General features: G+C 38.6%; 4 protein-coding genes across 4 annotated transcripts; 1 reads left to right on the top strand and 3 right to left on the bottom strand.

Annotated features, from left to right (window-relative positions):
- Positions 1–10114: 10114 nt before the first annotated feature.
- kifbp (kinesin family binding protein) lies at positions 10115–17256 on the bottom strand. The gene is made up of 13 exons (XM_029428682.1): positions 16741–17256; positions 15996–16094; positions 15067–15146; positions 14822–14880; positions 14498–14622; positions 14165–14258; positions 13815–13927; positions 13215–13364; positions 12980–13054; positions 12018–12180; positions 11753–11921; positions 11464–11649; positions 10115–11304 (listed from the first exon to the last, which is right to left on the bottom strand). The coding sequence occupies exons 1-13, from the start codon at positions 17194–17196 to the stop codon at positions 11166–11168; spliced, it is 1908 nt and encodes a 635-aa protein (XP_029284542.1). The 5' UTR covers positions 17197–17256; the 3' UTR covers positions 10115–11165.
- A 1625-nt stretch (positions 17257–18881) lies between these two features.
- Positions 18882–22044, bottom strand: mpc1 (mitochondrial pyruvate carrier 1). The gene is made up of 5 exons (XM_029428722.1): positions 21848–22044; positions 20905–20908; positions 20503–20599; positions 20175–20307; positions 18882–19627 (listed from the first exon to the last, which is right to left on the bottom strand). The coding sequence occupies exons 1-5, from the start codon at positions 21916–21918 to the stop codon at positions 19603–19605; spliced, it is 330 nt and encodes a 109-aa protein (XP_029284582.1). The 5' UTR covers positions 21919–22044; the 3' UTR covers positions 18882–19602.
- A 2657-nt stretch (positions 22045–24701) lies between these two features.
- ddx21 (DEAD (Asp-Glu-Ala-Asp) box helicase 21) lies at positions 24702–34918 on the top strand. Its single transcript, XM_029462334.1, has 16 exons — positions 24702–24872; positions 26645–26872; positions 27032–27154; positions 27550–27625; positions 28125–28303; positions 28422–28539; positions 28771–28956; positions 29383–29528; positions 29791–29940; positions 30077–30238; positions 31050–31169; positions 31518–31591; positions 31840–31999; positions 32214–32348; positions 32844–32888; positions 33662–34918. Exons 1-16 carry the CDS (start codon positions 24789–24791, stop codon positions 33923–33925), a joined length of 2250 nt encoding a protein of 749 aa, XP_029318194.1. The 5' UTR covers positions 24702–24788; the 3' UTR covers positions 33926–34918.
- A 325-nt stretch (positions 34919–35243) lies between these two features.
- Positions 35244–56971, bottom strand: chs1 (chitin synthase 1). The gene is made up of 34 exons (XM_029462320.1): positions 56925–56971; positions 52980–53115; positions 51509–51694; positions 50745–50946; positions 49486–49646; positions 49015–49090; positions 48469–48587; positions 47709–47886; positions 47239–47335; positions 47032–47128; positions 46589–46710; positions 46077–46172; positions 45537–45701; positions 45288–45435; positions 44494–44559; positions 44215–44390; positions 44059–44117; positions 43083–43283; positions 42806–42974; positions 42468–42583; positions 42090–42269; positions 41884–41988; positions 41657–41774; positions 40881–40962; positions 40599–40795; positions 40274–40383; positions 39959–40040; positions 38835–38988; positions 38445–38549; positions 38255–38365; positions 37428–37565; positions 37216–37295; positions 36879–36945; positions 35244–36162 (listed from the first exon to the last, which is right to left on the bottom strand). The coding sequence occupies exons 1-34, from the start codon at positions 56969–56971 to the stop codon at positions 36079–36081; spliced, it is 4230 nt and encodes a 1409-aa protein (XP_029318180.1). The 3' UTR covers positions 35244–36078.
- Positions 56972–57740: the final 769 nt, after the last annotated feature.

The following is a 57740-nucleotide window of genomic DNA, read 5'->3' as shown; positions in this document are numbered from 1 at the left end:
TTTAAGCAAGCTAAAATGATGTATGATAAAATATAAAATGATCCACTTTCATTCACTCTGTCTCCAACCATACTTTCCAGCTTCTGCCGTCCACACTCCTTGTGTCTTTGTTCCTTTGAGTGTCTGAACCTAAATCCTATATTATTGTTTAACGAAGCTTCACAATCAAGTCATCTAATTCTCAGTTAGACTTTTGACCAATTGTTTTGATAAGACCAGGTAAACTCGTGTGATGGTAGCAGCTCAGTGGAGCATCATACAGTATATCATGTACTTCATCCAGCTCTTCTATGAAAGTGTTTTATTTCATTTTTCTGTGGATCTCTTTTAATACGTCATTGCTTTTTTATAAAGTTATCTGGGAGCTTGCATCGTTATTTATATATATCATTTTTGTAAAGTTTCCCTTTTTTGAACATTGAGTCATTAACTGATAGAATCGATGTACGTTAAGAGGAACCCTAAAAGAGGAAACTGAGGGCTAAGACCAAGACTGTGATACAGACTTTCATAGCAATCACACATTCACACACACACACACACACACACACACACACACACACACACACACACACACACACACACACACACACACACACACACACACACACACACACACACACATACATAGGCCAGAGATCAACATCTATTGCTTTTAGATTATGTATACTCCTACTTCTGTACTCTGTGAACTCTTGTCTCTGTCAGTCCCTCTGTCTTTCTTTATCCCTCCACGTTGTCCTCTATTTTGGCTTTTCTTGGCCACCTACCTCACACTTATATGCTCTCAAACACACACACACACACACACACACACACACACACACACACACACACACACACACACACACACACACACACACACACACACACACACACACACACACACACACACACACAAGTGATGCATACACAGAGATAGATGCAGTGTTGCTGGAGTTGTGTTAACCAAGGTAACAGGTCCAATGCAGCAATAGCATTTCTATATTTAAAGTGTGCATTTATCTGACGACACAGTATACTATGTTATGACAGTTATGGTTGTTTTTCTAGACTAATGTTAACATTGAAGTGAACTCACTGCTGCAAAGACACTCTCAACTTAGTTTGAACAACTCACAGGGCAAATAAACCACCACATCTCAAGCTTGTACACTCTCACAGACAGACACACACACACACACACACACACACACACACACACACACACACACGCCACATGGATACTTACAGATACAATGCAGTTGAAGCAGGCAGTTTGGCTGGAAGGTCTGGAGTATATGCCATTTCTGGACTTTGTTGGGTCACACAGTTGGCCTGGTCGCCCTCGGGGTTACATCTCACAAACTTATACACAGCGGTTCTAGGTGCTCCTTGAGAGAGAGAAAGGTGTGTTGTCAATGTCAACTTGTGTTTTTTTATGCAACATTTTATGCAACAATTCACTTCACGTCAGTTTTATTCTTCGGCAACATCTGGTTGCTCATCTAGATCAGTTCAGTGTGACAATTAGAGTTTATTAGTTCCATGTTTGGAGAGTTTCAGATGACTTTATTATTATTATTATTATTATTATTATTATTATTATTATTATTATTATTATTATTATTATTATTATTCTGCAACAGAGTAAAGTGACAGTTGGCCTAGTGGGATTCAGTTCTGTTTATTCTCTTAAGTATTGTGTAACAATAGGAAGTAAGAGCATCGGAACATTTTCTCAACGCATCACAGAAAGTTGATCATGAAGCTTAACTTCTGTAAAGAAATCTGCTATCAAGTGTTTCACTTCTTCTGATCATCTGATCGGGAGATCTTGACTGTTGATTGATGTAGAACTTTCTGTTACGGACTTAAAAGCCAAAATCCCCTTTTCGTGTTTTGCTATGTTTTGCCACTGTTTGTGCTCTTGGCATTGATACAATTCTTATAATATAATTAAAAAGAATATTATATTATATATTAAAAAGGTTGGTGTGACATTTCTGCATCACACTGATACTACATCAAATAGGCTTTTGGTATCTGACAGTTTTATACATATAATTTAATAAAAATGTGGGTGTTTTGAGATGGGTGTGTGTGACAAGTAGTTTGAAAGTTGTGTGAAGACAATAATAGGTGAGTGTAGGTGTTGGTGTCAAGTGCGCTTATTATGTGACACCTTAGATCAAATAAAGTGTCATTTTCATCATTTCATTCCCAGTTCTACTGAATATAATCTTGATCCAGCTGCTGTTCCTAGTCAGGCCTGTAGTAATTGGCAAAATCCAAAAAGAACGGAGCCAACTTCTTTTTAAAAAAATGTTTTAGGTTATACTTAACATTAATATATTCCTTGGTAACAGAACCTCATTAGTGATCACATATAAACAATATTAAAAAACACACATCCATATAGTAATACTGTGGATATTGAGGGTTAATAAATACTTTTAAGTAGAGTCTATAATTGTACTACTTGATTTAAAAAGTATCAGATATATATATATATATATATATATATATATATATATATATATATATATATATATATATATATATATATGTATATATATATATATATATATATATATATATAAAAGCATATTTCTTCATTTATTAGGGTTTCCCCATGCAGTTTCCTCCATCTATATTTAAAGAAACGACACTATTGTGTCGTAGTCAAAAAATCCCCCTCACAGTGTTTAACAAGCCACAACGAAACTACACTCGGAAACTGAAACGCCTTTACTCTTTTTGATTTAATATGAACTAGACCTGGCAGGGGCTCCCACATATTTCCCCCCATGAACCTCAAAGTGTTGACATTTGTTCCTCAACATAACATGTTATGCATTATGGTAAGTAACAGTTTAAAGTTGTGTTTCCTACATGCCATCAGCTCAGCAGTGAGGACAGAGAAACCTGACGGTCACATGTGAGTCATAGTTATTTATGGTAACCTCGTTATGCTGACACGTTGAGTCAACAAGTGGACCAGTTCCTAATTTCTCTTGTCAATCAAGGACCCACTGGCGGCCCTCAGACCCCAGTTTGGACCACTCACTGCTCTCATACTGTGAGGATAGACTGTCAGGATGTTGACTTGTGTCTGCTACAACCTGTCTAAATAAAGTCCGCATGAAATCTGCGAATTTCATCTCACAAAGTATTTTTAGAATAATATTGTCGACTTACCATTTCCGTTATGTAAAGCGAGGCAGGAGATAACGAAGAACAGAATCAGTTTCATCCTCAACTTTTTCTTTTTTGATCAAAAACAGCAACAAAAAAAAAAATATATAAAGGCACTCCTTCCCGAAATGAAGCTTCTTGAGTTGGTGGTGATTAAGTGTCAACTGCGAACTCAGACAGCCAAACTCCCCTAAAAGAGCTCAGCCCTCTGTGTGCGTCATGGTTTCCTGAAGTCTTCTTGTGCACAAAGTGGCGGCACATCCTCAGTGGAAACTTTTGCATTAGCAGCCTCAAATATCAGATATCAGGTCGGAGTTAACTGAACAGTATAACCGAGGAAATACCAGGTGATAACGACCGAGAGGAAGCGATCATTTGTCTTAATTGGCTGCGGACTCGTTTTGTAGTGAGATAAGAAAACGAGACTTTGCTTTCACGTGAATACAATTCAGTTCAGATTAATTTGTTCTCTTTTAGCTCACTTCAGTTCATGCAAAAAGCTATTTAACGCTCTCTTCGTTTAAATGCATGCATGCGTGTGTGTGTGTGTGTGTGTGTGTGTGTGTGTTACTTGTGGTTTCACCCAGCTTAATTTAGCTTTCTAAAACAAAGAAATACAATCCAACAGCAGCAATAACATACCACAACAACAGCATGACCTACTGTCGGTGACACAAGGAAAAGCAATTATTATGTAGGAATGTATTTGTCCTGGGAGTGAGTGCAGGTCCCAAGCTCCTGTTAAGGTTAAAATACCTACACAGCGACAGACCCATCTCCTGAGATCCCTACAACACTTCTCCACTGCAGTGTCCTCTCTTGATATGTGGTAATGTTTGGATTGGTGTGTGTATCAGTGTTACATTTGATATATTGAACTATGCTTTTATGTGTCAGCGCCTGTTTTTCCAATGTGTGTGTTTGAGTTTTTTTATGTGTCCCCACATGCAGATGTAAGTGTGCATGCCCGTGTTTGTCAGTAGTTGAATGTAATCAAATGCATTTACTCAAGTTCTATACTTAATAACAGATTGAGGTAGTACTTTACTTTATATTATAGTAGAAATATTGCACTTAACCACATTAAAATGCTGCTTAATATAATATAACACTGTGTCTGCGCCCTAAATGTCATGATAAGTAGTTTACTTCTTATACATTAAGTACATGTTGCTGTAAATACTTCTGCACTAGTTAAATGTTCAATGCAGGATTTACTTCTAATGTAGTTTTGTTATACTGTGGTGTTGCTACTTTTACTTAAGTAGAAGATCAAAATGCTTCTTCCACCACAGATACACATGTTTGTGTATATCTGTGTGTTTCTCTTTCTGTGACGTAAGACTGTGCTGGTAAACACAAGTTCAGACATTTCAAGTGTGGGACTCCTGGTATGTCCCGGTGCCTCGGGCAGATGAAGTGTATTTACCAGATTAACTCAGTGATGACTCAGAAGTTACTCAGAATGCTCCTGCTCTGCTTCAAGGCTCTGTCACACATATCTGTATGACAGAAACGGATGCTGGCGTATATTAAAATTGTCCAAATACGTTCAACTTTTCATCGGATCGGAAAAGTGAACATATACAGATACGCATGTCTAACCTATTGATATCGTATCACTTACTTATACAAAATGTATCCGACGAATACCCAACGAATGCATAAGATATACAAAAATATGGCGTATACAAAATATCGGCAACACGCTGGTGTACGTAGATATAAGATAATGTATAAGTAGTATTCATTAAGAGCTCACTGTGTTACGCTGGGGGGCGTTGTTGAACGCTGATGTTTTGAACATGTTCAAAATTACCGGACGTACCCGACGTGTGCTTCATAAGATATGCAGACGTTACGTGACGTTAGACATACGTGAATACGGAATACGTACGTGAATACTTACCTACGTAAATATAGTACGTGAATAGCTACGTGACTACGTTAGAGGAACGTTAGATATAGGCTACGTCGGCTGACGGTGAATCCTACAGCCAGTTTATTGATAACGAGTGGATAACCTATTCCTACCCTATGTTAAGATGATGCCTGACGACGGAGTAACTTATTAAACGTGTTTCTACAGTACAGCTAGCGTTCAGCATGTTAGCCGTTCTCCAGCATCAGCATGACGTGAACCAGGTGGCACTTTTCCAGCTCCGTTGTCCAGACGCTCTGATACGTTTTAAATAAGTAAGTGATACGCTATCAATGTTTGACATACGTACAATAATTAGTTATGTATTCGTTATGTATACGTCAGCTACAACACCGCTGTGGAAAAGTTAGACGTATTTGGACCCTGACAAATTTTGAGCTACTTTTCATATACGCCGGCATGTTCCTGCCGTACGGAGCTGTGTGACACGGCCTTTAGGAGCTGAAAGAGAAAGACATGAAAAAAGAAATACAAAGTTTTAACTCGTGTTGCAAGCATGGGATGCAATGTGCGTGTGATTTTAAGGAAGTGATAGTTAGATATTAGGATAGAAAGTATATAATATCGTAATAAATATCAGTTTTATATTGAATAAAATGTTCAAACCCAATTCTTTAAAGCTGGACCTTCACATTATGTTGACATTTCCAATTTATTTAACACAATGTCACACTCATCATCCTGTATCTACTGGCAACATATCGGCACATTTGGCAAAAATAAATGTAAACAAAGTTCTTTAGGTTTTAACATTTTGTCCGCACAACATGCATCTGTATTGACGCACTTGCTGAAGGCTCTGCAGGGTTAAATCCATCGCACTTGAAGGAGTGTTGGTTTCATCAGTTATTTGATGAACGATAAGAGGAACTGAAACGTGTGGTTTTGTCACATTTTGTGAGAATCAGCAGTTTAATCTAACATCACATCATCTCACTGCACCGAGTCACCCTCAATGTTCATCCCAAGATGTAGTGATGCTACACAACCCGTCTTTTTTATCGCTATTTTAAAGAGAGAAACATTGAATGAAAGATGCTCAAACAAGATTCTCTCAAACTCATCGTTAATAAATCTTAAATGTATTTCTCCATCGTCTCGTTTTAAATGTCCTGTCTTGACGCTCTTTTGCATTTGATTTATTTTGTTGTGTCAATTGTGTGGAAACAGAAATAGTTTCTCATCCCAACACACACACACACACACACACACACACACACACACACACACACACACACACACACACACACACACACACACACACTACAGTGTGTACAACAAACTGTGGTTTATGATGTTTGCATGGCTTTCCATTGGTTTTAACCTAAAGACCTGTGTGTGTTTGTGTGTGTGTGTGTTTGTGTGTTTGTGTGTGTGTGTGTGTGTGTGTGTGTGTGTGTGTGTGTGTATATGTGTACATGTTTTTGTCAGCACTGTCAAATATTTGTTGAGCTCTTGTTCAACGGAGACAGAGGTGGTTCTGTGGGCTGGATACTACATTCCTCTCAGTGACTGTTGTTGTGGTCTTACTCATCTTCTTCTTCCTCCTCTTCCTCCTCCTCATGTCATTTTCTTGTCAGACAAGAAAATAAGATGAAACAGAGAGAAAGACAGAGCACTGTTTGGTTCAGCTGACACATTGGTACGATGCTGCAGGAAGTGGTAACATCAGTTGCTATCATTTTCCCTCAGGAAATGACATACTAGCCTTCCCAACCTCGCCTACACACACGCACAGTAAGTGACATATTTATGATGCACATATACCCACTGACACACATCATTGCACACACAGCATGTCTCTAGTCGACACTTCTCTTTTCTACAATACTCAATACTCAAGTTTACTAAAACGCTACAATGCCTTTACAATCTAGAGCTGCAATGATCTATTTTGATCATCGATTAATCATTAAAGTACATTTTCATGCGAAAAAATATCAGTAAATGTTATGTGTTTCTTTCTGTTCTATATCCTATTAAACTGAATATCTTTTGGGTTTTGACTGACAAGACAAGACATTCAAAGACACCACCTTGGACTGGGATGGACATTTCTCACATTTTATCTCAAGCAATTAATCAATTAATTTAGAATATAATCGGCTGTGAATTGTAAACATCAGAAACTGCAGGTCAACTGGTTTTTAGCACGTCTGCACTCATTCTTGGCACTTGATAAAATTGAATTAAAAAAACGTCTTTGTTAGTTTACATAATTAGGCTTAGATGTGCCAATAGGAATATGTGAATGTGTATTTACTGTGAATCTGTATGCGTATTCTGTGTAAGTGGATTTTCCAGTAAGCTCTCTTGTCAAACCAAGAGAGCTGGAAAAAATAATTCACAGAACTTTAGTTTATGTGTGTCATGAACTGAGCAGGTATGTAAATACATGTTTTGACAAGCATCTGAATGGTTAGCGGGAGCATAAATGAAAGCAGGAATTGCAGGTTCTGATGCGTTGTAGAATTTTAATGTGCTTTACAATTTTTTTCCATTGCATAAAGAAGCCACAAATTAAGTTTCATAATAAACCGAAATTTACGTCACAATCAATATTTTACCTTTCATGCAATGTGTGTGTATCTGTTAAGAGCGGACTCACCTTTTGTTTGAAATACATTTTGAGTCACAAAGGACGAGATAAGTCAGCACAGTATCACAAATCATAGTTCCTGGTGAACTACACATTCTGCCAGAGCTAAAGATTTCAAGAGCATTCAAAACTGCTTAAGTACACAAGGTAGTAGCTGCAGAAATGTGACAGCACTGCCTTACTTGTGCCTGAATCAGTTATTAGCCATATCCATTTCTTCTTAAGTGTGTTTTAAAGTGTCAATGAGGGGATTATCTAATGTAGAACAACACAACTGAGCACAACACAAGAATACATCTTCTCTGGTAAGGTGGACATGTCAGATTCAGAGACTGAAGGAGCCTCAGATCAAACTAAGTCAAGTCTTTCTGGGACTTTTACAACCGTGAACACGATGTTAATCATAAAACAACCATGCATTTGAGTGTAACCCTTGCCACTTAATAGAAAATGTTACCACTCTGTCCTGCCTCAGGAGATTGAATGTTTCAACCAGAAGTTGAGGTTTCTTCATAAGAGAAACAAAACAACATAATAAAAACGTGACTTCATCTAATGAACAAATCTTGCAAATTGCCATTTAAATCTATTTGTGTCAGAAACACACAGAAATGTTTCCATGTATTATAAGTGTGTACAATGTTTCTGCCCTCATTATCTTTCCGTTTCATGTTTGCACACACTTCCCTGCTCTGTTGCAGGTGGCAGATTCTTGCTGCTGGAAGGGGCCAACGCTGACCAAAGCTCCTCTGTGGGAAACAAACACCCACATTTCTGTCGGATTTAGAAAACAAAAACTACCATAGATGTTACCACGTCACCGTGTGAGGATGGATGATGATCTGGATATCTACAACTTCTTTTTATGGACCCGTGTTCAAAATACTTTGAGTTAGGTTTTTATTACAACTACATGTTGATATATCTACGTACATCAATACCATACTGATGGTAAACCTCAGAGACATCCTTCCTACAAAGTATTTCCTGTAGATTACCTGCTATATATGGTCTGAACGTAATGTGTCATTATGGTATTAAGAACAAAATATCTGTAACACTTTTGTGTCGGGCCTTACTTAACTCAACTATGGAAGCCAAGCTATGGTTTGACTAAATGACCAAATCTGTGATATAACCTTGAAATCAATTAAATAAAAGGACTACACAATGTGTATTCGCATTAGCCTTTCTCTCTGTAGAGAGGACAGTACTTACAAACTGTAAAATGTGTACAGCCGGACAGCTACAATAAGTGTAACTGGCAGAAGACCTCAGACTTATTATCGATGGATAGTGCAGCTTCAACCTTTAAAGACTATGACAAGGGGCTGGGTGCCTATTGTGGACTCTCATTAGAGAATACATGAAGAACAGAATAATAGCCACATGACTGTGGGTAGGACCTGAGCCGATGTGAGGTATAACCTATGCACTTGACTGGGGTGGTGATGTTAAACTGGCAGGTTGGTGGTGACTGGAAAGCTGCCTTGGCTTCATCCTCTTCACTGTAATGGAGCTGGATCCGCTCTCCTCCCGGCCGGATCAGCGTCATGCACTTTCTCCTCCTCTAGAGGGCGACACAAATCAGTAGGGTTGTTCTGAAATATTAAAATATTCTTCTGTTACTTTGGTATTTAAATCTTAAAGTTATATTATTATTATTGTTGTTGTTGTTGTTGTTATTATTTTTGGTCTTGCCACCTCTCACAGCCGTTTAGGATTTAGCTGTCTGGCAAAGATTTTGAGTTTGTACAGTTCAAGGTTCAAGGCTTTAATTATTAGTACCTAATGATACATTTGTTCAGCATTCCACAGATAAAACAAGACAGTGTGTCTTTTTAAAGTGGGGCTGAGGTTTAAATGGTTGGGTTGATGAATTACATAATAAAAGAATCAATCTAAATCTCTTTCTAAAAACTGTTACTCTGGAAAATCAATTATTCAGACGAACTAAAAATGAGTATGTGTCACTATTTAATTTTCTTCCCTGAAACTGACATGGACTGATCCTTATGTGGAGATTTGCCCTGCACTTTAACATTAGTGAATTTTACACTAAATTACAGTAAGAGAATATGTTGTTGCTGTTTTGGTACTAATTACCTAGTTCTGAGACAGTTAGTTGAAATTGCTAACTTTTTCTGACTTTATAAGCAAGTGTTAGAAAAGATCAATTAAAATCCAACTATCAAAATATTCATCACCCACCAGTTACACGAACACTCAACACTGCATGAGTAATAGCATCCCATGCATGATTGTTGTGTTATTTTATATCCACACGCTATTAAATATGACAGCTGAGCTTGTTTGGCGTTCACTTCCTGCAGAACAAATTAAAGAACCTATGAAGATATTTGTAAATGAGGCCCATTGTTATTGTGACATGAATGTGTATTACTTCATTGGTTTATTATCATCACATACAGTATCTGTACATAAAACAGGATGACATTGTGATTCCTCAGCGACGGGGAGCATAGACACAGGTTCCACTGGATGAAGCTGGCATCATGCAGATTATTATATCTCATAAACCAACATTAAGTCCACTAAATGACTCTCACTGGAACTGTTGTTTCTGACCGTTCAGATCATCTCAGTTTTAAGGCGCAACAACAACCTGTCAGTAGTACAATCTGTTTCAACTATCTGGACCTATGTCTGCCATGTGTTATGACCATGGTTCCAGTAGGCGTTAACATTGGTTTTACCCTCAGAGACATAAAGTAGCAGAAGAAACAGAATTTTAATGTGCTAAAGTGCTTTACACAAAATAGAGCCACGTTCAATAAAAAAACCAATATGATTAAAAAATTGAAAACAAGTATGAATCAGACTTGGGTCACAGTAAAATAAAATAAAATAACAATATGTCAAGTACATATCAGCCACACGGTTGTTCAGGGGAGTTTCGTCTGAGTCCAAGCAGCTTTTTTTAATTTTTTCTTGCAAAGGGAGCGTCTGATATTTCAGCGATACACCTACAAAGACTTCCTCACAACACTCTGGTTGAGAAGAAAGCAGAGAAACAGGTCATTTCACATTCAATTCAAAGTGCTGAAAAGATATCTTCAACCACTCTCAATTATTTCTTAGTATTTTTGAGAAAGACATTTTGATATTGATTTTAAAAAGAGTATATTTACTGTGCGATTTGAATTAAATGTAAATTGACCACACATTTGACTTCACAGAGGAGAGCACATATGTACAGTGTGTAATGGGTTCAAAGGTCTTGTGAACGCAGCATGCCCACTGCACAAAAAAAGAGGCGATCACAGATACAAATAAGCAAGAAAGTCCGTCACGCTGTCATCCAGTTTCTCTAATTGTTGGGAGTGTCCACTGTAAGGTGGTACGTTTAGATTGACTGGATCATTTGGTTGGATGTAACAATATTAGTCGAGCAACAAGTCAGTCAGTGAACAGTGATGGTGTCCTTCAGTTGTTAAGAGTCATCTTTGCTTTGAGGCGATTGACTTTGAGAGGGAGCAGGCCGACCATCTCCCTACTCAGCTCCAGCTCTGTCTCCACAGTGGCTGCAGCCTCAGGGTGGGAATCACAGTACTGCACCACGTATCTAAACAGGTGGAGGGTGAAAGTGAAGCCCAATACATTAAATGGATAAAAGACGTGGCAGGCATATATTAATAGATAGATGTTATGAATCGATAGCGGATCATTCAAATGAAGATCGATTTGAATCTATATATATATATATATATATATATATTCTTACTTGTAGTGTTCCAGAGACCGGTCAAGATTGTCCACTTGAGCAGAGGGTGAAGAGCTGATCAGCCGACTGTGGAGTCGGGCCACTCTGAAGCGGGCCACCAGAGCCGGTCTGAGCACCTCCTCCTCCAGGTGCTCCGGTTGCTTCCCGTCTGGAGAGCACAGAGAGTCTAGGAACATCTGGAAGTATCTGGAGAGGAGAACAGAGGGTTTCAAATCATTGAGATTGAATATGTGTGGAAGCAAAGACACACACAGTTTGTACACACACACAGTTACACACACACACTCACTTGGCAGAGGCAGAGCAGAGATGGTTGAATTTCTTAATGGTGTGGTTATCTAGTGTATCAGATTGTTTGTTGGCCAGTGCCAGTTTCAGGTCCATCATTTCATTGTAGATCTCAGCCAACTCAAACATCATCTGTCTGCGGATCATTAGATAGTACTGGGAGTTCAAATCTGTAGTGAAACGGAGAGTCAGAGGAAGTCTCTTTGCATGGAAATTTGGGTTGAACATTGCCATGTTATTTTGTTATTTTGTTAGTGCAGTTTTACCATTGCAGACTGGCTCGAGCATGTCAACTCTGCGTTTGTGCATTTTGCAGCGCCGCTCCAGATCCTCTTCAAAGAAAGCCAGGGCCCGAAACAGAGCACTGTGATCCTGCAAGATCTCTATGTGGTCCGTCACATAGCCGTCCATCTGAAAGTACTCCTTGGCCTGCAGGAGAAAGTGAAAGGATAGACAGTTTACCATGTTTAGCAGTTGAACACTTGGGGTTACTTACTGGTTTTGTTCTCCTTACACAATTTCCCTCATTGGCTTTAAATACAAAATAATTCTGAGGGGCAACTCTACCATTGATACCTGCTTAAAGGGACAGTTCACGCCTAAATCAAAAACATAATTTCCCTCTTAACTGTGGCGCTATTTATCAATTTTTGTGTGAGAAGTCTACCGCCAAAATAATTAATGTAAAAAAAACTCAACAGTAATGTGTCTTTCCAGAAATCATGACCCAGTTACTCAAGATAATCCACAGACCTTGTTGTGAGCAGTTTCATGTAGGAACTATTTGCATCTACGTGCATCTACTCATCGATGAGAGGCTCGTGTGCCATTATACTCGAGAGAAGGCAGTAATCTCTACGGCTGATATCTCCAACACTCAGCAAATAAATAGCACTACAGGTAAGAGGACAAATATGTATTGTTTATGTCCCTTTAACATATTGGTTGAGGACAGTTAAGTGGTACCAGTGCAGTTGAGAACATCTGCAGATTGTTTATCTCAATGGGCTTCACAGCCCACAATTTGTGCTGGGCGGTGAACATAAACACTAAAGCATCTGTTATATTGCATATTGGCTGAATCTAAGTGAGTTCAGAGTTGGTGTGTGGCCAGAGCGCAGCGAGACACCATAACATACAGCAAGCAGGGACATGTACGGAAAAGACTGTGTGTGTGTGTGTGTGTGTGTGTGTGTGTGTGTGTGTGTGTGTGTGTGTGTGTGTGTACCTGTGTGACATAATTCTGTCCAACCAGAAATACGGCTCTGGCATCAGTAAAGTCCAATGGTAACAAACAGCGCACCTGGAAAACAGAAAGTTTTGATTTCAGGAAAAAAAACATTTTTTCAGTCGGATGACAGTAATCTTGAATCTGTATTTATTGTACAATACAGTAACACTGATAATGATAACAACAAACATTACTAGTAGCACTAAACAGTTGCATCAGACAGTTTAGAAACCTTCTCTTCCAGGCTAGCAATGGAGTCGAAGGTGTCTTCAGAGCCAAACAGCAAAGCGCTCTTCCTGCCCTTCTCTTCCTCCTCCTCCTCAAGTCTCCTCGCACTATTCAACTCTTCTTGACGATCAGTATCCAGCTCCCCAATGCTGTCCTATTCACAAACACACGCGCACACACACACACACACTTTAAGACACACTCAATGCAATTATGTAGTTCTAAGCTTACAGAGAATATGTGATTTTCTACCACTAGGGGTCTTTAAATCAAAACAATAACAAAAGACGGAGCTTGGTGGCATTGTGAAGAAATTTATAATTAAAAACAACCAAGATCTGAAAAATAAGACATTTGAATGCTAAAATGTTACATATTATATAACAATATATAACAATTTGCTCATATTATACCTTTAAGCATCATCTTTGGTGAAATATGTTGAAAGAAAACTTCTCTTTCTTTGGTTTGTCTGCTGATAAAGTAGATTCTTTCCTTCAGCCATGGTGGCCATCACTGTCCATATGCAACGTGTGGACTGAAGTATAAACACTGTATAAACAGCCACTCACTAAGTGCACACACATATACAACCATGGCGTACCTCAAGCAGCTTCTTAGAGTCCTGAAGGACGTTGAGACAGTATTTGATCCAACATCTCGCAATCTCTGCTCTCTTCTGCCTGAGCTGCTCCCTGCGCTCACTCTCTGTCTCGCCTGAGAAAGAAGATGTTAAGATGTGCCGGCAGGAATGAAACATATCTGGATGAAGTGAGAGGGACTAAGGAGGAAGGAGTCAGAGAGAGGAAGGGAGCTAGGATGCGTCGCACAACTGTAGCAAAGCTTTGTGTTTTCTCTGGCCTGACTCATTGTAGTTAATTAGGACTATAGAATGCAAAGGAAATAAGCAAATGCGTATTTTGATATGAATTTAAGATTTAGATAAATACTTACTCTCCTGTGCTGCGGCCTCAGAGGGAACATCTCCTGCCAAACCTGATATGACCGTAGCTGCTGACAGGCAATGTCTGCCTTCCATGTATCGGCCCTAAAAATCACGCACGCACACGCACACACACACACGTTTTATCATGTAGTAGTTATTTCATAAAGACTATTTATTAATTTAATTACCAGAAAACATGCTACATTGTCATATACGTATTATCGTTATCGAGATATGAGAAGAACTACGTCGTGATAGAAGACTTTGGTCATGTCGCCCGGCATCTTTTTAAATGATTTAGACGTTTTAAACCAATTGTTTTCATTCCGTCTGTGTCCTACCTTAGTGATGTAATACTGTGATAGTGTAGCAGCGTTCAGAGCCCACTCCATTGGACTGAACTGATTTAACTGTAACTGTCTCTGCAGGGTGGTGTGGCAGTAGGTGGCAGCACGCTCAGTTTCACCTGGGAGACAAAACACAGTTATTACCATCACCAAGTAAAGCAATACCTCAAAAATAATAATACTCCGCTTCATTATAATTACATAGATAAATAGGAATCCAGAGTTCAATATATCTGTTTAAATATTATTGAGTACATTTTAAAGTATATCATTTACACAAACCCATAATTATATACTGCTGTACTTGATCAGACTCACCAAGGTTTTTATAGACTTGAGCAAGGTAGTACATGGTATGGGTGTAGGCCAACTCAAACCTGAAGAGGGAGATTTAGAGCAAGAGTGAAAGCGGGGAATGGGTATAAGGGGAAGCCAGAGCATAATAAAGAAAGATAAAAAAATCAAACCCATGGTGCATAAATAACCACTATCATATCATGCAAACTTTGGGAGTAGTAGTATTTGTATATTGTGTGTTTGGGCTTTCTGTATGGGGATGTTACCTCTTGGTCCTTTCCTGATGCGTCAGCAGGTTCTCCTCAGTAGTGAAGTACTCGGTCATATCAGTCGGTGGACTCCCGTCCTGAAAAACACAACAAAAACAACCATGGCTTCATATAGTTGTCGTGCCGCGGTTGCAAGAAACTAATACTCAGTCAATTTGACTGCTGGTGTCAACACAGTTACAGCAAGTGACTTAATTGCTCCCCGTTTGCTACTTAGTGCACTGTACTCACATTTCATCTTAATTTAGGGTAAGGAACACATTCCAAGCATAATGTAGCACCCTCAAAAACAATCTGATAATGCACATTTTCTTTCTTAACTAAAATTACAACAACCACAATAGTCCGCCTGCCTTGGCTCCTGACAGACGGGTAAATTATCTGACAATCCAACTGTTGATGGTGAGGCACTTTGACGATGATTAATATGTGTGCAACAAAATATTTATATACAATTACTATTATTATAATTCATTTTATTTAACGGCACCTTTCATAGCACTCAAAGTCACCTTGCATCACACAAGATCAGCAAGAAAACATACAATAAGCAGCAAAGCCACAGTAATAAAACATACAAGCAACATAGCATAGCTAAGCAATGAGTTTAACTCGGTATAAAATAAAATACAGTTGTTGCAGTTAAAGTGTAATGGAGGCCAGTACACATGTGAGGGGGGGAAGTGAGTTGAGTTGAGGGAAGTTTGGGTGCAGCATAAGGCCCTGACACACATTGTGCTGAAATCTCAATTTACTACTCACTACGATGTCAAGTGTTTATCATGATAGCCAGATGATAGAAGAGTAGTGAGTGAAGAAGCTAGATAATCAGTCAGACAGTAATCACTGAAGGCCAGGAGTTACATAGCAGTGAATGCTACAGTCTCTCCTGCCCTGTCATCAGTCACACAGGACGCCAACCATACCTCCTTCATATAACGTTGGTACATGGATTCTGCTGTTTCAAGGAATCCCTGAGCGGTCTCCGTCTCATCCCGGCCTGCCCACAGGATACCCAGCTGGTTCTGTTTACACAAACAGACAATACATGAGGAAGTGATCAGCATCATCTGAACTCCACTACAGTAGAAGGATTATGTCATCTATATACAAGGCTTTATAATAAACTGATGGGACTATGATTCTGGTTAATAATTATGACAAAATGCCAATAGTTTAATATCAGTGTCAGAATCTGTTGCTTTGGTGTACATGGGTGCATACATAAACACGGTAAGAGAAATTAAAATGGAAAAGTAAGAGCAAATATTGGGAGGAAAATATGATATAAAAGAACATTATAAAATATGTACATGAAACATAAATATACAAAATAAAACACAATAAATTACTGTGAAATATGTGCACAGTATATCTGAAGAGCTGTGCAGTTTTAATAGTGGTAGCATTGTGCAGAAATGTGCAAAATTGTCAGAGTAATGTGAAAAGGTTCCCAGATATATAGTCACAAAAATGTTTATTAATGTAACTCTGTAATGTATGTAAAAGGGGAATGTGGTGCAGACTGCTTTCCCTACGCTCCTTCAATAGCGTTATTGATGATGACATCAATTTTAATGGGGTTTAATAATATTATAGTCAGTTAGTTCGTCATGGATGGTCACAATCCATCATATCTTTCAACATTACTGTTAAGAAAGTTAACGTTACCCTGACATGGATAAACAGCGACACATTCTCCGACGACACTCTGCATCTCTCTAGCAGTTTCATGCAGTTCATGAGATGCTCCTGCCCGGCTGACAGCTCCTCCGTGTCAACATGGTTGACGCCCAGATAGTACTCAACAGCCCCGAGTTTAGCGGCCCGCAGCCCGGCTGGCGAGTCGCCGCTGAAGCCCTGACCGAACCCTTCCTCCGTCTGCCCGTCAACCGGCGGCTCTATCGGCCGCTGGTCGCCGCTTTCACCGCCGCGTTCCTCCTCACCTTCGCCGGCCTCAAAACTCTTAAGCGAGCAGTATATCTCCCTGAGGAGCTCCCTGGCCTTGTATTGGGAGCGGAAAGGGTCATTTTCAGGGTCATTTCGTGATTCTACAACCGTTAAATTCTGGGCGTTGGTGAATTTATCACAGACAGCTCTCCACTCGTCACTGCTCACGGACGCCATGTTGGTCTTCTTCTTTGTCGTTTTACTACAACTACCAGAACTCTTCTTCTTCTTCTGCTTCTTCTTCTTCTTCTTCTGCTTCTTCTTCTTCGCAGATTCTTTTGCCCATCATTTAAGTGCATACTGCCACCTACCGTTGCCAGAGTATGTAGAACAAGATATAAGAGGCTGTAATACAAAATAATTGTATTTGCAATTGCAATTGCATTTGCTTAAAAACTTTTTATTTTTATTTAATTTAATACAGGCAAAAAATACAGTGTATATGACAAAGATTTTAAAAAACAACAACAGAAAAACAAATAAACAAACAAACATTTGGACAAAAAGAAAATAAGAAATAATAATAATAATAAAAATAAGAAAGACACAAAACAGAATTGTTCTTAATTTATTTATTTTATTAATTATTATTGAAAAGCAACCTTTCTTCATTATATTTGACACTGCTCAGTATTTTCAGCTATATTACAATGCGGAGTAGTGATTTTTCTTTTAGCTATCCTGTTTACAAATCAATTTATCTTCCACCCACATGTGTGGGTACCCAACACATTTCCATCTCTGTTGCCAACCTGTGAATTCTAAATAAACATTAAAATAATTCAAGCATTAAATCTTCCCTTATTGACATCTGTAAACTTAAAATAACTGCTGCAGAGTGAATTCACAGCACCACCCTGTGGTCTCACTTCTTCCTTATATTACAGCCATCTCCTGGAAGTTAGGTCATCTCTTTCAATGTCCATTTATTTTCGGCACTGCATTTCTCCTAAAACAATATCCAATCATCATAAAAATGTATGATCTTCATTCAAATTGTATTTACTTGAATACTCTCCAGGGTGTCTGCATTGGTGGAATATAATAAATTATTTATAGCTACTTAGTACAATTTTGAGGGACTTTACTTTTTTTGTTTGTTGCAACTCTATTTCTCACAGCTACAATATAGTCAATTGTTACTTTGCATTTAAACCATATGATGCATGGTTATTGTTTCAATTATCCAACAGCATATAAAGAAGTCGAAACTAGCTCCACCATAACAAATTACAACATTAAAATGCTGCTTATCCGCGTGAATGCATCAGTAATATATAACATCCTAAAAGGCTCCATTCAGCATACATGCTAATTAAAAGTGACTTTTATCTAATAGAGTTTTTTTTTACAGTATAGAACTACTTTTGCTTGAGTAAAGGATCTGAATCCTATTTCCACCACTGGTTTTGAAGATGTTGATCGATTCCTATTTGTTTAATATTAATATGCAGAAAATGGTGGTAAAACAAACGTTTAGTACATTCTAAAAAGCTAAGCTATTGTTTTCACATAAAAAGCCTAAAAGTGGTGGCTATACATAAAACACAGAACATATAATATATTAAATAAATATACATTTCCTGTTCATTTAATTTGTACTTTCTAACTTTGTTGAAAAGGTGTGTGAAGTGTTAATTTAACAAGGGCATTAGGTTGCAGAGCAAAGTGTTGAGTGTAAATACGGAGCTGTGGCTTCTTTGATATTATCATGGGCAAAATATCAGACACCGTAAAGGTCACCTGATCGTTAACTACGACCATGGAACAAGGACTTTAAGACAAAAAAGAATCAAATGAAAACTGCAAAGCTGAACTTCATAAGAAAACAATCTTCACAAATAAATCACTCACTCGCTGAATTGTGTTCACGTTGGTTAAAGTCAGTTTATTTGAACAAACCGAGAGAATCAAATCATTAATTAGGGAAAAATAATCTGGATTATACAGAATAAATTAATGTGAATGACAAATTACAACAACATACAGTACATGTTTGGTCAGCACTGACACAAGCAGCTTTTCTATTTATTGTACTGTAATAAGATCATGCCAAAGTGAATCCTCACACACACCGTTGTTATTATACAGCATAACATTTTACTCCAGCAAACAACAAACAAAAAGCTTGGCTCTGTGTGTGTGTCCTCTGCATTTATGTAAAGGTTAATAAATGAAAGTACTTAGCAAGTGATAATGTTCCATAGTGTGGACATATTTGCACAAACTGACCCCAGGCTGAGATCCCAATGACATAGCAGGTAAAACAGCAATAAAAATGTTAATACCGATGACCTAAAATGAGCGTAACAGCCTGTATGCAAGGCAGCTAACAGTCAGGCTGGTTAGCTGAGTGTGCGTTCACCCACATTATATATGTTTGTGTTGAATTTTGGAGAAAAAAGAAAATCTAAAAATCAGCAGTTGACATGATTTTTTTCTGTGTAATAAAAGGTGACTAAAACATGGTAACATCAGGGTAAAAATAGTGCAAGTGCCTTACTTTCAATGATTAGACAAGACGTTTAATTGCATTAGTTTTAATGTCCAGGTTTAGGCGGCTGTTGAGGCATCGTGGAGCCACTAAGATGCTTTCTTCTTATCCATGCTGAAATAATAAAGAAACAGTCAGAGTGCTTACATTTCTGTTTAATCCCATCACCTACATTTAAAAAGATTATTTCAGTTATTTTTTTTAACTTTCCTACGCTCACATTGTGTTTCACTTTGATAACATTGCTCTTTATCATAACTCAGTTAAGTCATTGGTGACATGGTGGCAAAATCAGGACCAGGTTGAAAATAACTGGAAAGACTATTGTTGGACATTATCATTACAAATAACATGATTTTAAATTATAAGTAAGACAACAAAACAAGCATACCCAGAAAACATATACAGCAAACTCTTAATAAACAACATAATAAGTATTTCATGTCAGGACAGGAGTAGGAAGAAGTGAATATTTATCAATTGCTATCAAGAGAGTGGTTTGTCTATGGACAGGGGGTTGCAAACTGTAGACCTTTACATAAAGCCACCATGTTAAGAGCAATACTAATGAGAAATTCAGAAAATTGTGTCCAACAGCGTTTCATGATACATGATCCGTTTACAATGACAACAGAAAGTCACAGCATAGACTATTGCTTACTTGTATTTCACAAGACGACTTCCCTGGATTAGCTGTGCAGACTCATTGGTCAAATGGCAGGCGAACAGTAGCCAGTTGCGTGGCTGCACCTTGTAGGCGAACCTCATGAAGAGCAGTGAATAGCAGGACAGAGCTGAGAGGGAGACAACACGCAGGCAGTAGTTTATTACAGCACTATCTTATTATAAACCTCTTACTGATGTCCTAGGAGAAGTCACAGAAAATATCCTAAGTGCCCTAACGAAGTTAACTAGAAGAGTATGAGGGTATTCGTGTGCCCTGTATGTCTACAGCTGGGTTTATCAGTGCCAGAGTCTGTGTGTCTTACCGAAGGTCATTCTGCCGCTGATTATCTCAGGGCTCTTCTTCATATCTGCGATGGCGGCAATAGGAAGGCCCCAGTTTGCAATAGGACCCCAGAAATGCTGTACAGATACACACAAAGTGACAACATATAAAGCATAGACTGTATATGGTTTGGACATTTATCTTAAGAATGTTGTACAGTAGAACAGAAATATACAATTACTACTATGTGAATACTTAATAGTGAAATCTATATTGTGAATCCCAAAAAAGAAATGATGAAACCGTACCAATGTTGAAAGTACATGAAAATGATTCACCCATTTAAGGTACAAGACAAACCGCTAGACAGCCGGCCGTCACAGATGAGGAGACACACAGATAGAAATCTACTGACAGATGGACAGAAAGGACAAGTACATACCGTGCTGTTGAACAGAGTTTTTTTTTCCCAGGGCCACATAGAAGAGAAGAGAACATACATACTGATATTTGAGATATGGGCCAAACAAAATAAGAGCCTTGTTTCTTCAGAAAGCCAAAGAAACACCAGAGCTGGAGCCAAAAGTCATACAATGTGATGTGTGCTTCCCCCACATTTACAGAGCAATTTTTTGGGACTTTCTAAATATTTCTTAAAGATGTTACAGACAAAGATCTTCAAAACATAACCCAGGGGGATAACCGTCTTTTTCTGTGACAACTTTAAACAAAGATGGCCTCTTGCGTCACAAATGAGTCTTTACTCAGTGGCAAGTGCACACACCACCAGGACATCATGTACACATGTACTAACGTTTTCATGACAATATTCAAAAACTAATAGCAGTTTCTCCGTTAGATTATTAATACAAACTATAATCAACCAATAAAGTATGGTGTATTATTATTATGAGGTTAAGATAAGACTTTATGGATCCCTTAGTGAAATTAACAAGCTGCCTGGAAGTATTGATATAAGAAATACGCTTCACAGCTGCAACCTTAAAATAACGTTCACATTAATGCATAAATAATTATTCAATAATATAATATAATATATAATCAAGTTTTAAAAAAAAGTTCATCCAGTCTTCTCTCCATTTACAACCAACCTCGTGAACTAGTTAACCGAGAGTTACTAACTAACGTTAAGTTACAGGAAGTCCTTAATCTGAACCGAAAATAACGATACCAATGTAACAAATAGTAACACACAAAATGTTATCAAATGTTATCCAAACGTTGTCTGGACAGAGCAGGACAGTACATTCAGGCAGCTGCTAAACATGAGCTAACGTTACCGAGCTGTGTCACACGACAGCCATGAAGCTAACGTCCCTTTAGCATGACTGCTAATACAAAGTCTAACCGCTTCCATTACACACCTCATCAAGTAGTCCCTGAAATCTTTGCTCTTCACGTGGTCAATAGCTTTCCGTGCAATAACCCCGGCCATGGTTTAACGTGGGGCTGGTGTCTGTTTCGACTGAGAAGAGCTCTCTTTCTCTGTTGAAGGACGACTGAAAGCTCAGCTCAGAGGACGACCGGTCCAATTTCCGGCAATAACATTGGCGCTTTACGACACTGTCGCAATTACTCAGTGCGACCTCAGTGGACCGTTCTTAAACATCTATAAACTGCCGAAACTAATAAATACATAACTATTTACACAATGAAATGCTAAAATTAATGAACAAATACATGATTATAGAATTGAATGCCTAATACATATATAATTTCATAATGATTATATATAATATATATTTAGACATGTGTGTATTTATTTAATCATTCGTATTTATTTATGTACTTTTTTATTTATCTGGAAGAAGATTGAACTGTGAAAATGGGATCAATTTGCACACGGTTATGTGTTCACTCAGAACCCAGGAGGGGGCGAGCTGCACCTGCACTGACACACCAAATTGTTTTATTAATTTTTTTATTTGACAGCTTTAGTTACCAGAGGTAGACAAAGTACTCAGATCTTTTACTTCAGTAAAAGTAGTAATACCACAGTGTATAAATACTCTGTTACAAGTAAAAGTCTTGCATTCAAAAAGCACATCATCATCTTTAGTAACTTAAGTGTTAATATACACTTTTTTTGTTTTCAACAAAAATGTGATTACATTTCTAGTCATAACAGATAAAACGATGTAAAAGGTTATATGCCTTTAGAAAACAATGAAAAGAAAATGAATGCAATTAAAAAGGTAATAATGTGTACTGTAAATCCAAGAGAAACAAGATTCAACATTACTTTATCATAAATGTCTGCTTATTTTAATTAGTAATTAATTTATACCTTTGAGTATACAACATACATACTATACAAAGCAACCCATAAATGCTACCCCCAGCTATTATTTTTTTAGTGTCGTTATTGTCAGTGGCTTGACATCAATGTCCACCATTAGGCCGCACTTCTGCATAGTTCTTGACCAACTGGGAAATTCTGATGACTTTGATGTCTGCTGGTATCTGGCCATAGTCTGCCCACAGGTACTCTGGAGACAGGACCTTGATCGGTTTGTTGTACAGCAGGTACCTGCATGACAGAACGACAGGCAGATAAGCTCTGTGTATTCTGTATCTTGTCGGAAAGAATACTGTAGATGAGATGTAAATTGTCCTCTTACAGAAGATAAAAAACGTAATAGGCGTACAGTCTAATCAATGAAAGTATCTTAAGAAAACAGGTTGTTTTTTAAACAACTAATAAATAAAATAAAGACTCTAAATAGACAGAAAATGACAAAATGAGCATGCTGGAAACATGTACTTTAAAATAACAGAAATCCTGTGTGGGAATACATTGTGACACTATACTTGTTCAGGTGACTCTCTTCCTGCCACACAGCTTCAGTCTGATTCTTGGAGTCCTCCTCTAATTGCAAGTAACAGTTTCAGGTGAAATAAAAGAGGTAGAACTCTGAGACACTGTTGCTAGAGTTAAAAATTATTTTCAAATTTGTTTGAGGAAGAGAGTAATAAAAAGAAACCAAACTTGGTAGTTGTAGCATTAATCTAAAAAATCTATAAACTGTATCTAAAGCCGTGTTTCCACTCCATGGTACGGCGGTACAGCTCTACTCAACTCGCTCTTTTTTGGACTTCATGAGGAAAGGTTCTGGACAGTACCTTTTTTTAGTCCAAGCGAGTTTAGCTGATACTAAAAGGTGACGTTAAAACACTGCAGACCACTGATTGGTCAGAGAGAATTGTCACTAGCGAATCACTTGACATTACCGTGGACATAAAACTGGGCAATAAAGCTGAAAAGCACTACACACATAAACCAGTCAGTGTAAACCTAACAACAGTACCCAACACTGATCACTGTCAAACTTTTAATAAAAGCTCTTCAATATACCTTCAACTAAAATTGGGACAGAGTGACAGAATGAATGTTATAAATTATACAATATTTAAGCTTTTTACTGAAAAGAATAGGCCTACATTCGGATGTAACCTCTTTTTAATCAGCAACATATTGTAACTGTAATTTAATTACATTTTGTTTTTCAGTAACTGTAACTTGATAACAATTACAATTTAATTTTTAATTATTCAAAGGATAGCACATGTGTCGTTATATTTTCCTATTTCAGTGAACTTTTTATTTCATTTTAATTCTTATTTGTACTTTACATTTGTAATGGCGGGAGGGGTGGGCAGATGGGTAATGTTGTATCTCATGTCTTTTAAGCTACTGGATGCCTAAATTTCCCTCGGGATTAATAAAGTATCTGTCTGTCTGTCTGAACATGATTTATGGATAGAAAATGAGAAGTTGTCGATGATATTGTTTATACAATAAGGTGATGTAAAATCAACAAACTAAGTTGCCAACTCACCTAAGTTTACATTATTTGTTTTCTTTCTTCAGAAATGCATGCTGTAGTGTAGCAGATCTTTTCAAATTATTATTTCATTATTTAAGTGTAAAGACAAGCAGACTTATTATAGTAACCCGACGCATGGCTGCACTTTTGTAATATATCATCACCTCCCTCTTGCAAACTCTTAAAATATAAATGTAAATGATTAAATTCTAAATAACTTATTTGTACAAATCCCACTTTACCCGTTAGTTAGTCTAAAGAGTGTAGAATTCACAGTAATGTATTTTGGATAATAGCGTCTTCACGTAATTACAGGTAACGTTCTTGCGTGTGCTTATCTATCACTTCTATTTCTACGTCCGGCTCGCGGAAAGCACTTCCTCTCTACTCGCGCAGCCACCCTTGCGCGTTCCTTTCCATCCGCGTGCCCGTGGGTTAGCCTGTGTATCTACGCTGAGGGATTCCATCAGGAAGAAAAATGCCGACAAAAATCATATTTGAAAGTGAAGATCAAGCCATGGAGGATAACGTGGATACTGTCGCGGAGGCTAAAACCCCAAAGGTGAGCAGTGTGTGTCGTGTCGCCCTGGATAGACTTAAATATCCACGTAGCTCGTGCGACATCTAGTCCCGGTTGCCCCATGTTTAACAACATGTGGCTGAACGTGGTAGCCTCGGCTAACCGGCATGCTAACTGTTGAGAAACCAACGTTAGACTAGTTTATATAACGACACTAGTTGTGGAATGTTATTAACCCACAACAGCGGAGAATTACGAAAGTGTTTGTGATCCACTGCTAAGTTAAAGTTAGCATACATTGCTATCTTAGCCTAGCTTGAACGTCACGTGGCATGCCCATGTATTTGTTAGCTGATCTGTAGATCACACGGATGAACCGGGGACAGCGTGGAGGCATTTAACACACGGCTTACATAAGTGTGTGTAGTTGCGATGTTGGCGCCACCTGATGACGTTTTATACAGCTGGCTCGTCAGCTGTTAGTCAAGTATACAAAACATACGGACAAGAGTACAACTGCATTCAACTCAATGATAGCTACTTATGATTCATTTAGTTGTTTATTGATTTCATAAAAAAGATTCCCAGATAAATTTACGGTAAGTGTAACTTTAGTTTGGATTGTTTTTTTCAAACTACTATAAGAGAACTACTAATGTTGTTTCTTAAGCATGATCTATACCCAAAATAAAGTATGAAACTGAAAATTATTTTTTATGTTCCCTTTAACATTTCCTTAGCAGTTTGATGATGAATGTGTGAAACAGATATTGATTTTTATAAGTTCATATAGAATAATATATCTACTAATAACCGAGATTTATACATAAGATACCCAGTTCTGTTCAATATTGACTCATTCCAGTTTTGTTCATTTGCAATTATAACACTTACGAAAAATTTAAATAATGCATTTTTTAATCATAAACAAAAAAATCATTTTGATTTGCTGTTTTTCAAAAAAAAAATGGTAACGAATAGAATGTGGTGTAACTTAGTGATGATGAGCAGATAAAGCTTTATAAATAGTTCGGTTTTCTTTTTCTTTGAAAAAAAGATTTGAAGCTTCGGGACAGTAAGCATAGAGACATCTTGGGGAAAACTTACAACAGCCATTCAAGACGGGCCGAAGCACTACAACATATGTGTGCAGTTCAATAAGCCTGCTGCGTGTTATTATTAAATGTAATACTTTTGTTCAGAAGTGCTGCATTAAATTTAGATGTGTTGTGCAATATGTTACAGTAAACTAATAAATAATGCATCATCCATAAAGCCTACATATAAAGTAATTTAGCTGATACTAAATATTAATGTAGCTTATTGGTGTAGTTTAGGCACTGTGTCCACTATTTGGGCTCATGTGTTTTAACTTCATGGTTCATATGTAACATTCTACATGAGCTGTGATGTGATTGGAGAATGCTATTATTACTTTTATTACTTATTTATTCTGTGTTATTTGGTGAAAATGTTGTCATTTTTATGATTATGTCTCATGTACATCACCATATTTCTCAGTTATTCTCCTCTCTTTGTATCCCAGTAATATGCCCGTCACAGAGTTTAGCTGCAAAACTGTGAAACTGAATGAAGCTCTTTCTTAAGCACCAGTGAAGTTTGAAACATCGGACGTCACGTAGTTTGAGACTATCTCCAACTCAACGTAGTGAAACAAGCTTTGGAGCTTTGATGTCATCTCTAATTATTCCTTAAATAACCACAGTTAACAGTTGTTTGTCAGGGAAATTGCAATATGATGAGACAACTGTAAACCGTGCCTTTTTTATTGTTCCTGTTAAAAAACAAAACAGAAGACCAAGGAGGGCAAGAAGCTGAAGAAGATGAAGCAGCTGCAGGAGCAGGAAGAGCAGGAGGACCCAGACTGTGAACCTCCTGCACCAAAGAAAAAAAAGAAAAAAGACAAGCTGACAGTGGACCAAGTGAACTGTGACGTAGAGGAGGCCACAGACGCGAACAGTAACGGTGTTGAAACACCAAAGAAGATTAAGATCAAGAAGAACGCTGAAGGAGACACAGAGGTCAGTGCTGTTTCATGTAGTTGTTTGTATATTTCCTTAACAAAAAGTTCTAGTCTTGAAACGAATTGGACAACAAACTATATTTATTATCCATTAAGTTGTTGATGGTTATACTCTGCCCCTCCTATAACATTGTTTTTATTTCATCTTTGGGTTTAGAACAAAAAGAAGAAGCAAAAGAAAGCAATCGCAGAAACCAACGGACATGCCTCCCCAATCCCCCCCGCTCCGACACCGGTCCAGTCAAGTGACGACTCGGCTAGCGAGAACGAAAAAGAAACGGTAAAAGTTTTTCCTCTGCTGTAGTTCAAGAGTGGTGTCTGTTGGATGGTTCTAGGTTTGGTTATATTATATTAAGGTATTTTATTTTTATATATTGGAGTTTTTATATTTTTATGTGCTCCTTTGACCTTAAGCTTAAATGATCTTGTAACTTTATAAAAGTGGAGTTACAACAATGTGGTTAGAATTTGTCCACAGGAATGAGTTGACCTGCAGTATGGAAAGCTCCCAGAAGATGTTGAAATATTTGTGACAAAACAACCACAATAAAAACTGCAAATCAGCAACTTTCACCACTCGGCATGTGTTCTAACATTTAAAAGTTTCACAAATTATGGTAACATGAATTATTCCATTTAATTTATGTACTGACTCTATTGACTTTATTTGTTCAGGGGGAGACACGCGAGCAGAAGGAAGGGGCCTTCTCCAACTTCAGGATCTCCCAATTCACCATTGATAAACTAAAAGGTAAAGATCATGTTTACATTTTTAAACCTTTAGTTTTCACCACTGTGGCTCGTGACCAGAAGAGTACTGGTACATATCCAAAATCAGACATGTTTGCTGCTCTGCCAGAAAAAGAAGCGGCACAGACTTTGTTTCTTTTACAGATTAACTTCCTTAAATAACATATTTATTGTGTGTGAACAATTTTGTTTTAAACAATATATTTATTGGTTTTCAGTGAGTGCATCAAATTGTGAAGTGAACATTTTCCTTCACCCCATTCCAACTGTGTTACGGCCTCTGAGAAGTGATCTGACATGCACTGTGTTCATTAGAATAATTAACATCTGGATTTGGCTGATCCCCATTATGGACTGAAATAAGTGCAATAACTCATGTTCGACACAGCGACTGAAAATGTCCACAGGAGTTTTAAATGCTTTGGGTTGAGCTCAATAACCAGTGACCATGGATCTTCTGCCTTTTCTCACTCTGTGACCTCTCCCTATCATTTTCTCAGTTCGGGGCGTCTCTTACCTGTTTGACATTCAGTCGAAGACGTTTAATTCGGTATATGATGGAGAGGACGTAATTGCACAAGCCCGAACAGGAACAGGAAAGACGTTCTCATTCGCCATCCCTTTGGTGGAAAAGCTGCAGAGGGAGACGGTGGATTTCCCCAGAGGCCGGGCTCCCAAGGTGCACACACACACACACACGCACTTTTACACCAACGACGGACAAACTAGCATCAATCAGAGTCTCAGTATTAGTCTGTTCTCTTGTTTATGACTGAGTCTCTTTTCTGTCTCTGTAGATCCTGGTGTTAACCCCAACCAGAGAGTTGGCTATCCAGGTGGCCAAGGACTTCAAAGACGTCACCAAGAAACTGGCTCTTACCTGTTTCTATGGAGGCAGCTCCTACAATCCTCAGAGTAAGCCTTCTGAAATGGTTTAAATCATTTATGTTTAATGTTATAAAGTACTTTTCAAGTTAACTTTTTAAATATATAGAAAATACACATCTGGATTGTAAATACCAGCTCATCATATCTATGTTTGTTTGTCTTAGTTTGCTTTGATGTTTATTTGTGTGCTGTTTTAACGACGTACTTTATACATTAATAATAATATTGATATTAAATCCGTCTCCTCCTCCTGTCTAGTCGATGCTATCCGTAGTGGTATTGATATCCTGGTCGGCACCCCTGGTCGCATCAAAGACCACCTCCAGAACCAGAAACTCGACCTCTCGAAGCTGAAACACGTTGTTCTGGATGAAGTGGACCAGATGTTGGACATGGGATTTGCAGAACAAGTTGAAGAAATTTTGTCTTATTCATATGAGAAAGGTAAAGTGTGTGTGTGTGTGTGTGTGTGTGTGTGTGTGTGTGTGTGTGTGTGTGTGTGTGTGTGTGTGTGTGTGTGTGTGTGTGTCAGAGCAGCGCGATTTGATTCACAAGATTGGAGGGAATGATAATTTTTCCGAGGATCTGTAGCAAACACAGACTTTTTTCTTAAGCCTGTCGAATATGTTTTGGAGGCCGGGACGTCTCTGCAGCGCCACTATACTTATTCAAAATGTTATTTTGCCTTTTAACAAAAATTGCACCTCCTGCGATTTGGATATTGCACTAGTCCATACTGCGATTTCAAAAAATAATTATGAATTGTTCAGCCCTAGTGTATAAGGTTGAGTGTTGTTAAAGTAGAACAAAAGGTCAGTATAGTTTGGTCATGTATGTAAAATAAGGGTATGTGTATGTGTTCCTCTCCAGACTCCAAATCCAACCCACAGACTCTTCTGTTTTCGGCCACCTGCCCCCCCTGGGTCTACGAGGTTGCCAAGAAATACATGAGACCAGAGTGCAAACATGTTGACCTGATTGGCAAGAAAACACAGAAAGCTGCAACAACTGTAGAAGTAAGTGTGTGTGTGTGTGTGTGTGTGTAGAGTTGGCAGAGGTGATGGGTGCAATTTAACAAGTGTTCTTAGCTTTAGATTTAGCAAAGATGCCTGTAAACAGGGACAGTTGTAGTAATTCCTCCATCAGGAAAGTTCAATGCCGTAATACCAGTGGAATAGTAATGAAGTACAACTTAAAGTCAGCTGGATTAATGAAAATGTCTCTTCTCTCTCCCTGGTTTCCCTCTTTTCGTTTCTCCGTCTGTCCTTTCCTCTGTAGCATCTGGCCATAGCGTGCCACTGGTCCCAGCGTGCAGCCGTGATAGGCGACGTGATCCAGGTTTACAGCGGCAGCCACGGCAGAACCATCGTGTTCTGTGAGACGAAGAAAGATGTCAACGAACTTTCCATGAATGTGTCCATCAAACAGGTAGACCCACTTACCAATACTTATGTATGCGTTTCATTTCTGAGTGTTTAATGTGTCAATTCAGCAATGCCTGTAAAAAAGAGAAGCAAGCAAGTGTTTAATGTTCATCTCTTATTTTGTTTATATGTTTTTGTAGAGTGCCCAGTGCCTCCATGGTGACATTCCTCAGAAACAGAGAGAGATTACGCTGAAGGGCTTCAGGAATGGGGGTTTTGAGGTTCTCGTTGCCACCAATGTTGCGGCCCGTGGATTAGACATCCCTGAAGTCGACCTGGTGGTGCAGTGTGCTCCACCCAAGGTGTGTTAACAAGAATATTTCTTTACATTCACATCTGTGAATCCATTCACATAAGACAACACGCGTCATAATTGGCATTTGTACGCTTCAGATCGAGTTGAATATTGTTAATAGATGAAAGAAGGAACTCTTAGTGGACGAGTGTTGGCTAGAGCTGCACGATGTGAGGAAAGTATGTGATAACGTTGTTGACTGTCACAATATTACTGGTGATAAATAGTTTCTGCTGCTGTCGGTGTATTGTTAAAATACAACAAATTGCTTGTAAGGAAATTATTTCCAAGATTCTTTTATTGAACAAATTGAACTGAAAAAAATGAATGTCAGCTAGATAGAGTGCAGATAATCTCTTTCAAATGATTCAAAACACCCCTGAGTGCAATATTGCATTCTTTTAAAATGGCAATGACGATGAAAAAAACGGTCTTTTGCAGCCCTAATGTTACGGCGCACTTCCCTATTCTCCTCTTATCTTTATATTGAGTGGTTATATTTCATTTGCGCATTCAAATCTCATTTTTTTACATTACGAAATTGATAAAGTAATGGGCACAAAGTTGATATTTAAATAAAAAATAAACAATTAGATTGAGAAATATCTAAATACAGAAAATAAAAAGTAATAATACATTAAATTAAAAGGGCTGAGTGGATCAAAGCGTACCCTCCTCCCTACCCAGCACATCATCCCCGCTTGCTTCACCATTCTCATCTACATTTTCTTATTAACAGTGTTGCACAAAGTATGAATCATGAAGGCCCGTCACCTTTTTCTTTCTCTGAAAATGTTTCTGTCTCTGGTTTGTGTCAGGATGTGGAGTCGTACATCCATCGTTCGGGACGTACGGGCCGAGCAGGCAGGACCGGAGTCTGCATCTGTTTCTACCAGAGGAAGGAGGAGGACCAGCTGCGCTACGTAGAAAACAAAGCCGTACGTGTCCTTTAAAAAAATATTCAAAGGGGGAAAGAATAGTGACACGTTTAGTTGTTTAGGGGGCTGTGGAAAAACAATGCTTTCAGTCTGGTGGGGGTGGAAATGGACAAGAAGGAAGGGGAGAATCAAGAGTAGTGAAGATAGAAGAGAAGCGGAGGGAGAGGTTAATTAGAGATGTGGAAGGTGCTGCTGCGCTACACGGACAACCAGACCGAAAGCCACCTTTTCTCTGTAGTCGGAAATAGTGTGTATTTTATTCAAAAGGAAATTCTATGGCATCTGTGTGACTCTACTTCAGATGTTTCTACATTGAACATCAACCTATTGCATTTGGTATTATTCCAGGGTATTTCATTCAGACGAGTTGGCGTTCCCACTGCCAACGATATCATCAAGTCATCGAGCAAGGATGCTGTCAGGTACGCCATTGTGGAGAGTGAGAGCCAAGTGCAACCATATTCTGTATACTTTGAAGTACAAAACTATTGTAATTGAAACTTTGGACTGTGTCAGCCATAACGTTGTTTTATACTGAGGACTGCTATCATTATTTGGGTAACGTTAAACAGTGCCATACTAAATGTACTTAATTACGATACTGCTCAAAGTTTCCTGATAAGCGATGAAGTGTCAGATTGTTATAAGTGTGTTTCCTTATTGTGTCCAGGTATCTGGACTCTGTTCCAGTTACAGCCGTCGAGTACTTCAAAGAGTCGGCTGAGAAGCTGATCGCGGAGAGAGGAGCCGTCGAGGCACTAGCTGCTGCCCTGGCTCACATTTCTGGAGCCACAAATCTAGAGCAGAGGTCACTACTCAATTCTGATCTTGTAAGTTTGGTTTCATTCTCTTCATAAACAACTTATATATAACACACAAATATATTCACAAACAAGAGCTAGATAACAAGAGACACAAGAAAACATTGCCAGACAATGTAGCTGCATATGTTTGTTTAAAGTTGCAGTTTTTAAATGTTGTGTCATGAATCTTCTTTGTGCCTTAAGTGCTGTATAACCATAATTCCACTTATTGTTTTTGCAGGGTTTCACCACGATGCAGATGGTATGTTCTCAGGAGATGCATAATCTGGGTTACGCCTGGAAAACCATCAAAGAACAGGCTGGAGATCAGTTCGATGAACACATTCGAGGAATGACCTTCCTTAAAGGCAAAATGGTACGTAAACACACAAATATGTACATGTGAGGGTTCATATATGCGTTTTCAATTCCTGATCACATTGTATTTTAGTATCTTTAGGATTTGACTTCATTAGTGTAAGGTTAAGAACAGGGGTTTGATTTATCTCTGTGCTGATGAAGGCGACACATAATTGGGTCAGACTTCCCCTTGGATCAGTAATGTCTTGCCAAAGCAATGCCCCCATAGTGACTTATAAATAAAACTAATAGACATGGCAAATGAAAAAGTAAATGGGGTAACCAGGCAGTAAATCAAAATGCAAATTGAGAAAAGATCCTGTGTAGTTACTTTGTCTTAACAACCAAGTCCTGTTTAGTTTTTATGTGAAATCAGCTACTAAAACATCTGTTAACAGCAAAACACCTGTTAGCAAGACTTAATGTGAGAAACCGCTCTTATTCTGATGGCACAGCAGGAACATGGACTGACAAACACTCACCAGCTCACCCTTTATTGTGTTTATTACAGGGAGTTTGTTTTGATGTCCCCGTTGACAAAGTCAAGGAGATTCAGGTGAGAACTGCGAAAACCTCCATCTGCTCAAGATGTGGGGTGGACTGTTTATATTGTCTTCAAGATCAAATGAGTGAAGTTAAATATGAATAATGGAGATGCACCGATCGATCAGTCACTGGTCAAACATATCTGATCTCATATATCCACAGCCACACACACAACATGCATGTTGCACACACGGTGGCAGCTGCGGCACAAAGTGCAGCCACACACATGTCTGTTTGAAACTTCTTCTGCAAAAGTGAAGAAGATTGCAATTTGTAACACCTGCATGTCCAAAATACGAGGCGGAGGACCAACCGTAAAGACACTTGACACTTAATATATTTAAATTAATTCCCATGCATGCTGCTCAGAGTAATCCCAGTGGCTGGCTCCCTTGCGCGGGGTCTCTCCCGCTCCTCTGCCAGCAGATGTGGGGCAGGCAGGCGGATGCTGCTCGCCACAGGAGTGGGAGTTAATATAATACAACACACACACACCTTTGACCTTCTTGTAAATAGATAATGATTCATAAAGAGTTTTGTATAAATAACAAAAATACATAGTGTTGGATAAATAGTTGACTTTCTGTAGTAAATAAATACACAGTATAACATTTATATTTTTTCTGATATTTATAAACATTCAATTTTACATTAAGAAATGTTTGTATGCTGTCAATCATTTTGCAATCGGTGCAGCTCTATTTAATATTAAGACATTTTCTTGCTTAAGTTGACCGCCTGCGTTCGTCCTGCTAACATCCGTTTCACTCGTTACTTCAACAGGACAGCTGGAAGGATGGTCGCCGCTGGCAATTAACTGTTGCCACAGAGCTCCCGGATTTGGAGGAGAAGCCATTCAATGACCGCGGCGGCGACAGAGGCTATGGAGGCGGTAGCCGAGGAGGAGGGTTCAGAGGTGGCAGGGGGCGGGGTTCCGGGGGTTATGGTGGCCGCAGTAACGGGTTCAGAAGTGGAGGCGGTGGAGGCGGCTTTGGCAACACGAGAGGAACACACAAACGTGACTTCAGTGACGCTTTTGGTTATTGATGTGCCAACCTGTGGACTGATAAGACTGACTGTCACTCATCTGAGCTTGCAGGGGTTTTTATTGGCTGCGAGCGGGGTCAATGTATTGTAAGCTTTCAAATATTCACAAGTAACTTATACAGTTCATTAAATGACCAATTTCCCCTAAAGTGAAAATTGCATGTGATCTGATAAAAAATGTATTCATGTCCAATTAGCCAATTCCTACTGGTTCAAAACCGGACTTCCTGTGTACAGTGTGTTCAGAGCAGAAAAACACTTTGCACATCTGCTTTGATGAGACGGGTGCGTATGAGAAGGACGAGTACATTTGAAAAGTTGCAAATAAGCTCCCGAGACTGTGTGCAGGAGTTCATTTGTGTCCAGTATATTATCACAGGACCACTTGCAGCCATCTCGTAAGACCTATGCTATGTGCTTCTTTTAGGTGACGCGTTAGCTTTGACTCAAGCAGTGACGGAGTTGGAGACATTTGTACTACATAAATTAGTGTGTAATTCAGTTGCTATGTCTTGGATGGCATAGGTTTCAAAACATTGGCTAATCAACTTGTAGTATAAGTTGAGCATTTGAATTCGTCATCAATTGAGTTTGAGGTAAAGTGTTACTCTTTTTGTTTTTGTACTGGGTGTTTGGGGGAAGGGTGGCAGCAATCACACTTTTGCCTTTTGTCAAAAAATATAAGGCACCCCCATTCTGACCTAGCAACGTGTACACTTGTGCTACTTGTTACATGACTACACTAAATAACTCTGTGAGTGTGTAGTGCCATGCAGGTGCACTGTCCTGCAGACACAGAGCAGAGATGAAATGGGTGTTAACCTTTACACTTGTGCTCTGTGTTGGTTTGCTGCCTTACCCTCTGCTGAAACCTCGTTCCCTTAAAATGGAGTGGATGATTGCTTTGCAATTGCCTCTATTCAATTACTGTGTCTACGGCTTCCATTCATTCAAATAACACTTCTTATTCATTAAAAAAAAAGGTCAACTCGGGCTGTGTTTATTCTTTTTAAAGGGGTGTGAAATAAGCATATACACAAGCAAGTTTTACAGTATCACTTTCAACGGGAAGTGCTTTTTGGGAGCACGATACTCGACTCTTAACTTCAGCTGGCCTTCAAGAAGTCCATTATAAGTGCATGAATGGATCACTATCAATTTATTAAGTTGAGACTGGCACAAGAGTACACCAGACGGAGGCAAAACTATAACTTGCTGTGTGCTTCCTAACAGTTAAGAAACATAAGAATAATCTTTGTTTTGAATTCCAGGAAAAGTGCATCAAATGTTTTTACTAAAAAAAACAGTCAGGTTCATGATTATATTTATTGCTGACATGTTTATTGGTATACATAATTACACTGATACAATCCTGCCACAGTATTAAAGACACACTTACAATTACTCAAACTATTCAGAGTATAAAATATGAGGTTAAGCAATAAAAAGTTTAACGTATTTCTGTGCAAATATCGCATTTAAAATGGTTGTGATTCCTAAAAACTGATTTTGATGCTGGCACACAACGAGAATGAATAATCACCAAATCACAATGATTCAGTGCGAGGACCCGATGAATTCAACCACACTTTAAATACACGTTTGAAGAGATGAAAGATGATTGTGAAGAACAATCCTACCGAAGATCCCATTGTGTAAAAACCTGAACTCGCATCTTAATAATTATTCATTTTAAATTGCAAAATGAAACTATTGGATTTGTTATAATTGTTTCCCCTTGTGCCACTGGAAGTAAAAACAGCTGCTGCAGAATAGCTGAAGGCGAGATTAAGACTTGGTCAGTCTACAAAGACACATCTATGCTGTTCATTACAATGTACTGTATTGATTTAGCATTTTGAAAGCTGGAAGTGTTTGATCGGCACATTGGTGGTTAAAGAGCTGCTGGTTAGTTGCCACTGGCCAGGCCAATGTGTGCATAGGTTCATAGGTTATAGTTTGTTGTTATGGGCTACGTTAGCACCTGCTATTGACCATCCAGCCCCCTGTAGCCCCCGTTGCTGTGCGTTATTGTTGCCCAGAAAGTCCATAGAATTGCTGCTAACAGAACAACGTTGTCCTCCGTGGTCGTTAAAAGCAGTATGATAGTTGGTAAAATATTAACCTTCCCTATCCTGAGCCTCACAAGCCACCTATAAAATATCCTCACTGGTAATGGTAAGTCCATTGTTCGAGATGTTATCCAGATTAATGCCATTTTCATCCTCTTCACCCTCCTAGACGATAGAAAGGTACACACAGAAAAAAAAGATCTCATTGACAAGAGAATGAACATGTTTCTATGTTTACAGAATGATGATCACTACTAATGTATGCTATTTAAAATGTTGTCATTTTACAATTATACTCAGACAAATAGATATTAAAATGTAGATTGTTGAGTTCACCAAGACCGCTTTGTTAGAAGTGTATGTTCTGAGACCACAGGACTAAATTACAGAGTTATAATCTCATATTCTCAGCTGTCAGATCCCTGAGAAGATTAGTCAGGCAAGCGTTTTATTAATCTTTTAAATCCCTCTTTAAAAATTGTTTTGTGAGTTTTTACAGGGTTTGTGCCCTGTTCATTTATATACAAAGGCATTCTCTTGCTTTTATTTCACTTATTGTACTTATTCTCACATGTAGGCCTCAATGACATGTCGTCAAGCTAGCATAACAAGGAATTATTCATGTAAAATACAAGTACCTCAAAATTCAACTTGAGTTAATGTACTTTACTGAACAGAATATATGAATTTATGAACTTAAACGCTGTAAAAGTCTATCTTTATTCCACCTTATTTGGTCATTGGTTCTCTTTCTTTAACAATGTTATGTTGAGGGGCCATCGTGCCTTAATATAATCAAGCCTCTGTCAGTCTTGTACCTGACAAATTCCCTTTATGTGCACAGACAGTACACATGCGTGTGTTTCAGTGTTGTGGCTTACCTCGTTTTTCGGTTTGTAGTCTTTCTCTGTGCTGCGATAGGACACCACATGGATCAGAGTGTAGACTCTGCGAACAGAGAGGCACCGAGATGAACCGAGTAGAAAATATGGGAACATTAACGAGCAAATGGATGTCCAATACTTCTAAGAACAACAGCAGATGTCATTTTAATTCATTTTAAAGGCAGGAATGTATTAATCAAAATGTCCCTGTTCATAGTGGGAAACTTCAAAATCAATCCTCCAGTATCTGAAAGTCAGGACGTTTTACTGCTTAACTTTCAATGTCTATATATTATAGTGTGTGTGCGTGTGTGTGTGTGTGTGTGTGAGATACCTGTGATATAACATGGCCAGAAACTGGACAAGGAGAAGAACAGCAAAAGACAGCAGGAACATCAAACTGAGAGGCTCCACCTGTCAACACAGAATGACAGTAATGATGATTACTCTTAGCAGGAACTACAGCAGTACAGACAATATGCCACAGTCCTCCTTTAACTATCTCTATCTCTTCAGCACATGCTCAAGGACTATGTCTGTCCCAACCTTGAGGATTTCTCCAGATTCAGTTCCATTGGGGAAAACTTTAGGGATCTTGATGCTGATGACATCATTTCCAATGGCCTGCAGGAAGAAGGTAGCTACCACCCACAGCACGTTGATGATGAAATACAGGAAGACTGCCTGAGGGGAGGAAGGAGAATTTAATACTTGTGTTATTTTAGTGCAATGTTAAATCGCAACATTAGTGGAAAGTACGAGTCTGCATCATAGGCATAGGTTATGTGGTGGGAGGGATGGATGAGACACTTCCCCCTTAATATTTAGAACACCCAATAAAAACATAGAAGTAGCGGAGGACTTTTATTTTGAAGAACGCAACTCACAGACGCCTCCTGTAAATTAGGTGGTGGCAGTGAAGCAACCTTAAAGCAATCTTTGCAAACTACACGTTTTAAGCAGGAAGTACCAGGATATTTTCCACAAATGCACAAATATTCACCAGAATGCAGGAAATTTGAGCATTTTCTGGGGGATAAAAAAAAGGAACATTTTGCCTTCACTCATCTATGATATTATCACAGCGTGTGCACTTCAGGAACACCCTGATTGCCCGTGGCTTGCCACTTGCCAATAGATAGGTATAGGAACCTTCAGTTTGTCTTTTGGCTTCTCCCTTTCTATAGTAGACCCCTCAGTAGGCTCGCCACCAATACGGACTAATGTTTTAATGAATAATTAGAAAATAAACATACATTATCAGTATTTTAAGGCCTAAAAAATAAAGATGCGCACTTCCCGTGAGACATAATTCATGCCTCAGACACAAAAAAGAGGCACATTTGCATAAACAGTAAATGAAGATAGCTGACCTTGTTGCGTAGGGACTTTAGTTCTCTGGTGACGTCGTCCAGATATTCTTTAGTGTCAACAATAGGCGTCAAGTAGCGCTCGAGTAACTTGTTCCAGAAGTCCTGCTCACCCTGAGCACACACACAAACAATTTCATTCGTTGTACAGTATTTGCTTCTCACATAGCCAGGGACTGAATCATCATCTTACCTCGTCAAGGTTTCGCACTTCCGGGGCAGTGAGTGTTTTCTTGATGGCGCTGCTAACTCTCTTCTCTATTCTCTCCATTCGACTGGTTTTAAGGATACGCCGAGCCTTAGAGACAGAGAGAGTCAATTACTCAGTAATCAATCATTCCTCTCTTAAGTTTTGTTTTCATAAAATTAAAAGCCTCTGAAATAGAAGCATTTAAATGTGATATAATAAAATTATATATTTAATTTATGATGGATATATTATATATAACGGAAATTGCAGAAAATGGACGAACATTCACATTATTTTAAGAATTGAGTACTATATATATTTTAAACTAAACAATTGCTTATGTGCTATTACTACTACTATTATTATTATTATGATTATTATTATTGTCATTACGTGCGATTGCAGTGCATGTTGTAGATTGTCCTGTTGGCTTTCTGACAGAATATCTTCAGGCCCCACGTGACTTAGCTCTCTATTAAGAGTGTCTGTTAACATTAAGACCAACTCCTCACACACATCTTCCTCACTTTTGTTAGGGAGCATGTATCTGAGGACAAAAAAAGCACAAATACAAATAACTGTAATTATACTATTGCAATTGTACAGTTTTAGCTGATACAACAGTGTGACTGTGTTTTGAGACCGCCTTAGGACACAATAAATATACAAACACGTGTAATGAATAACACAAACGCATAAAGGGTCTTACAATTTATGCTTGAACACATACCTGCAAGTAAACAACACACGCACGGACGTACAGGGAATATATGATTATAATATTATATAATAATATAGTATTTCATTATCAATCAAAACATTGGATAGCCTACAAGTTTTAAATTTGTCCTCGAGCTTGTCTCGAAGGTTCACTTGTCCCTCTAGAGGTGATAGTGAGTCACTGTCGCACCAGTCTGTCCTCAGTACACGGGGAGAAGAAGCACAGCTGCCTGACCCGCTAGTAAATATTACAGCCGTGTCCCGTGCCAGTTTTTTTAGTTTGTTTATTGGATTACATTCAAAGTGGCAGAAACCACCCGGCTGAGGTCAAGTCTCTTGGGCCGCTGACTGGAGCTCCTGTCTGACGGAGGCTCTGCTGACCTCTCCTCCCCGGCAGGCTGCTCTCTTGGCTGCGCCGCCACCGAGAAGACCTGACGAATATGTGGGTCGTTTTCTAGTTTCTGCCACTTTGGATTTAGTCCAATAAACAAACTTATGTAACGTTAGACGGACTACAGCCCCCGGTTAACATTAGTGCCCAGTACACACAGATAGATAAGCTCCACGTGAAGATTATACAACAGCAGAGTTTATGGTATTCTGACACATGTATGAAAATGGATTCAATCTATTTTATCTGTTCATTTCGTGAAAACATTGCCACAGTGCTTTGTGGATATTGTGTGTGTAACTGCATTTTCCTTCTGGAGGTCAATACATGTTTGTCTTATCTTAAAAGCCTGGTGATCAATAACATACAAAAATGAATATTTCTCTGTATAATGTTAATTATTTACCGTATTTGTTGTTCTAGATTTTTCTTCATGTTGGCATAGGTCAGTTTCTTCAAAAACTCATCTTTCACCGGCTTTACCCAGTCTACACACACACACACACACACACACACACACACACACACAACACACACACACACACACACACACACACACACACACACACACACACACACACACACACACACACACACACACACACACACACACACACACACACACACACACACACGTCAGTAATGTATGCTATACATACATAATGAATTGTATACATGTGTTAAATATCCAGGACAAATACACGGTTAATGGGCTTCTCACCCTTGACATGAATCTCCTCTAGGTCAGCAATCATTAAGTCATCGTCTTTCTCTTTATCTTCTTCGTCGGATACACTCTGGGATATGCTCCTTTTGTTGACACTGTCATCACTGCACACAGGCACACACACATTTTTGTGAATGTTTGGTAGTATGGATTTCACAATTCAAGTGTATATATGCTTTTATCCTTGAAGGACAGAGGGTAAATCAGCTGTGTGTAGAGAGGTGTCAGGGTCAGTTTAACGTGATGGTCGTACAGGTTTCTGATTGACTGACTTTATTTAGTGAGCAAAATATATTATTGGTAAAGAATAAATAAATACCTGCTAAAGGAAGCAACGTCATTGCCTTTTTCAGCTTCTTCTTTGGTTGTGATTGTGATGATTTTGTCTTCAGGCTCCATCTTTGCATCTGCCTGTTCAGTTATTGCGCCATGGTTGGTGATTACAAGGGGAGGGGCTTGCTCCGCCGTCTGGCCTGTCATTTGTCGTATTATCAGATTCTCTGTCTCCTGTGTTATCTGTAAAGCAACAGGATAAAATGAATGAGTTTGTTCATATATTCCTCCACTGGAAGGCTTGTCAGTAGCTGTTTGGTAACAGCACCTGGAGCTTCATGTCCCAGCAGCAGAGTCTACAGTTTCGGTCACACAGCATATTATGGTTCTTCTTCACTTCTGCCTCTCCCCTGACAGACAGACAATGAGGGACAGTTAGAAAAAGCATACACCCATTGACATACAGATACAGATACAGTGAGTGATTAATGGGAAAGCAGATCGGCTTAAATGAAAACACATTTATTTCCTGCCGGCCTCCACCTATCTGTTGGATAAGTGTTGGTAAACAGCAGCCAAATCCCACAAGCGGCACAACATGGATGGACGACTGGATGGATTTCATCATCTTAAATGATTTTTTCTGCCGTTTTCAGAATTTGAAACAAAAGATTAAATAATTTCTGTATCACGTATATTATTAGGATGTTGATACCTAGGTATTAAGTAACTCCTCTTTGCAGTTTGTGTGCATGTTGACCACAGACGATATAGAATATTTTGATTATAGTAACATAATTACCATTAATGCTGCTCATGCTACTTTGTCTACTACTGTTTACACTGCTTTTGCTCCTCCTAATGCTACTTTTACATTCCCCCTTTCAGTTATTTTTGTTACAACTAACACCAGTAGTACGGAAATCAGAATTCAGGTAATCAACTAATAGATTGGCTTTAGGTTATTGGATGATTAGTTTGCTGCTTCTCTTTGCTAAATAAAGTCAATTAAGAATGAAGTAATTAGAAGATAAATCAATAATGTAAATGGTTGTTTGCAGCGAAAAGTACCACTACTCCTTCTAATAATGATCAGTGCATTACTTGTTGGATTCCCTGGTGCCCCAGGACACAATGTGCATGTTAACCAGTGAGTAGATGGTCAGCAGGAGGTATCCACTGGGGATACAGATGAAATACATCAGACCATAGATTATCATCCCTGTAGGAGAAAATAACATAACATAATTAATAGCAGAACATTAAACTATGAACATAATATAACATACAAATGTAAAACTAATGTTTATAATAATATAATATAACCATACCACACTCCTCTGGGTGTAGTAAAGCTGTCACTGCGTACATGAGTGTCATAGAAATCAAAAACAAGCCAGTGGGAGTCAGGAAGGTTCCCTGAATCACCATGTCACCTAAAAGGGGAAAGTGATGAGTATGTGCGTTTACAGGGTATATATTTATTAAATCAAAAGTCCAACACAGTATTATGAAGTCACAAAGAGATTTTACCCACCAATGATGGAAAACAAGGATGCAGTCATGAGGAACGCGTACAGAACACTCATAATGGCAGCGATGGTTATTTGGTTGTTAGCCTTGGCTACAAAACAGACGATGACGTAGAACACGGGAGGAACGCTTGCGATGAGGATGGAATCTGTACCAGCGATTTTGAAGACAAATTGGAAAGCACCTGGAAAAGACATAAAGAGAGAGAGAGAGAGGGGAATGAACTAAGAACAGAACTGACTCATACACAAATATAAGGGGAAACAGATGGATATGTGAGAGTTTAGGACACAGTAATAGAGGTGAAGAAACTGTTTGCCTTTTCATTAGACAACCCCAAGACAGAAGGGTTTGTAGAGTTATTAACTAAAGCTGGACCTACCTGCTATCATGAGAGTCACAGAGGCCGGTCCAAGGATAGAGGAGCCAACAGTGAACATCTGGTAGAAGATGTAAAGACTGGAGATGGATGAGTTTCGCTTCACTGTCTCTGCACCGCTGTGATTTAAGTCACAACCACAGACAAGTTAATATTTATACAATGTACGTGTCGCAGTGTCATAGTAAGCAGCTGATTGAGGATGAATAGCCGATAGATATCACTCTGAAACACCAGAACACAGAATGTTTTAATTCAGATGTTATTTAAATCAGTTTAAGTGAGAAATTATCTGGCTAAAGATGTAAACTCCACTATTAATAATACTAAATAACCCTCACCTGTGCAGAAGGTCCAGTGTGTTTGCCAGTGTAGATGGTCCCCATCGTCTCCTCTGGTTATAAAACTCCTTGAACTCTTCTGGTGAGTTGGTGTAAGCATCTGATGCAGCATTGTATTCAACACGCCACCCTTGTTGCAGTAACAAAGTACACAGCCAACGATCCTCCCCTAGAAACATGTACATGAACACACAAGACACATGTGAGAAATGGACGTGAACAGTCGAAGAAGAAACAAAACTAGGCGAGGTAAAAAATGATTGAATTCCCAACCAACCTTGGTCATATTGCACATATTCCGACGCTCTGGTCGCAGTTGTTGTGTATCTCTTCAATACATTGTCATCCATCAAGGCAGATCCTCTAAACAGACTGAAACAGCCTGGACTGCACAGTACGGAGCCAAACACGTGCTCTGCTGTCTTCTGTAGCCAGTGGCCTACTGCATACTCAAACTTCTGATACCACACCATGGGACCTGGGATGGCAGGGTGAGATTCACAGAGACAAAGTGAAAAAAAGAAAGGAGTACATAGGACCAAAATGAGAGACAATCCTCAGCAGTGAAAATTCACAAATGTTCATTTCTTAAATAATCTCTGCTACAAAAATAAACATTTACAAGTAACTATACTATAGAGGTGGGCGATTGGACGAATACATCGGCTAACGAGGATTTTCACATCTAACTCTGTGATTAAGGGGTTATTTCAGCCAAACCTGAATGTTGGAACAGTGGAAAGTCTTTTTGGTGAGTTATTTTTATTCTGTCGCGTTTGAATGAAGCGTGTTTTACCATGCTACGAGGCACAGCGCCGCAAGCACTTGCGCGAATACATCTGCAATTGCGGATGGGAAAATTCTACTATACTAGCTAATAAAGTGTCTTCCTGAGCAACCAACTCATGAAGTTATGAATTATATTTGCAAGGTACGGATGAAAATGGTGTTACAATGTACTTGATGTGATATTTCCCATTTAAATGCATGATTTTGGTTGCTTTCCTCTGCAACTGGGTTACAAATGCTGGGTAGAAGATACTTTGTTATGCCCTACTGTGTTGGGTGGATCCAATGGAAGCTTCTACATAACCTCTCAGCTCATGCCGTCCTGGTTACTCTGTACCGCTCTACGTGCCAGCTGCACAGGGCAGGCAACTTAAAGTAAACTCAGGGTCTTATGATTGAAGCCAACTTGAACTTTGTTTGATACCTTCTGCTATAGAGGCCAAAACAATGTCTACAGTACTTACCCATACCAGTAGGATGGATCCTACCACACGCTGCACCAACGTTGTGGTACATCCTTAACCTGTCAATGAAAATGTTTTTTAAGTACTATGTTCAAAAGGTTTTATATACTGTACAATAATAACTTAAAAACAATTGTTGATTTGTCTCTCACTGACCTGTCAACAAGCAGAATCACAGCTTTAGGTTGGAAATCTGTGTCTCCGTCCAGAGCCAGGATGTAAGTGTGGTCATCTGAGATGAATTTTCTCTTGTAGTCATTGTCATGCTGAGGCACCAGGAAAATCTCTCTATTCATAGAGACCAAACTGTCTCTGCATGGGTTATTCTGCCGCTGGAAAAGAATAGATATTTAACATATCAAAATATATTGTACCATCAAAATACTAATACGTTTCTTACTCCTTTTTAGAGATAGAAGGGGGAAAAAGTCTTACTGTGAACTTTTGAGGGTTCTTGACGAGGTAACCCTTCCAGCCGAGAAGATAGTACAGATACATAATCTGAAAGTCATACGCAGTAATGTATAGTGTGCAAATTCAAGACCAGCTCTTAAAAACATTTATGCAATTTAAATAATGTATTTGTCCAAGAAAAACTTTAACAAAGGTGACATGTTTTGATTAAAAGTCTTCCAGCATTAATACATTTATTATTTCAGAAAAGCCATAGATCATTATCAATATTCATAAGTGTATTTATGATATTAGAGTTTTTCATTTCGCAATACTAAGTCGAGCTGAAAATAGTAAATGTAATAGTTCAGAGAATTTATTACAGATTATTCTGATAATATATTTGATTTAGTCATTTTTCAAGAAAATGGTTTCAGCATCTCAAATGTGAAGATTTGCTGATTTGCTATTTGATAGTAAATTGAATTTGGAGTTTGGAACAAAACAAGCAAGTGGAAGACATTACCTAAGACTAAGCGAATAATCAGCAGACTACTCAGTGATGAAAAGAGTTGAAGAGCACCTTCCTCCATCAAAAGAGACACATGTTTCTAAATTTAAGTACATGAACATTTCTCCAATTGTTGCTGTTTCTCAGAGATTACTAGGCAAGCCTGTACATTTCATTTCATTTCATTTCAGGACCTGAGAGTCCTTTTGGTAATGCCCTGCGTCATACTCAGAACTACCTGGAGCAAGTCTTTCACTGTTGGCCACCAAATAGCATCTTGTACCATGACACCTTTTAGGACAAAAACACCACAGCTACACCATACCTGGGACCATCTTTTCTTGTTCCTGATGAGATTTTTGTCTTTTAGGTGAATATAGAGCATGTTGTCTTCTGGCATAACACACGTCAGCCTGCCACCGTAGGGGGTCTGAATGATCGACACATCATCTGGTTCTTTGTTGGTAAACACCCTGAATGGATGGATGGATGGATGGATGGATGGTTGGTTAGAAAGATGGATGGATGGATAGATAAATGTAAAGAAAGATGGTGGATCGATGGATCATCTCACCTATAAACCTCTATGATAACTTGGATCAAGTCAGTAACGTAACTGTTAACCAGCCTCTTTTCTGTGCCCTTTTCGGTCATGAAGGCATCGTCTACATAAATGTGACACTCAAAGTTAAAGCAATCCTTGTGCTCTTCCTTTGGATCACCTCGATAGCGGTCCAGCCTGAGACAACAAAAAACAAACAACTGTAACAATACTGCACCCATTGCACTGCTACATACAGCAGAAATGTTACGGCTACTTGCCGTCGCACGCTCTCGCTCCCTCTATCGACCGCACACTCTGCAATGTTACAACGCTAGCATTGCTTGCTAACAGCAATATGTATCTATGGTTTCACTTTGCTTCGATGGTATTGGATAGTTCATCATTGAATCTATCCAGATCGATGGATCGTTACACCGCTAAACGTCAACAAAAACAAGGCTTTCAGTTGCTGTTCCATTGCTCTTTAAAAGGGTACGAGACAGGAATCAAACCCATGTTTTGTATTTGATACTGGTACACCCAGGTGTCTGCAGTAACGGTGTCTCTTACCTGAACATGGAGGTGAGAATTTTCAGCATTTCATCATAGTTCTCATGCCACATGGTGGCACAAAGATAGATCACACAGTTCTGCATGCCGTCGTGACTGTAGAGGAGAACATAGGGGAAGGGAGAGAGGTTTTCAGCAGAAGCTTTAGACATTTCGTGTTGTGACCATACACGTCTCAGTCTGGGAAACAAGCATCTGATCTGTTTTAGTGGCTGGAGACTTTCTACAGACCCAATGATTTCATACAATAACCACATGTACATATACAACTCATTGTGGATGCATAAAAGTGTGTTTTAATTTTTCTTGATGATTCTAAATCACAACATTATTTAATCACACACAACATCTTCAAAAGCATGCATTCAACTTCAAAAGGATATCTTCTACTCATGACTTATTTTAAATTAATTTTGCTTTGCATCTGAGTCTGCGCTCCTACTGGTTCCGCACACAGTTATCACCTCGAGTGATTTCTTCCATATACCTGCTTAAACTATGACCACTCTCACCTCTCTTGATTTTGGGCTCGGGGCACCTTCATCTTGGTGTTGAGCAGCAGAGACAGATCTATGAAAGCAGATTCATAGAGTCGACGAACAAACAGCTGAGAGGTTCTCTCGATACGCTGGACCTAAGACATGGTGAACCAGAGAGGCATTTAGGTGTGTGTCTTTTCTGCCTGATATTAACATAAGAAGTCCCTGGGTTGATACAAAACTGCTCTTTGACCCGTCAACATTAACAGGGACAATTGTTTTCTGGAGAGCGATATCGCTGCAGACTTTTAAAAACGTAAACAGTGCTGCAAACAACACAAAGAAAATTAATTACTTTCACTCCCATTGTATACATCTCAGAGACATCTCTTTTCAGAGTGTGTGTGTGTGTGTGTGTGTGTGTGTGTGTGTGTGTGTGTGTGTGTGTGTGTGTGTGTGTGTGTGTGTGTGGATACCTTGATCTTCCATATATAGTAGGTACACGTGACGAAGCCTAACCACATACACACTCCCTCCAGTGCCAGCATTGAAAAAGGCCATTGCAAGTAGTAGCTGTCAAACAAATAGTCCATAAACATTCTGAAGATATACATAGATTGTGTTTGTGTGTATATCTATGTGTCTGAACACAGTTTAAACCTGATGCAAACACTAAAACGTACCTGTTGAGTGAAGTTCGGCAAATGCTCCTTGTGATTTCCAGTAAAACCACAGGGGTTGTGTTCTTAGTGCTCAAGAACACCAAGCTCTCACAAAACTCTGCAATGGAAACATAGCTACGTGTTTGAGTATATCGGTAATAAGTGAAGTTATGTTTCATTTGCTTATCACAAAGAGCTTCTCAGTATCAATTTGCCTTCCTCAGTACAGAGACATGAGGAACCTGTAGCCAAAGATTTCTCACAATCCAGCGAGGGTCGTAAAGGATAGAGGGTGTCGTATGTTGTACAGATTGTAAAGCCCCCTGAGGCACATTTGTGATATTGGGATTTTTTTTAATGACTTTCGCACATGATTGAGCAGGGACATACATGTGTCAGCTTTCTTAAAATAACGAAATGAAACTAACTTAGTAGAAAGAAAAGTACATTTTAGAAGATCACAAACACTTTTTTAATATGAATACACTCACCTGTGATGCTCCCGTGCTGTGGTCCGTCCAATCTTTGTGCCTCGGTTATGAAAAGTATCAGTCCCAACAGTAGCACTGTAGGTCCCGTGCAGCATACTGGCAGCGCAAAACTCATCCTGACCGCATGAATCTTACAGGCCACCACACCAAACCAGTGGCAGGCTGCTGAGCAGAAGGCCTGAGACAGGCGGAGAGGGGAACATGTTTTACACCAACGGCAAAGTACTGAGCGTGAAATTACACTTTTCTTGAAATGAAAAGTTACTTGACTACACTTGTAAATAAGTGATCTTAAGTACTTATTGAGTTAAACCTGCTGAAATCATCAAGAATCAAATGTGAGAGATTCTTTTAGTAGTTCTTCTTAGTTCTGTTACACACCTTTTAACTAGATTAGAACAGGAAAAAAATCTAATGGGTTTGATTAATGACTTTTTAATTGGCTGCTTTAGTGTTGACTGCTGTGAGCCATTAAAAGTAAAGTAGTAACAGAAAATGCATTAAATCAAGAAGCAATTAAAAGAAAAAAAGGTTAAAATCCTGTTCAAAATAACAACAACTATCACATTGCAGGACGTCAAACTTGATTCGTAATTTTGTCTGCCGGCGCCACTTTTCTAAAGACGGGCGGCTTCCTTAGTGCACATCCCTCAAGGGGAGCAGAGGAAGAGACCCATGACTCATGTGTACATAGTCCAGACATACCTACTGCCCATCTTTGCCTGTCTCTACCTGTTTGTTTGTTTTTACTTTTACCTACCTGTAAGAAAAACAGCACCAGTCCTATTTGCAGTAATTCCCAGTCATTGTCCTGCAGGTTAAAGTCTGACCAGGTGATGGATTTCTCAATAAGCACATGGTAGAACAGGTATACTGCTCCTAAAAGACAATACATAGTGTCATTGATTTAAAAGGGACAATAAACATAAAATATCAAAAGTATGTAGTATATACAATATAAGAAGGAGCACAATGTAAGATGAAATGGTAAGATTCAAGCAAATATAGGGATGTATAGAGAGGAATAGTATTTTGTTGTGCAAAATAGAAAGCATAGCTTTATAAAATTGAAAACAACAATTGAAGACTTCATCACAGCTGGAAAACATCCTCTGCAATCCATCTGCTCTAACAGCACAGAACTGTTTGTTCACAGTGGGAATGTTGGAAATGAGATGAAGAGAAAGCTCGGTAATACGCAGTGATGTTGGTGTTGGTAATACATTTGAAGAGCCTGTGTTATTTTGTCAGCATGTTTTGTTTTTAGTATTGTGTGTTGACACAGACCTTGATGGCAGATAATTACCTATCACTATTATTCTCAGAATACTGCTGATGACAAACACAAAGTCCCTGAAACCGTCCAATTCTTTCAGCGTTTCCTGCAGGGAGAAACAAAGAATGGGGAAGAGTTTCTCTGATCATGTCGAGTCAATAATATGCAGTATGTATTAATATATATAATCAACAAAAGCTCAGGCCTAGTAAACACGTACGTGGGTATTTTTTAAACATAGCTATTTCTATGTGTTTTGACCTTTTGTCTACATGCAAACGACGTGGAGAAAAAATGCGTGAGTGCGTGCACATGTTAGGGCTCAGCGTCAGTGGGGGATTCCAGCTTTTTAAATCATTAACTAATAGTCTACAGAGGGGTGAATTGATGGCGTAAATCCCAGTTTGGTGGCTGATTTTAAAAATAAAAGAGTAGATCTCTAGTTTGGAAGTTGTTGCAGTGGAGACGCACATAGAAACACATTGTAGAAGCACATTATACCTGCATGCGATTAGTAGCTTGCAGTGGATTTTCCCACCAGCAGAGGGAGATGAGGAATGAAGAGAAAATTCCAATTGCAATGTAGACAAAGCAGTCGGAGTTCTGACGATCCACAAATGATGATACGCGAACATAGTAGTCAATCCCCAGCAGGCAGTAACCTGTTAGATGGTTAGTTAGTTAGTTAGATAGTTAAACTGTTAGTTAGTTAGTTAGTTAGTTGGTTAGTCAGTATCTCCTGTTTCACTGTCTATCATGTCAGGGAGTTGAATGCAAGCTTTTTACTTGTTGTTCACTATCCGCTTGTACTGACTGCAGCGTTATTACTACATTTAAATATTAAACTTTGTCTATGGTTATGTTTTGGCACCGGCCGAACTCGGATAGGATTTGGGAAAGAAAAGACATTTAAACAAAACAACAATCTTTCCCTAACACCTTATGTTAACTAGTGTTTTTGTTGCCTAAACATAACCACAGACAGGACTCAGAATGTGAACCCCGGACTGGAAGGTGTTGCACTTGTTCCCACCATCCACCCTGTGACCACCTCTGCTGCTTCATTCATTCACTCAAAAATACGTTACAATGATATAATAAAGAATCCAACCAGTGATTATGTTTTCCACAGCAACATCATTTGGAAAACTATTTTGTACGGTATAAAAGTTATTTCTAGGAGACAGAGTTGCAGTCATACACACACTCTCTCTGTCAGCATATGCAGCTGGTACTTAAATGCTTAATTTGCTAAAGGTTTGTCAGTATTCAAACATGTTTTCTAAACAATGTGAGCTGCTCAGGTGTTTTTCCTGGAGCATGTAACCTACATGCAGCTCGTACATGAATGCTCAAATCAGAAGTTGTTAGTGTTGTCTTGCCAGTTGGTAGATGTTACATAATTCATCTGAGACGGTCGTCATAATGAGGGCGGCAGGTGTATTGAACCAGACATTGCATGGAAAAACGTAACAATAACAAAAAAGTGAAAGGGATGACTTGACAGATAATTAGAGACGCCTCAGCTCAGTCAAAACCTGAAGAGACAGCCTGAACTGAAATATGTTCAAAACGAGAATGACATCTATTATTGCACATTTTCTGTAGGAGGAAGAGGATAACTAGTTGTTGTCCTCTTCTTCTTGTCAGAATGGCTACTAAACAAATGATCTCCTAGTCATTCTAGTATGTTTAAAACAAGAGACAGAGAAAGGCAGGCAGACAGTGTTGCAGATATGCAGTAAAGTAAAGAGATTTACCAGCAACTGTCAGAATTAGGGAGCAGATTGGAAACACGATTTTCCACCTATCTCCCTGTAGTCTGTATATTATCTGCAGAATGGCAGACACAATACAGACTCCTCCGCTGATGAAGAGATTAGTCAACACATCAAACTGAGGCATAACGACTAGCACCAGGGTTGAAGTACCAAGAGACACCAGACACTCAATGGCACAAATCTGGAAAAGAGGAAAACACATCATTACATTTGCACACTTAAAGTGTTTATATGGGCTATAGGGTGGCTGAAAGTGTCAAATGTAAAATGAGATTTAGAGAAAAAAACATGCTGACGCTTGCTTTTTTATGTTTAACAATCAGGAAATCAAACTAGTCTCTTGTCCTACGTTACATGGATTTACTAAATGTGCTGATGGTGGCAGTGACACACTTGCTTGTTTCCTGTTTGCAGTATTCTTTGAAAACCACAAGAAGCATAAATCTCAATGTGCTCAAAATGGAATAATAATCAAAACATGACAATATGACCCTTTTGGCATACTATGGTCAAGATCTGCTCATTTCTTATATTTGACGGTGTGGACCCATTTCAAACCATTCACTAATTTGTCTGCCTCATTATGATTAATAATAACGAGTAGAGCCGTAAATAACGAATGACAAAAAGTGTGATATCCTTGCTATATTGCCATGATATACATTGTTCCACTATCTTATTCTTTATAATTACATGTAAAGCAGATCAGATAAGAAATGAGTATGCTTTAGTATAAAACGTACACATGACATGGTCTTCATGTTGGGCTGCACAAAGCTCTTGAAGGCACATCTCCACAGTGATTTCATAAACACCAGGAAGTTGGGGCAGACCAGGCAGAAAACCAACATCAGCATGTAGAACTGTTTTTCCTTTGGGCTGCGCAGGGAGGTTGGACTGGACAAGGTTGACAACACCAACAGAGAGCCCTGATTGAACAGATGATACAGGAAATGTTATGTATTGGTTATTCAACTCAAGTTTCTCTGTATTGAGATTTTATAGACCCTTAAAGAGTGCATTTGACTTTATTTTGAGCGCAGTTACAGTAAAGTCTCGGGTGTAGCAGTACTTCCTGTAAATATAACCATGTGCGTCACATATTATTGTCGTCATTTACCCTCACACCAATAAGGAAGTTCATCAGGTTGTACATTAATCAAGTTGCATTGATTACATAGGTAAACAGAGACTATTATATGTATTGTTTTATGACTGAGCATAGTCCTGTGATTCATCATCAAGGAAAAGAGGGAAAGACGAGGCCAAAGGAGGAAGATGGACACATTGAAAGGGAATAGAGGCAGAAGCAGAGGTGCAGACAATGCAAACACATGCACATACTGTAGTTAAAGATTGGTAGAGAGCAAATGAAGATTCACTTTCAAAGAAGGAGACAGAGATACTGAGAAACAACTATGACAAAAAGAAGAGTTGGGTACAAAAGGGTCATGGACTCTAAGCCCTGTCCGACCATAAATAGTGCTCAAGTTATTCATGTTTCTTGTGGACAGTCAGACAGAGACACATAAGACACACAAGGTTTTTTTTTTTAACTACAATCACTCGAAAACTTATAAAGTTTATAAACATTTTAAAGAGTATTCCATTTTCTAACCACCAAGGGTTGGTTAAATATTTCCCAGGAACTATACAACGTAGGCTACAGGAAGTGATGCAGTTCAAGATACATACTGTATATATCAGCACATGTATAGTGGCGTCTTTTCTTCAAAATGTTAAACGCAGGAACAGCTTCAAACTCGAGTGCCAGTAAGAGTTTTGTATAACTGCTATTTGAATAAGATCCTGTGATGCGTTTGCATCATGAAGAAGAACAAAAGAAGCACCTACAGAAAGTCATCCAGGAAAACCCAAAGAAAGAAGTCACAGAGCCAAAATACTGTTTAGTGATGAAGTCAAAACACTTTCGTGCTAAATTGTAATACAAGCAGAAGAAATGCTTCGTGTTATACATCAAATTTCAGACTTCAAAAATGAAAATAGAATAATTGATTTGAAAGGTTTTCTTGGGTAGAGCAGAAAAGAAAAGATTGTTAAGATAACATCTAATCTGGAGATTTTCATCTTGAGGCTTCATGTTTAGTGCCAGGAGCCCTATGGGGGATGCTTCTTCCTTTCAACACCAATGATGAATCGATGAATTCATAAATAGACTCATAGACAGACAGATAGACGGACAGGTAATCCTACCTTCGCGACAACGGCACTGGTCAAGACCGCTAACCCCACAATAACAGCCACCAGATACTGGGCCAGTTGGAAACATCGTTTCTTAGTTTCCTCCTCAGATCCTATCGGGTTCAGCTGGAATGGATCCCATGTATCCCTGAGACACACACATGGACATGACATACATTGATTTACTTCAGCTCTCATCACAGTTCTCCTACGCATTAAGGCTACAATCCATCTTGACCAAGGTGGCAGTACAGCAGTGAGAAACATTGGATTATAATCTGATGCTGGACATGCTTTAATTACAGGATTATAGTTTGTATCGATGTGAAGCTCAGAGAAAACCTTATTCTGTGTAAGTTTACTGAACGTGCTAGTTTAGTGCCCTAAAAGTAGAAGTCAGAGTGTCCGAAGGAAGCGACTTTAAGGATGTGGTAATGCAGAAGGGTTTGATATACGGGAAAAGTCATAAACAAGAGGACGCATTGTCCTGTCACAAGGAAGCTAATGACTCCAAAACAAGTTTATTATCGTACAATAATGATTTTTCAAATGGTTTGCTCACGTAAATCATGTTCAGAGTTGGATGCCGGTTACGCCTCAAGAAGGTTCGATAGATAATTATGATTTCTTCATTAGACTATCAGTAAGGGTATGGCGGTATTTGATTCTCGCGTGACCTCACGTCAGCTCGTGAAGTGCATCGCCCACAGCTTCTATCAATACACAATACCACAGACAGTACATTCCTCAGAGGGGTCAGGGTACAGATTAAATTTGAGTTTCCATCCGCCTCTGTGCGACTGCTGATTAATCTAATTACAGAATAATTGTCAGGGTGTGGTTTGTCTCTCCTGTTTGGATAACACTTTGTGATCTTTGACTTTGCCATGGCAACTCTCAAAACACCAGCTAAACCAGTGAACCACTCCGCAGTACGTATATGGCAGAAGGTGTGTTAAGAAGCTGAGGGTGCAGCCGTGTGCGCATAGTGACATAATCTTTTTTTTTATTGAGGCATATAAATAAGTCGTCGTTACATAAATAGTCACGAAGAGCTACTGAATTTAGAAGAGCAAAGATACTTTATTTAAAACACTTTCAGCCGTCTGAAAATCACAATTAAAAGTTTGTGAAGTGCTGGGGGAAATTATACTATGCTATCACATGTCTGTACAAAGACACAGTATCTAACACAGAATACAATCTAAATGACAGTGAAGAAAAGGGTTTTTGGTATCTATTTTTACCATTAAGTCTCGTATGCTGCTAAATGCTCCCTAGACCTCCTGGCATCATTCTATTAATTGTAATTATTTCTCTTCACAGCTCTACAATAAGAATTGCTATACTTGTCACATCCCCTGAAGCTTGGGACAAGCCTGAAAACTAGCTTAGACCTACAAAGACAGGAGAAGATTGCATCCACCAACTTTAGTCTGAGCATAAACCTTACGACAGAGTAAATGCACAAGACAACAAACCACATTACTCCCAGTGTGTTGTTTGACCCACTTTAAACATTAATTGTGTCGTGGTTCCCAGCGCACACTTACACAACATACACTTTTAAGCCCCTCTTTTTCTTCTTAAGTTTATTTACCAGTGTGTCTCCATCGTGACGTGTGGTGCAAATATTGGACTGACAGTGACTGGACCTGAAGACTTCAGATTATAATCTTCACATATCGCACAATATAGGATTTTAACTGTCAACACCAAAGAACTCAAACTGGAACAGACCAGGTCCAACTTCGTCTCATCAGCCGTCACGCCAAAACCATATTCATAATTGACCCAACAGTCATAATATTTGTTCCTGCCTTTCGTTAGTGTTGGAATACATCAGAATCCAAAATACTTTATCGGTCCCCGAGGAGAAATTGGGTTTTGTTCTTATATATATATATTTATAAAAACATGGAGAAGTTAAAGTAAAGTTACAATATACAATAGTGTAAAAACATTAATGATAAAAATCGGTTGAGTATTTAACGCCAAAAAAGTCCAATACATAAGAATATTGCTTGAAATGTACAGTATTATACAATATTATTATATAGTATTGCGCAGTCAATTTGTTGGTACAAGTATAGAAACACAGTTTAGATATAATAACTCTGGGATATAATAACTGGGGTTATGGCTGCTGACGTGTGGAATAGGTCCAAGGGTCGGTCTATGGACTCAGAGTGCCTGACGCTCTAAGGGAGGAGTTGAAGAGTTTGATGGCCCCAGGCAGGAAGTACGGTACTTCCTGTGGCGCTCAGTGGTAAACATCTGACATTGAATGCCTCCTGTTTTTTTTGAGCACAATTTTTTAACTTTCACAGGAAATCAGTTCTGCTTTTCTCATCTGCAAAAGTAGTTCTGCCATCCTGTATGTTTATTATGATACAGTTTGTTATTCTACTCTAGGCCACTGTGCAGCTCAGAGCAGGTTAGTTTAACTTGCCTACATTTGAATTGTTGACCCTCTGGTGATCTTACAACACACTTAAATGCTTTAAGTTGCTCACAGTGTACATATACTATAAAGTTCAGAGTTTATAAAATCATGATTTGTTGTTGGAAATGTAAGTTTTTTTTCCGATAAAACTTTATCTTAATCATAAAGGGGAAAGTAGAAGATAAATTGAGTGTATTTAAAAAAATTAATTGAAATCAAGAAACAACCCTCAGAGATGGCAACATGCAGAATGTGATTAAAACTATAGTACGTATTTAACATTTTAAATGGAGCAACACTCCCCTAACAGCAGTCAGTGTATGCAGGGATGATATTAGCCACAGCAATAAAGAGAAGCACAGCAGTGCACAAGGGAAATTAAATGTTTCTTCAAACTGTAAATTGAACCAAATAGAAACCTGGTAATACACTATTTCATGATATATGACTGGGTGCACAATTTAATGATAATATCTATTACCAATATCTATCTCACTAACAATTAACCTCCTAACAACGTATGAAAAGGTTAAAAGTGTTGATTGTTTGCCTCGTTGCAGGAAGTGGAAAAGCTGAGTGGTGCATTGAATGTGTTTCTTTCTAAATCTGTCCGACGAATACAAACAATCACACAACTTTAAAACTCGACGCCATGACACATTTAGATTCTGTAGCTTTGTTGGTTAAAGGATAACCTGGGCTGTTCTTAAATGAATAAGGAAATAATAAAATCACTGTGAATATTTCCTCTTTCACATATTGAAGCCTTCTTTACAACTATTGTACACAAATGATTTCCTCACAAGAACAGCTATTACCATCTGAACAGACCGCTGCTTCTTGAGAGGAGAAATGTTTTTGTTAATATAGTTTTTAATTAGATTATTTAATCAGTTTTTAAAGAGATTTGTAGCACAGCACAGGATCCAGCTTTTCTGATGAGGTATTTGCATCGATTTAAAATGAATAATCTTTAGCTGTTTCGATAATTAAATTATTTTTATAATTGATTAATTGTAAATCCATAACATTCCCTTGGTCCAGTGATAGTAATCTATACAAAGTCTAACAACTTTCTTCGTAGGCCCTGCTTACTTCAAGTATAAATACAAATAGGAATTCAGATATTATTGTGCGTGACATAAACAGATCACAGAGAACACACCTAATATATATTTTTTAAATGAATATTTCCATAGGTTCTTCCTAACGCAAGCGATCATGCTTCCAGCTCACGAATTAACGTTTGTTTAAGTCTATCAAAAAGCCTCACAAAGACAACGTGGGCCACAAGAATAAAAGTAGCCCCCAGAGAAGAAGATGGATTCCTGCTTCGGCAAGACACGTTTTTTTCCAATTGTAGGTGATCAGACAGGCTCATTAAGATTAAACTGTGGCGGCTGTGATATGTATTTAAATTCATTTCATTTCATCTGATTCCCTGTCTCTCATCTGTAACATCAGTCACCACCTTAAATAAAACATAAATGGAATTTTGGCTCAGTTTTTACCTGTGTCTTATATCTCTCTTCTTTCCTCTGAATTTCAGTTCCTCCATCTTAAGTCTGTGTGTCAAAGAGGAAAAATATTCAATCAACTACAGTATAATATGTATTTTAAAGTTAAACATTAACACATAACAAAGAATAGAAATTCTTTAAATTATGGTGAGCATTAATTTCATTAAATCATGTTTAAATATAAGAAAACTGAGAATTTTTACCTTAATATGTTTAATTTTTCTGTTGATTTTTATCCTTAAGTCTTCAGCAATCCACCCTGAGCTGCTTCCTCTTCGTCCCAGAAGCTCTACCTTCAGTTCTCCTCCAACTCACAAAATGTCTTCCAAACTCAAATATCGGCAAACTTTTATCCGCAGGAAAGAGGTTTGTCATGAAACTCTCTGAAATCCCTCACATGCATTTTTAAATAACTCTCATTTTGAAAAGTTTCAATTGTGGAATCGATTGGAGACCGACTGTGTCAAAGTCTCCGTCAATCTGTCGGTCAGTTTGTCCTTTGTTCATGAGTAAGTCTCTGTTATCACTATCTTATGAAAGGGACACCCATTTAGACAGTCGGATCCAGCCCCCTCAGGTGTATGTGTGTGTGTGTTCTGCTCGTCATAGTTTATGAAAGCTATGCAAAACAGAAAGTGCGTTTGTGGGTTTGACAGAAATACTAAAAGGTAACCATGACAATAAGACACTGTAACCATCCAACATGAGTAAGGTTCATGATTTCTGTTACATGCGTGTGAGGCGTGACTAATCAAAGTTTGTCAGTGATCAAAAAATGTCAAGTTACTGTATATCAGTTTTTATATG

Source organism: Cottoperca gobio, chromosome 3 (genome assembly GCF_900634415.1).
Source record: "Cottoperca gobio chromosome 3, fCotGob3.1, whole genome shotgun sequence".
In the NCBI taxonomy this organism is placed as follows: domain Eukaryota; kingdom Metazoa; phylum Chordata; class Actinopteri; order Perciformes; family Bovichtidae; genus Cottoperca; species Cottoperca gobio.
This window is presented reverse-complemented; position numbering and strand designations above follow the sequence as displayed.

Bases quoted from the DNA above. Each gene is read 5' to 3' on its own strand.
- kifbp (XM_029428682.1), bottom strand. From the start codon at position 17,196: ATGGCGTCCGTGAGCAGTGACGAGTGGAGAGCTGTCTGTGATAAATTC. The intron at 13,365-13,814 runs GTACGCCATGGT...GTTTGTGAATAG, and splicing joins ACTCTAAGAAGCTGCTTGAG to GACAGCATTGGGGAGCTGGA. The intron at 12,181-12,979 runs GTACACACACAC...TTTCTCCTGCAG, and splicing joins GACAGAATTATGTCACACAG to GCCAAGGAGTACTTTCAGAT.
- mpc1 (XM_029428722.1), bottom strand. From the start codon at position 21,918: ATGGCCGGGGTTATTGCACGGAAAGCTATTGACCACGTGAAGAGCAAA. The intron at 20,308-20,502 runs GTAAGACACACA...TCTCCCTCTCAG, and splicing joins CAGCGGCAGAATGACCTTCG to CTCTGTCCTGCTATTCACTG. The intron at 19,628-20,174 runs GTAAGCAATAGT...TTATTATTTCAG, and splicing joins AGTCGTCTTGTGAAATACAA to CATGGATAAGAAGAAAGCAT.
- ddx21 (XM_029462334.1), top strand. From the start codon at position 24,789: ATGCCGACAAAAATCATATTTGAAAGTGAAGATCAAGCCATGGAGGAT. The intron at 31,170-31,517 runs GTACGTGTCCTT...GTATTATTCCAG, and splicing joins GCTACGTAGAAAACAAAGCC to GGTATTTCATTCAGACGAGT. The intron at 31,592-31,839 runs GTACGCCATTGT...TATTGTGTCCAG, and splicing joins TCGAGCAAGGATGCTGTCAG to GTATCTGGACTCTGTTCCAG.
- chs1 (XM_029462320.1), bottom strand. From the start codon at position 56,971: ATGGAGGAACTGAAATTCAGAGGAAAGAAGAGAGATATAAGACACAG. The intron at 42,270-42,467 runs GTAGGTCCAGCT...TGTCTTTTCCAG, and splicing joins TGTGACTCTCATGATAGCAG to GTGCTTTCCAATTTGTCTTC. The intron at 36,163-36,878 runs GTAAGCCACAAC...TCTATCGTCTAG, and splicing joins ACTACAAACCGAAAAACGAG to GAGGGTGAAGAGGATGAAAA.